Source organism: Ischnura elegans (assembly GCF_921293095.1).
Source record: "Ischnura elegans chromosome 13 unlocalized genomic scaffold, ioIscEleg1.1 SUPER_13_unloc_4, whole genome shotgun sequence".
Classification (NCBI taxonomy): Eukaryota; Metazoa; Arthropoda; class Insecta; order Odonata; family Coenagrionidae; genus Ischnura; species Ischnura elegans.
In genome coordinates this window covers 8,615,571-8,687,659 of record NW_025791660.1, presented here as the reverse complement: position 1 = coordinate 8,687,659, position 72,089 = coordinate 8,615,571, and the positions used below count along the sequence as shown (strand labels likewise).

The 72,089-nt window shown below is 39.2% G+C and overlaps 1 protein-coding gene and 1 long non-coding RNA gene across 3 annotated transcripts; one reads left to right on the top strand and one right to left on the bottom strand.

Moving 5' to 3' along the window:
• Window positions 1–30,055: 30,055 nt before the first annotated feature.
• On the bottom strand, window positions 30,056–56,276 carry LOC124173239. Of its 2 annotated transcripts, none has more exons than XR_006868468.1 (4): window positions 49,120–51,252; window positions 47,009–47,178; window positions 43,994–44,270; window positions 30,056–30,712 (listed from the first exon to the last, which is right to left on the bottom strand). It is a non-coding gene; the product is annotated as an uncharacterized LOC124173239 (long non-coding RNA). The 2 variants fall into 2 exon arrangements; XR_006868469.1 differs by lacking the exon at window positions 30,056–30,712 and adding an exon at window positions 56,236–56,276 and having other exon boundaries at window positions 43,770–44,270; window positions 49,120–49,320.
• Window positions 56,277–61,685: 5,409 nt separating this feature from the next.
• Window positions 61,686–69,045, top strand: LOC124173076. Its single transcript, XM_046552589.1, has 6 exons — window positions 61,686–61,718; window positions 63,164–63,277; window positions 64,369–64,503; window positions 66,004–66,129; window positions 67,909–68,067; window positions 69,001–69,045. The coding sequence occupies exons 2-6, from the start codon at window positions 63,215–63,217 to the stop codon at window positions 69,043–69,045; spliced, it is 528 nt and encodes a 175-aa protein (XP_046408545.1). The 5' UTR covers window positions 61,686–61,718; window positions 63,164–63,214.
• The last annotated feature ends 3,044 nt before the right edge of the window (window positions 69,046–72,089 follow it).

Sequence of the window (72,089 nt, the reverse complement as noted above, 5' to 3'; positions counted from 1 at the left end):
CGAGAGTGCCGCTGATTTTGCTAAGAAACAGAAGACGCACGACGGCACTGGCGACGGGATCTATTCGGCACCAGCCGGAAAGTTCCCCCCCCTCCCCCAACGCGTGAAGGTCCCGGCCAGGGAAGAAAGGCAGCACATTGTGGCTTCCGTGACCGTGGTCCCCCCCCCCGAAGAATCCGCCTCGGACGACGAGGCAGTGGAAATTTCCGCTGCCACGGCCGTAGACGACACCGACTACGCCATCAAGGACAGCCCTTCTCAAATGGCAAGTGAACCAATTGAAATAAGCCTGGTTTCTTCCCCAACCTCGTCCGTGGCTTCCCTTTCCCCCCACCCCTCCCTCTCAGACCTCTCCCACATCAGCGAGAGTGCCCCCATCCCTTCCCCCACCCCCACCACCCAGGATGGGACGACGGTGGCCGACGAGACCGCCCCTTCCACTTCCAAGGCGGCCGACCCTCCCAGCGGGGGGGTAAGTGGCAGCGAGGCGGAGACGACGCCTGAACACAGCGGGAGTGACGAGCCGACAAGCGACGCAGCGGAGACTTCCTCACGCCGCAGCCGCTCGCGATCGGGGTCCGCAAAAAGAAGATCGCGGCGAAAGAAAATGACGATCGCGCTCCGCAGCATGCCTGTTGACAGTTCGTAAGTGTACTTGCCCACTGGCTTCCACAATGATCTTTTTAACTCTAAATATTGCGGGGGTCCTTAACCCCCTTAAGATAAGCGTCATTATAAATTTTTTAAAATTTCATAATCTTGACGTTGCATGTTTACAGGAAACCATGGAGGGGGTGATCTGGCCTGACCCCCTCTACCGGTCCTTCACCAATTGTGATGGGCCGGGCCGTGGCACAACTATTTTAGTTAAGACCGGCATTCCGGTTAGTAGTGTAAGATTCCACCCCTCAGGGAGAATTACTTCCCTGCGTGTTTTAGATGTCCATGTGGTAAACGTCTACGCTCCCGCACATGTTGAGCGGAGGGTGGACAGGGATATATTTTTAAATGAAACACTGTTGCCATATTTGCATGTTTTTACAGGGAAAGCCATCCTCGCGGGGGATTTTAATTGTATTTATCGCGGGGAGAATCGCGAGTCTTCCCGGGGGAGGGTGGAGCCTCCGAGCCGGGCTTTTAAAGTTCTTATTGATTCCGTGTGTTTAACGGATACTTTTTTAGATTTTAATTCCGCCACCGTGCCTTTTACACGCACGGGCCCAACCTCGAGATCGAGAATAGACTTTCTGTTTTTATCTAAAGCCCTGAAATCCCTTCCCAGAACCCCTAATTTATTGCCGGTGTCCATTTCGGACCACTGTGCCCTTTCCCTTGACCTCTCCCTTCCCCTCCCCCCCCCCTAACCCCGTCACCCCCACCTCCCGTTCTTGGTGCTTCGACACTCGTCTCCTGGAGGTGAGCGAGTGTCGCGAGGAAATCCGGGCGAAGGTCGCTCAGCTGGCTGACGCCTTCGACCCGGATAGTGATGTTGTGAAATGGTGGGAGGATGTTTTTAAGCCCAAAGTTATTTTAATGCTGCGCAACATCACGAGGCAGTGGCTAAAGGCCAAACAAAGGACGATTACTTTTTATCGTCAGGCACTCAAGGAGTTGATCCTTACTGACCAGAGGCCCAGTAATTTCTATGCTATGCTGCGTGAACTAAAGAAAATCATTCTAAATCACGAGCTTGAGCGCTACTCCCCTCGCTTGTGGCAGAGGGAGTTGGAGCGAGATGGGTGGGGCCCTCTCACTCTTTCTGAGTTGAAACGAGTCATTAAAATCAAAAACAGAGCCGCCACTGCCTCTATTAAGCGACTTCTGCCTGAGGCAGAGAACCATTTTAAACGCACCTACGACCGCTACCCTGCCTGGAGTGAGGAGCTTTGCCCCCCACTCCCTGTCCTGCCCACCCTCACAGAAAGAGACTCTCTCGAGCTCGAGAGCGCGATCCAAGGGGAGGAGGTGGAGCTGGTTCTTCGCTCCCTCCCCAAGGGTAAGTCACCCGGCTCGGACGGCTTGCCGTATGAGTTTTATTCTGCATGCTGGGACATTTTATCACCCGTGTTGACGCGGATTTTTAATGTTTTTTACCTGTCCGGCGGCGAGTTGGCTCCAAGTCAGCGGACCGCCGTGATTACTTTGTTGCCAAAGACTGATCGGCCTAAGTCGTGTAACGATCTGCGGCCGATCGCCCTCCTTAACTGTGATGTTAAAATTTTTACTCGCATTTTAAAATCTAGAATCTCGGCCGTTGCCGATTTGATTTTACACAAATCCCAGTATGCGGTATCTAGTTTAAGAAGCATCCTGGATGCAACGGCTTTGTTACGAGATCTTTTAATCACGCCAACCCATGACCGTTTTTTTGCAGTTTTAGCTATTGATCTCAGCAATGCCTTTGATTTTATTAGAATCGAGTTTATTTTAACTGTCTTGAAACGGATGGCTTTTCCGGAGGTTTTTATTCAAACTATTAATTTATTGTACACTGACGCCACTGCCTGTCTTCGGGTTGGGGGAGGGTTTTCTGGGCCCTTTCCATTAAGGAATTCAGTCCGTCAGGGGTGCCCCCTGTCCATGGTCCTCTTCGCGGTGGCCATGGACCCTCTAATTAGAGGATTACAGCTGGCGGGGATTGGAGTTGAGCGCTTCGGCTCGACTTATACCGGGATTGTGTACGCCGATGACATTACTCTTTTCATCGACAGACACGAACAGATGGAAACTGCTCGTGAAGTAATTGAGGCGTACACGGTGGGGGGAGTGGTTATTAACCACGCCAAGAGCAAGGCGATAGTCTTGCAGGGGACACCCCCGCCTAATCCCTGCTGGGAGGTGACGCAGGACCCAGTCAAGATCCTAGGTATATGGTGGGAGAAATCAGTTCCCGCCATGCTCGACCGTAATTGGGGAGAGGTCCTTAAGACCATAAGATTTAATGTGGGTAAATATACTTGTGTTTCCCTGCCCCTGACGGCGAGGGTTAGAATCATAAATACTTTGATTTATCCCAAGATTTGGTATGTGGCACACACTTTCCCATTGACACGAATACACCACGCACAACTGATTAAACACACAAACAATATGATATGGCATAAAATGCCGCGTAAAGTTAGACGGCAACAGTTGTATCTTACTCGGAATAAGGGGGGGCTTGACCTAATTAATGCCGACTTAAAATCGCGGGTTATCTTTTGTAAGATAACTTTCAGGGTTCTGGGTGGGGACTCGCCGGAGAGGAGTGCGTTGTTGAAGGCCGCTTGGGCCGCCGGCAGCGCCGCCTCGCACGAGTTTAAAAGATCGCTCGCATCAGCGCGGGCGATCGCCGATCTTGTTCGCCCGGGCGAGGCATTCCAAGTCAAGCGTTTGTACGCGAGGGTTTTAGGGGAAGGGGAGGGAGGCCTTGCGCCCCCCTCCGCCAACTCGTGGAGGAACTGGGCGGCATGTGGGGTGGAAGAGAGGGTGGCAAGCGCGATGTTCGGCGTGATTGCGGGCCTTCTGCCCACAAGGGTTAATCTATTTAATATGAAGGTTGCCACCTCGCCTCTCTGCCCTGCATGTAACCACATGGACGACCTGCCACACCATGTCCTCGGCTGTGGAGATAGTCCGAGGGCATGGAAGGCAATTAAATCGATTTTATTTTTTTTAGATTCCTTTGGAAGTTGTGCCCGGCTGGATGATTTTAATCTAATGACGCTTAATTTTAAACTCTTTCCTTCCTTCAAAAACTATGTTCTTTCGGCCATAATAAGTAAATTCATCTTTCTTCTTCTAAATAAAAAGCCAGTGGGTAAAGGCCTTTTGGGCTTCGTCACTACGGCGTCGTTTGCGGGCGCTCCACCGCACTTCCGGAATTTCCTTAAGGAAATATTTCTGGAAGTTGTTGAGTTCGACCCCGGCTAGGCTGCCAACAAAAAAAAAAAGTGTGTGAGTTTCTACCCCATTCCAGAAAAAAAAAATAATAAACAAGTGAAATGACATTGACTTTTTCATCCTAGAAGATATGGGCCTGATATGTTTTTGACTTTTTGTCCTCACATTAAGCACCCCAGTGCCGTTTGGGGTTCATAGCAAGTTTGCCCATTTATTTTTTATGTCCTTTCAAATAACTTTCTCAATTTCTTTGTATTTTCTTTGGCCAGAGATGCCTTTTTATTTTATTTTTTATTGCTTTTCTTTCATTTTCTAAAGTGTTTTGAAATTTGTTGTACTCTGTGAATTATGACTAATAAAACCTTGTGAATCATACCACGTTGAATACGCGAGGCGAGAGGACGTATAGAGAGAGAGCTCCCGATCGTGTTTTGTTTTTCGTGGATTTCGGCGACCGGTCTAAGCCCCGGCGATCGTACCCGCGATCGCCGGGAGCCGTGAACTCAGGCTCCCGTAAAAACTGGTTTACCCAGGAGTGGGAGGCGACAGCCGAGTGGAGGGAGGGAAGGGGAGGGAGTGAGACGAGAATTGCGACTCGTGCGCGTTCTCAATTTTGTTTGAAATTTCATATTTCTTCGAATTTAGTGACAAATTGGATTTAGTATAATGGAATATCCAAAAGTGAACACCCTCGTGTTGGAATTCAACCGGAATGAAGACGCCCCTGGACCCCTGGAGATCCACGCTTTTATAAAGACGGAGCTCGGGATCCAAAACAACGAAGCAGTAGGGGTAATAATAACGAATCAAAGAAGGACCATTTTTGTGAAAGTAAAAACGGAAGAAAAAATGGAGGAGGTGCTAAGAGGAGGTACTTGGAGGACCTGGAAAAACCATAAAGTGCTGGTCACTTCGGCCAGCAAAAAGACCACAATTGTAAAAGTCCATTTGTTAAACCTGGAGGTGCCCAAAGAAGAGGTCGTAAAGGCTCTAGAGCCTTATGGCAAAATTATAGACTACCAAATGAATAGATGGGTGGGGCCGAACACCCTGGAGGGTACCTTCACAGGGGGTAGAAGTATTGAGATGGAGTTGGAGAAGGACATTCCGTCGTACATCCAAATAGCAAAGTACCGAGCGGCTATATTTTACACCGGTCAAAAACCAACATGCTCGCGATGCGGAGATACGGGACATATGAGGATAGCATGCCCCTTGCTCCTCACCAGGGGCAGACAATCCTATGCCCGGACTCTACGAGGAGAGGAGATGATGGTAGAGGACACGAATGTCGGCAGAGAGCAGACCGAAATAGAAGAGGAGGTTACGAGGGGAGCGGAAAACGACTTAGAAAATCTGGGGGGGAGTGAAATTGCCAGCACCTCGACGGGTGAGACATCGCAGGCCCAGGGGGGAGAAAAAAAAGGGGGAAGCGACGAAACCCAAGAGGTGAGGGACCAGAGCAGCCCGAAAGAAACGCAAGAAGAGAAAACAAAGGAACAACGAGGAGATGAGAATACCTCGGAGAATACGGTTGGCAACAGTGCCGAGAGGATTTCCGTTTCGCTTCAGAAGAAAAGGGGAAGTCGAGGGGGACAAAAACATAGACGTAAATCTACAGGTGAGGGGGGCTCCTCAGAAGACAACACCGGAGGAGAAAAGAAAACGGAGTCTCCTCCCCCGGAGGCGAACCCGACCCAAACAAAGGACCTTAACACTGGTGACAACGAAGAAAAAATATCTCAGTGTCAATCGCCGACCAAAACTGACGACGAAGATGATCTGATGGTAATAGAAAACCCGGACACTGGAAGCATGTGCCTTGAACAGCCCGTGGGGTCACGCTCCCCGGATTGGATGTCCATGATAGAGATCAGACCAAGTTGTACCGGCAGTGGTAGTTTTGTTTTAGCCCCTGATCCCTTTACCCTGAAGACTACCCCTACACAAAGTGAGGAAAGTGATGTAGAAAGACCAGGGAGGTCGAGATCGACAGTAAGGAGCAAAAGTTCAAAGACACGTGAAAGATCCCTGCAGGACGGAAAAGCACAAATTGCAAAACGGAAAAAAGAACAACAATATAATGAGGGGAGGGCGAATTTATTCAAAGACACCTAAGATAAACTTTTCTATTTCAGATTGCAGCAGTATGTTCTGCAGAAACGAGCAACACGACGTTGATTTCGGGAAGCAGCCAACAAGAAATCCAGTCTCAACACCCAAAGGTTGGCAGCCCGTGCTGCTGAGTACGGAGAGGCAGGCAGTAAGGGCTATTTTTAGCCCCAGCGCTCGAGTTTCACCGTTAGCTGACCTACTTACGGGCGACGGAACCTGTTTCCCGGTCGCCAGCCGGCTGGAAGGCTCCCGCAGCATATACGCAGACATCGAGACGAACCAAAGTCAAGGCAAGGGAAAGAATCTGTTTTTTTATAAGCTGCATAGATTCTCATATGTTAGAAATTTTTTTTGTTTTCATTTCACATATGTGCTTGAAAGGGAAACTGCATGGACATTTACAAGGAAAAAATTTGGTTTAAACCAAGCATGATATTTGGATTTCTGCTTAATTTTGATCAGGAGTGTTTATGTCATGATTTTTGCGCCATGATTTTTGCATTGCTGGTTTGGGGCAGCATTGTGTATTTATTAACTGTTTGATACAAATACGCAAAGGGCATGGGTATTACTGGAGGCAAGCCACATAAACCAAAGATGCCATCGGAATGTCAACTGAGAAAGTGGCTTAGTGGTAAAGAGCTTGGTTGCGGTGCGGACGGAGCCAAGCTGAGAGGGTCTTCGAACCCCGCGGCCGGAAACTTGATTGAAACATTATTATTTTATACTGCTCATTTTAATCAAGTGTATCTACATCATGAATTTTGCAATAATGTCTTTAAGAAATATTTGGTAATAGGGTATTGTTTGTTACAAGTACGCAAAAGAAAATACAAAAGACAGGGGTGTCTACTTAAAAGAGACTTTATAATTCTAAAATATACATCCCGATGTAAACTGAGCAAGTGGCTCAATGGAAGAAAGCTCAACTGCGGTCCGGAAGGAGCTAGACTCAGATGGGATTCGAAACCCACGGCCAGAATTTTTAAAGATGCGTTTTTTACGCGTATTTTCCTTCGTAATTTTTGTAATTTTAGTCCTTTTCCTTTGTTTCTCAATGGTTTGCAAATTTTAAAGATATGGTATGCTGGTATAATGATATTCAAGTATTCTGGTATTCTCCTGTGCATTTAATAATGAAAATAGCATCATTTAATACGGCGGGCATTTTAAGCCCTTTAAAAATACAAATTGTATGGGGAGTTCTAAATGAAAAACAAATAGATGTAGTATTACTCCAAGAAGTTCACAAAAATGCAAATTGGGTAAACTCAAACTTCAACCAATATAGCAACTTCACAGAGCAACAGCTAGGTATTATGATTTGCGTAAGAAAAGGTCTCAAAACAAGTAACTGTCGACGACACGAGTCGGCCTGAATACTTGCTCTGCAAGTTGAGGGTATCAATGTAATTAATGTGTATGCCCCCTCGGGAGCGTTGTTAAGAAAGGAAAGGGACAAAATGTTATATGAAGATTTGTTACCTTATGTTAACTGTTTTCACACAAGAGCGGTAATGGGGGGAGATTTTAATTCAATCTATAGACCGCAGGACAGTAGTGCAAATGCACAGAGCATAAGGTACCAAACATCCAAAGCCTTCCGCCAATTAGTTGATAGCATTCACGCGACAGATACTGGTATAATGCACGGCCCAAACACACACCAGTTCACCAGATTCGGAACAATATCTAGAAATAGACTTGATTACCTCTTCGTCTCAACAGTTTTAAAAAACCAAACCACCCAGTTCCAGAACATCCCAATCACGACCTCAGACCATCATGCAATAGCAATCAAAATAGACATAAACGACTACAGACAACGACATGAAAAACAAAAACTCTGGAAACTAGATACAGAAATACTTGAAGACGAAGAAGTAAAAGCAAAAATATAACATAAGATACTAGTACTCACAAACCATCCAGCAGTAGATGCCGACATTGCCAAATGGTGGGAGGAGATTTTCAAACCCGAGATTAAAAAAGAAATAAAAAAGTATCCAAGCAAAGAAATTGGGTACAAACATGCACATTAAACTTCTACAGGGAAGTATTAAATGACACCCTGCAGAAACCACACAAAACACAGTATGAAGAAAAGAAGATAAAAGAATTAAACACAAAAATTAGGGAATAAGAAATAGCAAAATACGCCCCAAAAAATGGCAAACGGCAATATATAACGACAACTGGGGCCCAATAAGCTTGGCGACACTCAAAAAAACAATTGAATTAAAAAACATGACCAAAATAGAAACAAATGACAACGACGAAAGAAAGCACGACATAATGATAAAAGCAGCAGAAGAACACTACAAAAAACTATACAACAACTATGACAGGTGGGAAGAGCACTCCTCTCCACCCGTCAACAATGTACCGAAACTGGACGAAAATATCAAGAAAGGATACAAGCACGAAATAAATGACTCAGACATAGATGCTATAAAAACTAAACTAAAGAAGGGAAAAGCTCCTGGAGCAGACGGTCTTCCATACGAATTTTACTTAGCATTCTGGGAAACACTAAAACCAGCAATAAATAGACTATTTAACCACATAAACACGCACGGAATCACAAAACAAATGAAAATAGCCATCATCAAGCCTATACCAAAACACAGCCATGCAACTACAATAGACCAATTCAGACCCATTTCACTACTAAATACAGATTATAAGCTATATACACACATAATTAAAAACAAGATAGAACAGATAATCACACCCATACTATACAGACACCAATACGCAGGAATACAAAACAGGAATGCAAAAGACGCAATAACACCGATCAGGGACATAATAATATCATCACCAGGACCCCAGGACACACACCCACTTGTAATAGCTATGGACCTAGAAAAAGCCTTTGATGTGATCAGGATTGAATGGATCATAAAAATCCTGAGACAGATGAACATCCCCGAAAAACTAATATACACGATCGAAAACATATACTACGGTACAAAAGAACGAGTGAAAATTAACAACGAATACTCGGATCTGTTTGGCATAAAAAAACTCGGTCAGACAAGGTTGTCCTTTATCAATGCTACTCTTTACCGTAGCCCTGGACCCACTGCTAAGGGTAGTGCAAAGAAGTGGCATTGGCACTTACAGAAGAGGGGAAAGATATTCGTCCATAGCTTATGCTGATGATGTGACCTTCTTCACAAGGGACCAACTACAACTACAGACACTCAAAGAAATATTAGCCAAATACGAACAAGCAGGTATCAAGATAAACCAAGAAAAATCCAAGATCCGAAACTTACTCAAAACGAACGACATAGAAAACAATGCTCCTTGGAAAGCAGCAAAGGCATTGAAAAATCCTTGGGCTGCTGTGGGAGAAAAGTGTTGTAAACATGATTAAAACGAACTGGGAGAAAGTGTTAACATTAATCCGACACAACTGTTATGTTTTCGGGCAAAGGAACATCCCGCTGATGGCAGAGTCGGGTGTTCGTGTCCGCAGGCTTACGAGTTTGTAAATGGCCTTTTTCTTATTAAACCTCCATCCAGAGAAAAATTAATATTCTTGTACGTATAAATATGAAAATGTAAATATGGAAATGTAAATAAATATTTTTGAAAAAAAAATCCCAGAACGGGCGGAAAAAAATTTTGTATTTTTTTAAATGTCAAAACCATTTTACTCTAATGCATTTTTCTTAAGGTTTATAAATTTATGTTCACCAATGTTAACTATGACCGGTATCTCTTTTAACACTATCTTATTTCAAATAGGTTTACTAAGACAATGTGACAAATATATAACTAAATATGAAAATAGCATCATTTAACACTGCTGGTATTCTAAACTCAGCAAAAATACAAATTGTCTGGAGAGTTATAATGGAAAATCAAATTGATGTAGTATTATTACTGAAAGTTCATAAAAATGCAAATTGGTTTAACACTAAATTTAGTAATTATGGTAACTTTACGGAAAACAATTTAGGTATAATGATATGTGCAAGAAAGGGTTTGATCACGAACAACTATCGGCGGCACGAATCAGCCCGAATACTTGCCCTGCCAGTGGAGGGCATAAATGTGTACGCCCCTCCACGAGCGTTAGGAAGAAAAGATAGGGACAAACTCTTTTATGAGGATATAATACCATATGTAAACTGCTTCCACGCAAAAGCAGTAATGGGAGGAGATTTCAACTTGATCTACAGACCACAAGATAGCAGTTCCAACAAAAATAAAATTAAATACCAAACCTCTACAGCTTTCCATCAACTCATAAACTGTATACAGGCAATAGACGCAGGAATAATGCACGAGAAAAACATGCCACAGTGTACTAGATTCGGCGCTCAATCTAACAATAGACTAGACTACCTCTTCGTATCCATACAACTAAAAAACCACATACACCATTTCAACAATATTCCAATAACAATATCCGACCATCATGCAATAGAAATTACAATAAACATACACGTTTTCCATTAAATTGATGCGTAGAAGGGTGTGCAATGCATTTTGTTCCAATTAAAATGGAAGTTCTGCTATTTCCTTCCAGTGAAACGATTGCAAGCGCCGTGGATGCTACGTTTCATTCCTCTATGAAATTTAAATCCAAATTGCTACCGAGTCAAATAATTAACTATCGAATCTTACTGCACCATCAGTAAATGAGTATAAAATCATTCAAAAGCGATACATATCTTCGCCAACGGCCATACTGAACGGGCGTGTTCGTAGAGAGCTCTCGTATACCGACCGAGAAAAGTTTCCCGGCCGGGAAGGCTGCCTCGGCCCGCTCGTTCGTGGCGACGATCGCTCGTCCAGGCGATAATCTTTTGTTTCGTTCTTGACGATCGCGAAATTAAGACGATCTGAAAATGTGACTTTACGTGTGCTCCGTTGGTTAAGCGCTGAATTTAGCTTTTATTAGGCAGTGCTGAAAGTTTGTCTTTGTAGATTTCATCCACAAGTTGTGTTTTCTTTAAATTCTCGGCGATTGGGGAGTAGCAGAGGGTGCTCACCCCTGCCTGCGCACAGTTTTGTGCCCTACAGGCTGTGACTAAGTGTATTTCCCCCTTATTTTTGAGTTTTCCCCCCTTGAGTTATGCTGGTGCTCCTGCCATGGAAGTACAACGCACTAACACGATTGCTATTACAACTGAGGAATATTTCAGATTTGCATCGCCGCTCGAGATCCATCTCCTTGTTAAGAAATCTTTGGGCCTCAGCTTTGACAGGCCTGTTGTCGGCGAATGTGATCCTAACTTAGTATAATACGGTATCCAGCAACCTGGAAAACTAATCATTCTTAAGGAAGGTTTAAGTCCTGAGGAACTCAGGGAATATTTACATTTCTCTGAAAACCCTTGGAAATTGTTTGGCAACCAATTAACTCTGGGTCAGAAAACGCTCTTGTCATCTCGCTTGTCCCAGTGCACCACTATGCTCAACTCATCGAATGTAGTATCGTATGTATCTTCACCATCGCAATTGATGATGTAGTGGAATGTATTAAAGAACCGGTACTGGGATCATTCATTATTTGTGGACAATCTGGCGATATTTTGCCCATAGTCTAAAGCCACCATTGCAGGAAGGCAATTGCAAATGACCATTAACAGGCTGTACTCGTGGTCTCAGCGAAATGGATTCCGGTTCTCGGCCGAGAAAACCAAGTGCCTGCACTTTCACCGTGTCCGAGGTATTCATATACCTTGTGGCGTTACGTCGTTAAATTTTGGAGATTGTGCACGTAAGCCCCAGGCATTGGGAACTTCAATCGTCGGTCACAAGAGCCTGGTTCAGGGAAGGACTCCACAAACAAGAAATCAGCACTACAGAAACAATTGTCCAAAAATTTATGAATTATTTTAAATCAATATCTATTAGAGGTAGAAATATTAAAAATCAGAATTATTACAGAAAACAACGATGATAACTAATGATCCCATAGGAAACATTACCAAACTAAGAACAAGCTGTATAATTTTGCTAAAATCACCCATATCAGTCACACCATCCGTCCACCACAGGCACCCGAGCGAAAGAGAGGGCTTGCGTACTCCGAGACGTGTCAGGGTGGAGGGGAGAGATTTTGCCATGGAGTGGATGGGTAATAGGGCGATGTTCAATCAGCTGCGAATCTGCACTGAAGGCGCCCCTGTTGACTGGCACCACTGCAAAACGTCCGTCATCCCAGCCAGGGGTAGGAGGGGGGAACCGCGTACAGGCCGGAATTTTACCCTCAATCTTCTGGGTTGGGGACATCGCCAAGTCGGGTGATGGCAGATGGAGGCAATTCATTGGAATTTATGGAGGGGAGAGACAGTGGGGTGGGGTGTTGGAGGGCGAGAATATTGTGATAGGACAACGGCAGTACTTCTCACTCCAAACTGCATACTTGTGCTTCAGCACCCATTTCCCCTTGATTGCAAAGGAGTAAGTATTCCTCCGCCGTACTACCTATATAAGTCTTGATCTCCAGGTATGGCTGGTTCGGTTGGCAGATTTCGGAGGGCAGAGTTTCGGAGACAAAAGTTGCGAGACTTTGAGTCTCCGAGACTTTGATTCGAAGGGTCTTTGCGCGAAAAACCTTAGGACCGCTAAGCACTTTTTGCGCGAAGTTCTGCGGATAAGTTCGGAGGAATTTCTGGGGTGGTACCAAAAATTTGGGGGGGTTACACTAAAGAATTCCACACAGGTATGTATCCCATGACCTGGATGGGGAAAACCACCAAGCTTGGATGCAGTCATGTAACCTCTAGGTTGGAAGGTGAAGACTTTTCCCACTTCCGCTGTTGCTAGCAATTGGAGAAGCATTACACACCAAGGTGTGCCGAACAAACTGGTCGTGTCAGCCATTTTATAGTAGTAAGTCGCTAAAATCTTGTGCAAACATGCTTTTGGCTCTCACGTGTCCTGGTCCAAAGGAGGAGGGGGCTGGGTGGTGGCCTCATCTGGGCCAGGTAAAAGAAATAAATGAAATCAAATGTGAAAGAGAAGGTTTTATTGTAATTATTTATATGCATTTGCATTATTATTATGTTTTATTATTTTTTTAATTTTTTTGATTGGCACTCAGCATTACCTTCTCGTTTACTCTGAAAAAGGAGAATGAAGATCTATTCTGAGACGGTAATTATCCTGCTATGCACACATCAGATACAGCTGGAATAACAAGTGATGCCTGAGACCCATTGGCCACTGATGACCTGGTGAGTGTAGGTACTCCTGCTTTCTTTTGCGCAGTTTTTCCACCACACAAATTAAGTCCTCCGTGGATTATTCCAATATCATTAAATCATGAATCACACGATGATTTTTCGTTAATTGCGAGTGATCACTTCATCAATCACTCTGTTTGTCGAATCGACTGACGACTCTGAAGTAAGCATCATGTGCAATTGTTTTTTGTTATCACTCCAGTGAAGAGGATTGCCATCACCTTTTTCATCACTCGTTTGGTGCTTTTTTTCGTTGGTGTAACCGTCATCGAAACCTCATAGCAGCCAATCTGAATGCATGGCCATGTGGAGCCATGGCAGTGCAATGTTTGACAATCATGGGAACGACATAGAGCTGCGACATAGGAGATGATGCGAGAAGTGACAGCAGGAGGGAATTTGTAAAGGATTAATATAACATTAAATATGAGGGTGTGGGGGGTATACAAGCGATACCACTCATGTACCCCCTTCCCCTCTAGGAAGTGGTATAAAGATCTGTCAAAAAAATCTGAACACAAATCAGATTTGTCAAAATATTATTGTAACAGTGTTTGGGGGCTCATGATTTGACTTCGTTGTCCTCCTTACTTTTTAAGTAAGAACTGAGACCTTTCCATCAAATACATTGAGAAAAACACTGTAAAAGTTATTCACTGCATGTTTTGACACGCTTGGACACGTTTTAACGTGTCTTCATGTGTCTTGGCAGTCGCACTTGATAGTGTTCATTTATTAAATAAATCAGTGGTCTATTCAGTATGTCACACTCTTTCCTGCCTGTCGGGCTATAAACTTCCAAGTTCTTTCTTTATTTTTCTAGCATGTGTTCGATTTAGCATGTTATTTTGCGAGCGATTAAGTGTTTTCTTGCTATCATTCAGCGATCCTGCAGTTATCTTGCCAATTCATTTGGTAACACCTGTGGAGATTTAGTGTTTAAAGACCAAAGGAAAGCGTTGATTGTAACTGTGCGAAAGTCTTATGAACTTTATTTAAGATGTAAAATTGGTGACCAAGACAAATCGTGGGTCCCTAAATTCTGTTGCAGTTGTTGTCATAAAAGTCTTTCTGAATGGCTACACTGGGGAAATCGTTCCCTAAATTTCTAAGTGCCAATGGTTTGAGTTGAACCCACTTGCCATTTAACGGATTGCTATTATTGCTGAACCGACACTATGGGTTTAAATAAAAACAATCTTGAAATGACTTATCAGAATTTACCGTCAGCAATGCGCAAATTTGACAAATTTCTGATGTTTAAAATAATCTTATTCTTTGTTTTTAAGGCATTAATGGTGTGCCTTCGTTTATTTTTTGTTTATCTTCACAGGATAATGGCGTAAAAGGGGTTTTTGGTGGGAGAATTTGATGACAACACTTTCGAAGTATTTCCCCGCGAATGGCTAAGGAAGTGTGGGAAGAAGGTGTTTTGGCCCAGAAATATGAGTACGAGGAGGATTGAGAACGCCATAATATCCTCAGCTCCACCTGAAGACCACTGGAAAGCTTGCCCCGTCAAAAGGGTTATTGCCCAATCAGGTAATTATTCTTTACTTCTATTGCTTGCAATTATTCCTCATTTGTCAGCCTGGCCCTGGGATGTAATTAATATTCAATGTATTTTGTCTTTGCTTGAGGAATGTTTCACAAAACCATAGATGTATAACTTGGATTTGAATTGGTGGCATCCAAGTGCAGTAAAAAAATCGATGGGGTCATGTTTGCTGGAATAAATGTTTTGGGGTAAGCACTCTTCAGCAAACAGAAGGAACTAGTAATGATACCAATGTTGGGAGTGGGAAACTATTGAAAGAATTTAGCCGTTTACTTCTTGGTTTACTGTCCTAATATTTATGAATGTTTGTGACTACTTAGACCTTAAAGGTATTTTCCCAAATATTACAAATTGTCATTTTTGTGTGTACATGTATGTATATTATATAACATGTTATTTACCTACTCAAAGATACTTTTAGCAATGCTAAAGGGAAAGCGGCAAGGGCAGAATATACTTCGTCTATATCTGACACAGAGCCAGAGGGGGAGAGGGGGGGTTAAGCGGCCCAACCGCTTTCTCTCCGAAAGTGAAGGAGAAGTTCCGAAGAGGAGTGTTTCAAGTGTAGAAGAAAGCAAAGAGGAGCCACTTAGAGAGGCTCCGACGATGAGCCAGGTCCCTGTGCCCCAATTTCCCCTGGAATTCGGGCAACAGGATCTGGAAACTGATGGTGCCGGTGGAGAGAAAAATGGCGTCGTATTTTATTATTTCTTTACTTGTAGGTATTGTATATGTTTGGATCCATTTACTATTAATTCCTTTTGCTTTCTTAACGTTACATTGAAGGAAGCGATGAAAGTTCTGCACTCTCTTAACTACCGAATAAAGTCAATGAGGGCCACTCTTTTGAAGCAGGGGCAGTGCTAGTGCTCTTGTAGGCATGGGGAGACTGAGCAGCTGACAAAGAGCACTTTCTCAACAATTTTGCCGATTAACGATGAAGAGGCAATGACTACATAGTGCTTAGAGTTAAGGAATGAATCCACTAGGGAGAATCTGCTAAGAGGAGCAAAATTTCCATTTATTGACAAATACTTCCTAAATTATTTTTTGGCTATTGATTGTCAACATTTTCCCAGGTGAATGAGTTATCATATGCGGCAGGCTCTACAGAAGCGCACACAGTGCGCAACATTATGAGGAAGTTATTCACTAATTGCGGTCACTTTACACGTGGCGCCAATTAGTACATTCCGTTGAATTTAAATACTCCTGAAGAATAGTATGCTTGATGGATAGGGATTGGGCTTTCCTACCGACGCGCGATCACAGATATGTAAATTTTATATAAATGTGCGCTTGATCATGTCATTCTGCTATCGTTCTCACCGTTGGAAACTTTCCACGAGATGCCATGTGATGCATTACTTGTTAAGTGGTTCATTTCGTTATTGGTGATGCCTATTGCAGGTCGATATTAATTATTTCCCTTGAGTTTTTTGTTATCGTATTTTCATTATTTCCGGTCGCTTTACAAGTGGCGCCAATTTGTACATTCCGTGGAGTTTAAATATTCCTGATGCATAGAATGCCCGATGGAAAGGGATTGTGCTTTTTTTGCCGTCGCGAAATCATGTAACTCTGCCACCGTTCTCACTGTAAGAAACTTTCCACGAGACTATTTCCCTGCGTGTGCGTAAATACTGTGCAAGTCAGTGTCCCTCTTGTAAAGCCTTTTAAATATTTCAAGTGCCTTGATGAAGCCGTCTTTTTGTCTTTATTAGATGATTGGTAGCGCTGAACGTCAAGGCCCCTCTGAAGTGCCTTTTCTATTTAAGCAAATGCTTATTAAGGTCCACTTCTGAGGTCTTGATAAATGCTTTTATTTGTCTAATATGCCACATTACATTTTCTTGCTGTAGGTAAGGACCAGGACATGAAAGAGGCGCAGGAGGAATTTGAGGATCTGATGGGGAAGGGAAATATGTCGCCATGCGAGGCCATCAGGGTTTTGCATGGTGAGCGTCCTGCTCCAAGCAGGAGGAGGAGATGCCCAAAGATGGGCAGTAATGTTATCAATCTGGCTCCCATTCGTTTTGGGGAAGATTTCCCCCCTCTAGCCGATGCTATTGGGAATGCCCTACGGATTCAAGGGGACGACGAATGGTACAATCCAGAGGCAATTGGGTCAAGAGCGCCAGAGGCAATTGGGTCAAGAGTGCCAGAGGCTGTTTCGTTACAGGGCAATATTAATAATAGCTTGACCAACATGGAAGGTAGACCATCAGTCGATGCACTGTTGGCTAATGCCGGTAAGTTCTTCATGATTTCATTTTGTTTTTAATTAGAATAGTCATGGATAACTGGTTCACAATATAATATCCTGATTGTTTCCATTTGTTTTTAATAGATTCTTATTTCATTTCTAGGTGATGATTGTGAAAAAGGGCGCATTCTGCTGCAGCATGCACGGCATTTCTTGCAGATAGGACCTTCAGAGCTCACAGTAAGTCGTCTTGGTGTAGTACCTTTATATATATGTTCCAGTATCCTGTCACTGCATTCTAGAAGCTAACATGTTATTTTCAGGTGTTATTGCATCCGTGATTTAACATTTATATGCAGAAAGTAGACAAGATATCTGCCATTACCATTGGGACGACACCTAAGAAGCTGCAGGAGTAGCTATTGTTAAAATTGTTTGGGAGGGACTACATTGGAGGTTTATCTGCTAGCGGCCAAAGGAGAGGGAGAGGAGGAAACCCCACAGCAGATGTGGAGACAATGGAGCCCGTCGATGGTAATTACTGATGATGCATGGGAGGAATCTAAATTCTAATTCTTCCCTTGGAATTATAGGGCATGTTAAATATCCATGAAATGTTGAGTAAAGGCAATAGCTCATCTTCCAATTTCGTTCATGCATTCCCGCAAAGCCACGCCATTAAAGAAATTGATGCGGCTCTAACCTGCGCAATTCCGTGCACCATGTAAAACGGCCTTAAGACTTTCAACAGTCCTTGAACTCTTGTGGAACCACAATAGTCAATATTATATGTACACATTTTTGTGTCAAGTTTGATGATGATAATAATAATGTCTGTGTTACGAAAGAGATGTTCACTGTGAAAAACACATTTAACCATACTGCTTGTTTTCCCAGCTTCTAGTGTAGGTTTTTCTTTATTTTGATTATGGTATTTTCCGGCCTGGTAACCCTTGGATACCCGCACATTCTTTGCCAGTTTATTATACGTTGTTGAAAGCCGTGGAACCTCTTGGCCTTCAAACTTCATCTTGATATATGCGGAAATCAAAGTAATGATAATCTTAGAATATGTGTGCTAAATGAAGCCTAATTTTAGTTCTCTATGAGTAGTTACAGAGTAGGCTGACATATTGCTTTCTATGAAAAGAGATGAAAATGTTGTGATGAGACTAATTTGAAATGGATTTTTCTGAGAAATTGGGGATAGTTTCTGTAACAAATTTATATTTTACATTCACAAAAATACTGCGCACAGTACTTGTCATTTTTTGGTAGCTGTAACCTGACATTTTTTTTTAACTTATCAATGTATTGCTGTCCATCATTGACATTCTGTCATTTAAGAAATAAATGTACCTTAACTGATGGCTCATGACTGCAATGCTCTAACCAGTATCGCTATAGGGTTTTAAGGCACACAGCACAGCTAATCCTTAAAAATTCCAGTTTTTCCTTAAGTAGAAGATTAGAGTCGGCCATTCTTATACCTTAATTAACTGTATAATTATGGTAGTAGTAGTAGTATTTGGATTTAGGGTGCGTCGACGGCAAGGTCATTTTGCACCACTACTGTGCTATTTAATTACAAAAGTTATGTATAAAGTAATCTACTGCATCTGATGTCTTCGTTGAAAGTGTACATAATTAGACTTTATTAAAAATGTTTATTTCTCTGAGAAACCGAAATGTACAGATTAAGTTGGTAGGGTGGTCTCCTAAAAGGGTTTTTAGGTCTCCCCCTAGATTATTTCGTCTTCGCGCTTCGCGGTACTTAAAACAATCTAGCATGATGTGTCTAATACTTAATGGACATTTACAATCCCCACATTGGGGAGGTTCCTTCTCTTCAGTAAAGAGATACGCATGGGTCAGGGGGCTGTGCCCTATCCTCAATCGTGTAAGTACTACTTCCTCTCTCCGATTACTACGAGCTGAGGAGGGCCACGCTGCTACCATGTCCCTGATGCCACGGAGCTTGTTATTATTAAGAATCCTCCATGACTCCCTCCATTTTCCAAATACCACATTTCTTAGAGATGCTCGTAAGTCCTCGTGGGGAACCAGCGTTGAGACAAGAACTTCGTTATTCAGAGCTTCCTTGGCCATAGCGTCTGCTATCTCATTCCCGGCTATCCCCTCATGTCCCGGTACCCACAGAAAATGGATATTCAAACCCTTTCTCGAAAGGGTCAGCAGGAGAGAGTGTATTTCTTGCACGATCGGGTGCACGGGTGAGAAGCCAGAGATGGCTTGTAGCGAGCTCCTGGAGTCAGTGCATATCACAAAGGAGCCGCCGTGGTCACCTAGGGCTTCTAGAGCTGTCCTTATGGCATAAAGCTCCGCCGTGTACACACTGCACATCGGGTGAAGCTTTGCTCTGATGTTCCCGTGGATAGGGGAGAACACTGCACATGCACAAGCAGAGTTATCTTTCGAACCGTCAGTGTAAACGGGGGTAAGGTTGGGGTGATTCCATCGGAACATGGCAAACAAACACTGGTACTCCGAGGGAGTTGTGGAAGACTTCGGTCGAGATCGTGAAAGAATATTCACCACCGGAGTGGGAGTGATCCAAGGGGGGTGTTCCGAGAATGAAACAGGATACACTTCAGGTAGCGTGAATTCGCATCCGCGAATAAAATCGTTAAAACGAACGCTTACTGGTCTGGTTGCTTTAGTCCTTCGGTTAAAAACATTAATAAAACGGGGTTTAAAAAGTAAACTATAACATGGGTGACTCGTCATTGCTAAAATTTTGGAAACGTAGCTACAAAGAAGCCAGGTCCTTCGGTAGCATAGAGGAGGCTCGCCTGCGTCGGTATATATACTGGGAATCGGGCTGGTCCTAAACGCCCCAGTGCATAGTCGCAGACCTGCGTTGTGCACTGAATTAAGTGCTTTCAAATACGTCTCGCGAGCGGACGCATACACGAATGAGCCGTAGTCTAATTTCGACCGCACCAGTGTGCGGTAAAGTAAAATTAAGGTGGTGCGGTCTGCTCCCCAAGATTCGTGGCTTAAAACCTTTAAAATGTTCAAAGACTTCAAACAGTTTACCTTGACAGAATTAATGTGCTCCTTCCAGTTGAGTTTGTGGTCGAGGGTCATTCCCAGAAAACGGACTGATTCCACAAATGGGAGGTTTCTACCACCTAGGAGTAACGTGGGATTTACATGGACGCCCCGAGTGCGAGAAAAGTGAACGCACTTTGTTTTCTCCAAAGAGAAAAGGAAGCCGTTATTTTGGGTCCATTTGTGAAGTTTATTGATGGTGAGTTGCGCCATACGCGATACATTCACGACCCTAGATGATCTGCAGAAAATCGCGAGATCATCCACAAACAGTGACCCTAACACTGGCTCCTTGATGCAGTGAGCTATGTCGTTGATCGCAATAGCGAACAACGTCACGCTCAGAACGGAGCCTTGGGGAACTCCGTTGTCAAGAGGGTAAAAATTTGACAACAACTGTCCCGTCCTTACTTTAAAAACACGGTTGGTTAAAAAATTTTGTATAAAAATGGGCAAAAAGCCTCTAAAACCCCACTCGCGCAATACGCGTAGAATCTTACGTCGCCAGACCCGGTCGTAAGCCTTCTCTAAGTCGAAAAATACACCGACTACGTGTTGGCGGAGAAGGAAGGCTTCTTGGATGAAATTTTCAATTCTAAACAAGTGGTCCATTGTGGAACGGTTCCGTCTAAATCCGCATTGTATCCTAGAGAGGAGTTTTCGACGCTCCAGCCACCAAATGAGACGTCGATTTACCATTCGCTCCATTAACTTGCACAGGCAGCTGGTGAGAGAAATCGGCCGGTAAGAATTCGGATCAGCTCGGTCTTTTCCATGTTTTGGGATGGGAACAATGACGGACTCCCGCCAGGACGGAGGAAAATCCCCATTGGCCCAGAGCTGATTAAAAGTTTCAAGGATTTCCAGCAACGCCGATTCCGATAGATTTCGGAGGAAGGCATTGTGGATCTCGTCGGGTCCTGGGGACGTGTCGTGGGAGTCTTGGATGGCAGATTTCAGCTCCCAAATGGTAAATGGCATATTGTAGTCTGCCGTTGTTTTAGGCTCCATAAAGGATATAGGGACGTTCTCGAGCCTTTTCTTGAGGATCGCAAAAGAAGGTTCATAGCATTCGTCGCTGCTCACTTTGGCGAGTAATTGGGCGAATACGTTCCCTATCGCAGCTGGAGAAGTGATAACCTTTCCTTCGACTTCTAGGAAGGATATACCTAGATGCTGGCTGCTACCCGATATGCTCCTCACCTTACGCCATACCTGTGCAAGTGGAGTCCTGTGGTTGATGGAGGATACATAATTTATCCAGGAGGCCTTCTTTGACTCCTTTATAATTAGTCGAGCCTTTGCTCTGAGTCGTCGAAATGAGGCAAGATTAGAGACAGTTGGAAACTTATTAAAAATACGGAGGGCACGTTTCCGTTTCTTAATAGCTTCGGCGCATTCCTCATTCCACCATGGTACCGCTGGTCGACGGATTGCGCCCTTAGATAAGGGGACACTACGTTTCGCTGCGTCCACTATGCTAGCGGTTAGCACCTCAACGTTCTTTGTTCCGCCCCGAAGAGCATCGTACGTGAAATTAAAAGAATTTTTAAAAATAGACCAGTCGGCTTTGTGGACAATCCAGTTGCCCTCACGGATAAAATTCGTATTGTTAATCTCGTCAGATTTGATTAAAATCGGGAAGTGGTCACTACCACAGAGATCCGTATGGACAGACAGTTTCAGTCTTGTAAAAATGCTGCTCGTGCATAAGCACAAATCAATGGAGGAATATTCTCCGTTAAAGGAGTTAAAGCGTGTCCTCTCGCCATTGTTCAATAAAAAGAGGTTAAAATCTCGGAAAAAGCTGCTTAAAATCCGTCCCCTTCTGTTGCGTTGGGCAGAATGGCCGCCCCACAGAGGATCATGAGCGTTAAAGTCGCCCAATAAAATATAGGGTCGCGGCAATTGACGTATGAGGGCTTGAAGGTTATTGTTATTTACCGGAGCATCTTCCGGGAGGTACACGTTGCACAGCGTTACCTCCATGGGTGCATGGACGGTGACGGCCACAGCCTGGAATGGGGTGGTTAGCCGCAAACGGAAGGTGTGTAGGGTATCCCGGACCGCTATTGCTACACCACCTTGGGCTCTTCGCCCACTCAAGTCATCCAACCTAGTCACACTATATCCCTTTAAAATTCCCTTGTCTGTCGATTTAAAATGCGTTTCTTGTAGACATATACATAAAGGGTTAAAATCATTTATTAAAACAGCCAGCTCCTCCTTATGCCGATAAAATCCATTACAATTCCATTGTAATATAAAAGCCATAAAAAGGTTTAAAAAGGGTGAAAGATAAAAACAGAAAAAAAGGATGTAAATAATTAAACTTGGAGCATCATTAGCCCGGATATCTGTGGAATCATCGCTTCAAGCGACTTTTCCTTCCCTTATTCCTGACTTTTTCGATCTCTGTGTCCGAAATACAGAGATCTTCGTCTATGTCCTTCTGCATCGGTTCCATACCTTTGCCGGAGGGACCAGGAGAGGGAGTTTTCTCTCGCTGGTCAGGTTTTCTGGTTGTTTTCTTTGCTGTATTTTTGGGAGACACTACGGAGGTGTTAGGGGTGTTTTTTTTATTGTTGCTACTGTTACTCGCATTCGTTTTTTTTAAAAACATCTATCTGCTTTTCAGGTTCCGTCTGTGTAGAAATGGTGCACTTCTTAACTGGAGCGGAGGCGATTGCGGCAAAGGAACGCGAGAAAGAGGGGGCACTAAGGGCTTTGAACTTTTTCCTTGCCTCTAGGTAAGATATTTTATCCACAGTTTTAATTTCCATAATCTTCCGTTCCTCTTTCATTTTCGGGCAATCGCGAGAATAAGCCGCGTGCGTACCCTGGCAATTCACGCAGCAGGCCGCTTCAGCACATTTGTCCCCATCGTGCTTGTCCTTGCCGCAGCGCGGGCAGATGGCCTTGCCCTCACATCGCGTTGCGATGTGGCCGAATTTTTGACACTGGAAACAGCGCATCGGGGCTGGTATGAATGGTCGCACGGGAACTGATTCATACCCTATGAACACTTTGTCAGGGAGCCGGTCACACGTAAATGTAAGCACTACAGAGGTGGTGTTTACTATTTCTCCATTCCATTTCCTTGTCATCCGACGAGCGTCGCACACTCCCTGGGATGCCATCTCTTGTTTGATTTCGTCAACGTCCACATATAGTAGGTCGAAGTGGCTTATAACTCCCCGACAAGTGTTCAGGGTTCGGTGAACCACCACTGTCACTGGGATGTCGTGCATCAGTTTCATGTTGAGAACCTTCTCACTTTGCGCCTGGTTTGCCGTTTCGATCAAAAGGGATCCATCCCGTAACTTTTTGGGCGATTTTATATCACCTGGGACCGTAGCAGAGAGGACTTTACGAATTAAGAAAGGGGACACTTTTTTTAGTGTTTCCCCTTCTTTCTGACATTTCATTATAAGAAATTTATTGTTTTTCATTTCTCCCCCATTCGTTTCCGGACGGGATCTTTTGGTTGGAGGTAAGAAGTTATTATCCATACGCTCGTACAAAATTCGTCCCCTGGGCTCCCCACCCACCACGGAGCCACACATTCGGGACGCCACACCGAGATCCGGTGTGGTCGCCAGGGCTAACCAAGGGATATAGGAACCTTCGATAGGAGGCCTCTTTCGGGTTAGAACCTCCAGCGCGGGGGCCCTCCGAACCCACACGCCTTCGGCCGCCCTACGGAGACCCCCATATCTCCAGCACTAACCCGTCCTGGCGTACGCTCGGAAGGAGCCGCCAAGCTCCCCAGCCGCCAGGAGCCGATTGACCGAGCTGGGCTCTTCTCGGCCGCCCGTTTTTCGGGGAATCCAGGGCCGAAGTGGGGTATTGAATTCCGGCCCATACCGGGTTTCCGACGCCCAGCTGGGTGCCGGAGAACTCACCCACCAGGATCCCCTTCTCCCCCTTGTACGGGTCTCCACGCACGGCAAACACGTGGGTGATTCTGGACGCCAGATGTTACGGCTACTCAGAACAGCAGAGTCACATGCTGTCTGGACACTATCCGAGCGAACGACGGGGTTTTTTAACGAGCTTGTCTCCTCGGTGGGCTCGGGTCCGTGGGGGCGCGGCTCCCCAAAGGAAGAGATTACTCTCTTCCCCCCGTGCGGGAGTATAATTATGGATAATTGGATCCTTTATATATAAAAAAAAAAAAAAAAAAAAACTTAAGATAGCAGCAGGATCAACTGACAAATGTCGCTACGCATTCTGCGTATGGGTACGCTTTTGGTGTTTGTGGCCAGTTTCAGGTCACGCACCAGTACGCTTGTGGATGCGAATGTGTTAAAGGATTGTATTTGTATTTAATAAATTTCTTTTGTAACCATATCTTACTGTCATTTATTTTGCTCCATAGTTACAATTTAAGCTTCAGCAGCATGAAGTACGAACGGCTCCTTTCAATGAATGCTATTCTACAAGCAATCTACCATTTGTGGGGAAATTCAACATAGCAATTTTGTAAATTTAGGTGCATTTCAGTTAGTGTCTGTTGATGCACAGAAAAAGTTTTTCTCACAGTTATCAATCTTTTGAGTGCCAATTTTGTCTTAATAAAGAATACAGTTTACCTTTCCTTTGACAAGTCTAAATCTGGTCATTTCCGTCTGATATATCTTGATCTGTTCCTTTATCAACATGGATCAGTGAATCAGGATCTTTACAAATTTGCCTATCCAGATTTAATTGTTTTGTCTGCTTCGTTAAAATATATACTGGGAATTCAATAGCCTTTTCTAGGCTTTCAATAATTGTTTCAAGGAAAGAGTTTTATAATGAATTAACTGGCTGAACTGAGACTGCTATGGCAACTGTACTGTGGCAACTGCACTCTGACTGTGCTAGGGCAACTGCACTCTGACCGTGCTAGGGCAACTGCACACTGACCGTGCTATAACTGCACTGTGATGTTTCAATTCAAGTGCAGTTTAAGTAGAGTTACAGTACATCCCTTTTAGCACAGTTACAGTGCAGATTTAGTGCAGTCGCAGCACAGATTTTTTTGCCTGAGTATTCGTCGGCTTCAGGGAGATGGGTGTTTCTTTGGATTGTTGTTACCAACACTATTTTTTACAAAATGAAAGCTATAGGAGATGCAGTCAATGGTCTTCCACTATTGCGACCCACTCATTACAGGTCTGAATATGAGCTTGCAGAATAGGTTCAAAACCTATTTCAGTTTTTCAGCGAAGTCAATGATGCAATTTTGGCGTCTTGTACCCATCCCTTCTTCAGGATGAGGTGGCTTCCAAACGACAATGTAATTACGAGCGCATCTACAGCAAATGCTAATAAATACAGCAAAAAAATTAAATCCTGATGTTCTCTGCTCCATAAATGATGGAAATTCTTCAGATGAGGACTTCTTTGCCTTTTCAGAGGACCCGCGGCATTCCTCATTCCATGTTGTAAATGGGAATGAAATTGAAGTATTACAATTTCTTGGTGACAAATCGAAATGTCTTGCAACGTTAAATGCATATCCGGCTGTAAAAAAAGTTGTTTGTGCGTTATAACACTGGCCTCACATCCAGTGCTCCTGTGGAAAGGTTATTTTCTTTTGCAGGATTTATTCACAATTGCAAAAGAAGTAATTTAGCAGACTGTATGTTTGAAACACTATTGCTTCTAAAGGGTAATGAGCATTTTTTGTAAGTGAGACAAGTGAAATAAACAAATTATTACCATATATTCTCCATATTATTTAAGACATTTTGCCCTGGGTCATGGTCTGATCGCCAATTACCTATAAATACGTTGTATGAATGTTTGAACCTCTCATTCTAAAAATAGTTAATATTTGAATTGATTTTAATGTTTTACTGGGTAAGAACTTCGTTGAAGGTATGTATTTTGTCTTTTAAGAATATATTTTGAAATAACATTTGTATTTAGCATCGACAATATAATTTTTAGAAGTAATTTGTATTTTGTATCTAAAATACATTTGACATGTATTTTGCCCATCTCTGTCTGATATGCATATGAGTCTCTGATATCTTTTTGGATATCTATTTCAGATAGAGATAACTTCCGTTTTGGTTTATCGTCTTACCTACTCTTTATTCTCTTATGCTATTAGTTATTCGAAATAATTTAATTTAATTTAATCTAATTCCATACATATGATAATGCATCCAGTAATTCAGGGTGCTCTAAATTTCTTTCGCATAACTGAATCATTTTAATGATTCAGTATGTTGCTTCCTAGTTTTTTATTATTTCTACAAAAGCACCAAGGTCAATTCAATCCTAAGCTAATGGTGACTTATTTTAAGATGAATATGTCACATACAATAATAGATTCGGGGTATGTCACCTCGATACTGTTTCTAGTGCTGGGCCTGTGTCGTCTTCATGTCGAGTCTATGTCGGACTTAAGTTGACTTCATGTCGGGCCGGTTTAAGGTCAAATGTCAGGCTGACAGCGTTTTGATATCGGACCGAAGTCGGTTTGGTGTCAGGCTGAAGTCTGTTTGATGTCGAGCCAATGTCAGTTTGATGTAGGGCCGACAACAGTTTGATGTCGGGGATAAAGTTGATTTTTTGTCGTGCTGAAGTCGGTTTGACGTCGAACCGAAGTCAGTTCGATGCACGTCCGATTATTCGCTTCGCGAGTTGGCTGTAGCCTGGCTAAACGTTATCATTTCGACGATAGACCGACTTCGGTTCCCGACGTCGGATCGACCCGTAGACGACCTATGTCACCGTCGTATCGACATTGGACCGACATGAAAATGCTACCTGGGTTTGTATATTGATTTTGAGAACAGATAATTATCCTCTCTGAATTGTGTATGTACATACTTATGATTTTGACGTGTCTTATATCTTGTATATTTCAAATGTACTTCTTGGGCATATAAATACATTATAAGTATTTTAAAACCCTATTGTGAGCCAGACAGAATGGTAGAAATGGCAGCCCCAGTCGCTGTACGGGAAAATGAAACTCTCTCAATTGAAAGAACCGTGACTGATGTAAACATTGATAAGAACATTTAGGTGGACAATAAGGAGACGTCTGTGCCCCCTAGTGACAAAGATGTTTGTATACAACCCAGAAGAAGTAATCGGGTAAGGAAGCCAAAGCAAGTTTTTTACTGGTAAACAGGAGGTTATTTATGTTTTCTATTTCTGCGTACTAATATCTTAGAGGGAGGATGTTGTCATATCGCAGAGGTTGGCATTGCTCGTTTTCTGCCGGGTTTATTTTTTATTGTTTTCTCCCCCTCTCGGAGATGGAGTGATGGAAGTGTAACATGTGAATTGCACCGTGTTTGAAATAAATGTGGCTGTAAACATTAAGTTTTATCAAATTACTCTTTACCATGCAGTTTATTTATTTTACAGGTAACTTATTTGGGTCATGTTGGGGGAAACCATCTTGCAGATGTAACAAAAATGATGTTAACATGGTTTATTATATCGTCTGATTTGCAGTGTGTGTGTGTGTATCAGTGAAACTCTTCCTTAGTGGTGGTAAGGTAACATTTTTTACCTTTTTTATACAACCCTCGTGTTGGTATGTAACGAGTGTAAATCTCACTCTAGAGCAGGCCAGAAAGCGTCTTTAATGTTATTTTTTATTTTCGGGACTTATTTTCCACATTTCATGTTTATAAATCATTAGGCATTCTCATCTTGAGGCCTCAGTCAAGAATTTTGACTGTAAAACGTGTTCAAAATTTCAATATTGTAACTATGGAGGCACCAATGCACTATATGAAAAACAATGCATTCCATGTAGTCTGTCAGTAATACTGCCTACCTCCCTGCATTGTTTATTTTGTCGCTGAGTAAGTATATGTATCGACATTCTTGTTTTCATGTGTATATATATAATTTTAAACAGCCTCTTGCCTGTCTTTATGAAACATTTTATAGTATATTTAGCATAGCCACCAGTTCTAAGTGTAAGATACACACAAAAAAACAAGGGCGATTGCTAACATTACAGTACAATCATTGAGGAGGCTGTACATGGGAACTAACTGTTAAAGGATGCCTCAGAGGACATTGAGCAGGCCATCTTTGTTGCACCGTCACCCTTTTAGTCGCCCTCTGCGAAAAGCAGGGATACTTGTTGGACTCTCTAGTCGCCCATTCCCAGGGAATGCTTTCCTAATGAGAATGGCCAAGAACTTGCAACAATCAGAACTAAGTCTATTGTGCTCTCATCATGTTTGCTTATTCGCAATCCCTGCATTCCAATATCTAAGTGCTTTCACAAAGTGGCATACTGAATACCAAATTGCTTTGTCACAGGTCAGAGCAGTGTAAAAAACTGATGTTCCTATAGGAGAGCATGAGAGCAGTGTAAACCCAGTAGCTATTTAATTAAAAAATTCAACCATTGCTACAGCATCCACCACACAGCATAGGAGACCCATCTTCAAAGCACTGGATCCAATTATTTAACTCATTTGTGTCACGCAATGCTACGCCTTAGTAATACATATTCCCTTCACAAAGTTCAACCACCATCAGCACTCCACTTGAACCATGAATATTCACCTTCATCACTGCAATATCTTACTACTGCACACCTTGAATTCCGAATCAGCGATGGCATTGATAAAGCTTAAAAAATGTTGCATTGCTAATGAACTGCACTGCAACAAAGACAATGAGGTGTGGGACAGAGAAAGTGAGGAAATGATTGTTCTCCGATCTAGGCGAAAGCAACAAAAATTAAAAATAACTCTTATGGTATAGATATTCATCAGATTCTTGGTTTTATTTCATCGAGAGTAATGATATTTAATTTCATAACATATAAAATGCTATCACCTTAAGCTTTCCCATTTGATACCAAGATGTTCAGGTTTTGCAATAGCCCACACCTTCAGCTCATAAAGCAGACCAAACTACTGCTATTAGGCATCTAGAAGGTACTAAGAGCAATCTGTTTTCATTTAACCTGCTGAAAGACTTCTGTAATTGAATAACAATGGAATGAAATTGCAGACACTTCTGAACTTTTGTGGTTGGATATCAGGATGGCGATATTGATGTGTAAGGCAATAAATTCATTCAAAATACATACAGTAAAACTTAACTTTAGCAAATAATTGTGACTAATAGATTGTAAATTCATGCCATGACGAAGTAATGCAACATTAAGAGGTAAAAATCGAATTTTTGTTTTCATTATTTACTTCCTCATGAGCCAGCACAAAAAATATGGGTTGCTTGAGATACACGAGGGCCCGGCTTACTTAAGTATATACTATCTCTTCATATTGTAATTCAGTTCCACACTGCATGTTAGCAGTGAGTAATATATTTAACTGTTTTCTTGCGTTTCCTGTTTCCATGACTATGGTCCATTTAAATTTTTTTTACTTTTAAAATTCAAAAGAAGATAGTAAGATCTATACATTATGATAAGTTCAGGAGCCATGGCCGCCTTCTTTTTAAAAAGTTAGAATTGCTTATTGTACCATATATTTATATTTCACGTGTATGGGTTTTTACAAGGGAAAATTTGTCTTTGTTTCTGAGTCTCTTCTAGGAGGGACCCTGAGTTGTGTATTTAATTGCGCACTGCCCTTCCAGTGCATCTAAAAACACTCCAACAATGTCTGTATTTAAATGCCAGCTATTGTCATTCCTATAGTCAAAGTTTTTTTTAGAGTGTATAGGATAACTTCTTTTAGTTTTAATCTGACCTATAAATTGCATTCTTGTAATGCCTCCAGGATGGAATAAATTATTATTTCCAATTTTTATAACTAAGGAACCAAAACTTTCACAGTTATTGTGATTCCAACCCTTTTAGTCGCCTCTTACGACAAGCAGGGATACTGCGGAGGTATTCTCGAATCCCCTCTCCGCAGGGAATGCTTTCCTAAACAGCTACTATTTAATGCTTGTTACTCTGAAGAGTAATTCTGATGTTTCTTTTTAAGAATAATGTACAAGCAGCCTACGTCTTTGATTGTGAAACTTCGAAAAATAAAAATAATATGAAGTTGCTAATTCACAATCAACATTTTTATTACAACTGAAAGTAACGTTGCACATGAATTGCATATATTCTCTTCCAGAGTTAGGAGAATAAGTGTGACTGATGTGTAGAAGTAAAGGTACTCCAGTATATGCAGATTGTACAAAATTAACGTTTTAAGGAAACTCACTTGATGGCCCACTGTGGTGCAAGTATAGAGAATATACACTTTCACAATCGAAGACCATGACATGATCACATCAACAACCTTATTTAAATGACATTCTACAAATTAATAAAATTCTTAACTGTATACCTTGAAATGTCTGTAGTAATACTTACTGAGAGGTACTTTGGCAGAAGTCATCCAGTTTAATGAAGTAGTTGACATACATGTAAGTATTGCAACACAGTTACAAGCAATTTAAGATTGATAAGATGGTTTTACATGAACAGAAAAAAGGAGAGATTAATCTTTATTTATCAAAATCAATCGAAATTTTGTCAGCAACATTTACCAATGGTTGTTTCACATTTTTTAGTGATTTGGATTAAATAGTTCAAATTCAGGCCACTTTATTTCTTTCAACAGCTATTTCATTCGTTGATTTTCTATTCCTGAGGTTAGATTTGTTAGGTAAGATACTTAAACAGTGAAATGCACAGGTGGACACCATGGGTTTCACCTCTGTGGGGAATTTAAGCAAACGAGAACATACTACATATGACCAAAGCCCTTGCACACCAATGCAGCGGCCAAAAATCTATAAACTAAAGTAAATCTCTAAAGCACCATGTTGTGCTGAAGGTTATGCATCAAATTTACAGATAATAGTGATGACTTGCAAAAAAATGACCATCTTAGGATATGAAATCATTGCTGAGTGAATCATTGCATCTACAAGATGGTTAAGGCAGCTGCAGGATGTAGAATTAGGTGTGCTGACAAAGAGATTCAATTTTTATGTAGCACCTTACTACCATGCATATATTAATTACGATTTAAAACAGAGAAATATTAAAAGAGTCTATCCCCACTTAAGTGAGAAACCATACTATAAATTATCAACCAGTCATGAACAAACAAATGCATCTAATTCAACACGCAAACATATTAGAGTTGAAAATATGGAGATGAATTTAACACTTGAGACTTTTCACCATAAGTGCATTGTATTTAAAAATCTGATTTAAAAAGGCCCCATCCCCCTAAAAAAATACTTTTCATGTAAAAATTCATGATAACATAGAAAACGAAAATCAAAGATTGAAGGAGAATCCACCACGTGACAACACAACTCCACATTCCTGTGTAAGAATTTGCTGAAATGGGTAGATAGGCTACACTAGAGTACCCCAACGAACCTCCTTTAGGAGCCCATGATGCAAGATGTTTCTTATTATAGCACTCACTGGCTGCATGTCATGTAGTGATATATTTGCTATGCTAAAATTAAAAAATAATATTTCTCGCTTTTATATTTTTTAATTTTTTTATTACATGCATAAACTACTAATCATTCATAGTTCTGATCAAAACATTCCTCACCAGCCATACAGAACTGCCACGCATTTCAATTAATGCCAAAATCATATTAGCACATTAAAAAAGATTAAACACATTAGCAGTAGTATTATATACAACTTTCATATTCAAACCTTGCTTAAAAAAAGTTATCAGTGAATAAAGCATATACAAGAAGATTGGTATCAACATTACTCGCACATGATTCCATATAGCTGAATGACCATCATTGCAAAATTTGCTATATTTGGTGATAGAAATACCCTAAAATTTCATGCATTTAGCTCAAACGGTTACTAAGATAATCCAATTTGTATTCTCTATATGAAAATGGCAACAATGATTTTTCACCTCTAGCATATATCTTTTGGAATATTATTATGAATTAACTAAGAGAGTCACTGAAAAATCAGTTGAAACAATAGGGAACAAAGTAGCCTCCACGATTTTTCATGAAGATTCCAAATTTTCATATTCCGAAGTATCAAGGCCAATATCCGTGATTGATTGAAAATTTGCTCTCTCAACAGTGAAAAATCGAAAATTATTTATTCCTTGGAAAATTTTCGAGGTATGAAAGTCCAACATAGCCATAAAATCAAGCAAAAAATATAGTATCTTTTCTTTCAAGGACTTTGTCCCACCATTATTGCATGTTGGCCAAAAAAAATTCCAAAGCTAGGCTCATAAGAAAAGCATTGCAAATTTTCAAAAAATAATTTTAAAAAATCTAAATACCAATACCACATCAAAAATTCTAGTTTCCATCAAGGGAAATTCATGCTCCTAAGACATTCAGAAATACCAAATACAAGTTGTAGTCCCTAAAGACTTCCATGTTACCATAGAAGTGTATCTCAGAGCCGCACATATGCAAGAGACCAGACATATGCCTGGACTTTCGACAGTTATCAAAATTTCCTCTGTCAAAACTAACAGATTATGTGGCATTTTTAAGCTAAATTTACATAGTATGTACGGCGCTCGGAGATAAGTAGGTATTCATTTGTTGTCTTGACCTTATGATGATTACTAGTAATGGTCAGATCTGATACCTCTGATCGAAATTCATCGTAAAAATGGAATCTGAAATGTTAAATCAATGCTTTTGTGAATACAACGTCCCATTAGTGTGTTGGAATGAATTTCAATCCCCTATTCACATATGCTGTCGGACTATGATGTTTGTCCTACTCAAGAACAATATTGATTAAAAGCTCTCATAGGAATATTGCAATAGAATTGCAGCCGTGGAAATTTTTAAAGCAAAACACGACAGGCACATAGCATGAACCTTTCCAAGAGATAGAACGACAATCTAGGGAATCTAAGCACCATGGGATAATAACCACATAGTAGATTTCACAAATTCACTCTCACCCCTCCATCAGCCAATGCCCCTGCAGTTTTTTTTTCCTTTCCGAGACCCCACAGACCATAAATCACTTGCCTCAAAGGAAAAGATCAAGTTACATGGGTACAATGGAAACGTGTTTCATCCCCACCCCAACTCACCAACTGACCTTATTTGGTCTACCAGGTTCAATTTTCCCAGTTTCTGGAGGCCAAATGTGAGTCACTTACTATGCTCGAAGATATCTCGTTAGCTTTCAGCAATTTAATGATTGCATGTCATGCATGTGGATCAAAAAAGAATGAGATCTAACATGACACATATTTGATATCATTTAAGTTTTCTCAAATCTATTGACCCAAAGATTTATAGTTCCAACAAGGCTACTAATATTCAACTTAGTCTAAACAGTACCATTTCAGAAGAAAGAAGCGTAGCATGAGTGCATTCAAACAAGACCATACCTACTGGAAACTTCAGCTAACACAAACTGCATATATCAAATCCTTCGCCCCTTGACTTTGAACTTGACGTAACATGCAAGATCGGACATGTTGCTACTTTGCTCGTAGCCTCATTGCTTGAAAGACGGAGCTTGCTCCTTCCCCTCAACCTATCCTTCAGTGCTCTTCACTCATAAGCATTTCCAATTTCTGCTATCTGCCATTTAGTCCAACAATGTACACACTAGCTCGAATTTTTTTAAACTGCAGCTGTTTACACCAATATAATTTTTAGTTGTAATTATCCTCATGATAGCACCTGGAGATGATTTTTGAAAAATCAGGGCCTTAGCGTAATGGTTATTACTTGGCAAGGCAGATGTTGACTCTTAACCAGGTATTGTCCTTCAAAACTATGAGTTTCCCCCTGTTTCTCTTTGCGTTTGATATGTGATTACCATTTGCAGTAAAAATGCCACAGGATGCCCACTGGTGGCAGTAAATTAAGTGTGCCCACCAGAGAAAAAAACCCAGTGCAATCTTTTCCATGCATACCTCTGAGGTACGGACGTGATGGCGCTATGCTAAGGAGTAAGAAAAGCAAACAGGAGCATTTTAAAAATACGTCACTAAGGGAGAAACTCCCCTGCCTGTCGCTTGTTTTTGAACTAGGGTTTCAGGTGACCGATACACGTTGAAAACCAAGGCCACTCTGTTCCCTTTGGGCTTGCGACCGGTGAAGGGGAGGGGGGAAGATAAGAAGTTTGTGCAAGAGACGCACCCCCATTTTTGGATGAAATTTCTGGGAAAAAAGTTGTGCCTCTTACACGCGCTAACACGTTATATTTTGCCCAAAGCGGTGAAAATAATTCTTGTGATGACTGCCTAATTCTGGGTTCACCAGCGTGTTTCTCGTTTTTAATTGACCACAATTTCAATGCCCATCCTGCATTTGTCTTCAGGTTAAAGGTGACAAGTCTTCCCATCTCATTGAATGATCACGCTGCAGGCAGGCAGGACATAAAAACTGTAGTGGCGAGTCCATTCTCACCTAAACCAGTAAGACTAAAAGTTAACATAAAAGTGACTCTGCGCATACATGCTGTTGATGTCTGTAGTGTAGTTTGCATGGGAATGAAACTTATAAAATGAATTGAATAACAACTTTTGTCAAAATGCAGAATCATACATTACAAAAATATACAGTAATTATCTTTCTTTTGCTAATTCAATAATCCCTTTCCTTTATTTCATTTTGAATACTGTTTTTTTTCTTTCTTTAATATTATTTTATTTTCTGGATTGATTCGCATCAATGAATGCATTCTTTAGACAAATTAAATGCAAAACTATGACTTTCGACCCGTGATTTAAAGGAGATTATAGGGTTGCCACTCTAGCTACACAATGAAATTCAATTTCTTCCAGGTTTTCATGTTTTTTTGCAGGTTTTGGCACTGTCTGTCACATGAGGATTCATGCAGAGGAGAAGCTTTATTCATGCAGTGAATGTAAAAAGTGTCATACTGCCAAATGAACCCTTTTCTTACACATGCGTGTACATTGGAAAAACCCTATTCTTGCATTCATTGCAAAAAGACTTTCAATAGATTCGCATTTTCTCTAATTTAAAAACACAGTGTTAGGTCATAGTTGTGTAATTAATTAGTGTTCATAAGTCATCTAGGTAAATAATTTTTATTACAATGATAACTGCATGTTTGAAATGAAGTAATTGCCTCATAATGTAAAAATAATATAGTAATATTCAATTAAGTCTGTGACCTAAATTCTAAATGTTCTAGTAATTTACTCGACTTTATTTTCAAGGATCAATAAATTATTCATTTATGTTTGACTAAAATTTTTTTATGGTAGAAAGATATTTAAATTTATATAAAAGCCATGCATTTCAACACCTTTGATAAAAGTTTGAGGCACTAAGTCTCAAGAATAATTTTCTATGTTGTATCAATTCTAATTGTAAGATTAATTAATGTTACTTTGTCGGATCGATGTTAGTACATGTGCTATGTTATTTTTATGAAAATGTCAAGTTAATGATAAAGTACGACATATGAAGAGAGCTCTAAACGATAGAGTAAGTGTATTCTAGAAGGCTTAAATTTTCGCCTCGAACCGAAAGAATAGTCCAAAAGTCTTTCTCATACCACCATGCGGAATCGGGACCTTGAGGCAGGGTCGTATTAGAGGGGTTCTTTCACGCTTGGCGAGCTGCGTCTTCCACGAATCCTTCGATCTTCTCTTCTGCCTTGCTTTCCCCATTGTCACTTAAAATGTTTTACAACATGCAGCTGTGAACAAGTGTTGAAACGGTCTCGATTCCTTCAAAGATCGAAGTCTGAAAGCCTGGCAGCAGGGAAAGGGAATTTTCAGGGCGCCTTGGGCAATATAAATACATTCACAAAGTTAGAACTTATGTTTCCTCGGCGATGGTTTGATCTCTGCATTTCTTCAGGGTTTTCTTCCGCGTTAGCTTGTTTGTGGACAACAGTATAGCCAGCGAAGCTGTTGTCCACAAACAAGCTGACGTGGAAGAAAACCCAGAAAAATTACAGAGATCATATATTCATAAACTAAAGGAATAGGTTTTCAAGTTAATAGCGTCACGAAAATATTCACTCGAACGCCACGGATTATGACGAAATTGTGAGAAGAAATATGCTCGAATATCTACTGCAGGTTGGAGGGGTTTTTAAATTAAGCATGCTAATAATATGCGAGACAGAATGATTCGTTTGACAAAGTACTGCAGCCTTTCTCAATGCGGTACTGGAACATAGCCAGATTTAATTGTTTTGTCTGCTAGTAGTAGTAGTATTTGGATTTAGGGTGCGTCGACGGCAAGGTCGTTTGCACCACTACTGTGCGATTTAATTACAAAAGTTATGTATAAAGTAATCTACTGCATCTGATGTCTTCGTTGAAAGTGTGCATAATTAGACTTTATTAAAAATGTTTATTTCTCTGAGACACCGAAATGTACAGATTAAGTTAGTAGGGTGGTCTCCTAAAAGGGTTTTTAGGTCTCCCCCTAGATTATTTCGTCTTCGCGCTTCGCGGTACTTAACACAATCTAGCATGATGTGTCTAATACTTAATGGACATTTACAATCCCCACATTGGGGAGGTTCCTTCTCTTCAGTAAAGAGATACGCATGGGTCAGGGGGCTGTGCCCTATCCTCAATCGTGTAAGTACTACTTCCTCTCTCCGATTACTACGAGCTGAGGAGGGCCACGCTGCTACCATGTCCTTGATGCCGCGGAGCTTGTTATTATTAAGAATCCTCCATGACTCCCTCCATTTTCCAAATACCACATTTCTTAGAGATGCTCGTAAGTCCTCGTGGGGAACCAGCGTTGAGACAAGAACTTCGTTATTCAGAGCTTCCTTGGCCATAGCGTCTGCTATCTCATTCCCGGCTATCCCCTCATGTCCCGGTACCCACAGAAAATGGATATTCAAACCCTTTCTCGAAAGGGTCAGCAGGAGAGAGTGTATTTCTTGCACGATCGGGTGCACGGGTGAGAAGCCAGAGATGGCTTGTAGCGAGCTCCTGGAGTCAGTGCATATCACAAAGGAGCCGTCGTGGTCATCTAGGGCTTCTAGAGATGTCCTTATGGCATAAAGCTCCGCCGTGTACACACTGCACATCGGGTGAAGCTTTGCTCTGATGTTCCCGTGGATAGGGGAGAACACTGCACATGCACAAGCAGAGTTATCTTTCGAACCGTCAGTGTAAACGGGGGTAAGGTTGGGGTGATTCCATCGGAACATGGCAAACAAACGCTGGTACTCCGCCGCCCGTTTTCGGGGAATCCAGGGCCAAAGTGGGGTATTGAACTCCGGCCCATACCGGGTTTCCGACGCCCAGCTGGGTGCCGGAGAACTCACCCACCAGGATCCCCTTCTCCCCCTTGTACGGGTCTCCACGCACGGCAAACACGTGGGTGATTCTGGACGCCAGATGTTACGGCTACTCAGAACAGCAGAGTCACATGCTGTCTGGACACTATCCGAGCGAACGACGGGGTTTTTTAACGAGCTTGTCTCCTCGGTGGGCTCGGGTCCGTGGGGGCGCGGCTCCCCAAAGGAAGAGATTACTCTCTTCCCCCCGTGCGGGAGTATAATTATGGATAATTGGATCCTTTATATATAAAAAAAAAAACTTAAGATAGCAGCAGGATCAACTGACAAATGTCGCTACGCATTCTGCGTATGGGTACGCTTTTGGTGTTTGTGGCCAGTTTCAGGTCACGCACCAGTACGCTTGTGGATGCGAATGTGTTAAAGGAATGTATTTGTATTTAATAAATTTCTTTTGTAACCATATCTTACTGTCATTTATTTTGCTCCATAGTTACAATTTAAGCTTCAACAGCATGAAGTACGAACGGCTCCTTTCAATGAATGCTATTCTACAAGCAATCTACCATTTGTGGGGAAATTCAACATAGCAATTTTGTAAATTTAGGTTCATTTCAGTTAGTGTCTGTTGATGCACAGAAAAAGTTTTTCTCACAGTTATCAATCTTTTGAGTGCCAATTTTGTCATAATAAAGAATACAGTTTACCCTTTCTTTGACAAGTCTAAATCTGGTCATTTCCGTCTGATATATCTTGATCTGTTCCTTTATCAACATGAATCAATGATTCAGGATCTTTGCAAATTTGCCTATACAGATTTAATTGTTTTGTCTGCTGCGTTAAAATATATACTGGGAATTCAATAGCCTTTTCTAGGCTTTCAATTATTGTTTCAAGGAAAGAGTATTATAATGAATCAACTTGCTGCACTGAGACTGTGCTATGGCAACTGTGCTGTGGCAACTGCACTCTGACTGAGCTAGGGCAACTGCACTATGACTGTGCTAGGGCAACTGCACTCTGACCGTGCTATAATTGTACTGTGATGTTTCAACTCAGGTGCAGTTTAAGTAGAGTTACAGTACAGCCCTTTTAGCACAGTTACAGTGCAGATGTAGTGCAGTCACAGCACAGATTTTTTTGCCTGAGTATTCATCGGCTTCAGGGAGATGGGTGTTTCTTTGGATTGTTGTTACCAACACTATTTTCTATAAAAGGAAAGCTATAGGAGACGCAGCCAATGGTCTTCCACTATTGTGCCCCACTCATTACAGGTCTGAACATGAGCTTGCAGAATAGGTTCAAAACCTATTTCAGTCTTTCAGCGGAAGTCAATGATGCAATTTTGGCGTCTTGTACCCATCCCTTCTTCAGGATGAGGTGGCTTCCAAACGACAGAGTGGAATTACGAGCGCATCTACAGCAAATGCTAATAAATGCAGCAAAAAAATTAAATCCTGATGTCCTCTGCTCCAGAAATGATTGAAATTCTTCAGATGAGGACTTATTTGCCTTTTCAGATGACCCGCGACATTCCTCATTCCATGTTGTAAATAGGAATGAAATTGAAGTATTACAATTTCTTGGTGACAAATCGAAATGTCTGTCAACGTAAAATGCATACCTGGCTGTAAAAAAATTGTTTGTGCGTTATAACACTGTCCTCACATCCAGTGCTCCTGTGGAAAGTTTATTTTATTTTGCAGGATTTATTCACAATCGCAGAAGAAGTAATTTAGCAGACTCTATGTTTGAAACACTATTGCTTCTGAAGGGTAATGAGCATTTTTTGTAAGTGAGACTAGTGAAATAGACAAATTATTACCATATATTCTCCATATTATTTAAGACATTTTGCCCTGGGTCATGGTCTGATCGCCAATTACCTATAAATACGTTGTAAGAATGTTTGAACCTCTCATTCTAAAAATAGTTAATATTTGAATTGATTTTAATGTTTTACTGGATAAGAACTTCGTTGAAGGTATGTATTTTGTCTTTTAAGAATATATTTTGAAATAACATTTGTATTTAGTATCGACAATATAATTTTTAGAAGTAATTTGTATTTTGTATCTAAAATACATTTGACATGTATTTTGCCAATCTGTCTGATATGCATATGACTCTCTGATATCTTTTTGGATATCTATTTCAGATAGAGATAACTCCCGTCTTGGTTTATCGTCTTACCTACTCTTTATTCTCTTATGCTATTAGTTAGTCGAAATAATTTAATTTAATCTAATTCCATACACATGATAATGCATCCAGTAATTCAAGGTTCTCCAAATTTCTTTCGCATAACTGAATCATTTTAATGATTCAGTATGTTGCTTTCTAGTTTTTTATTATTGCTACAAAACCACCAAGGTTAATTCAATCCTAAGCTAATGGTGACTTATTTTAAGATGAATATGTCACATACAATTATAGATTCGGGGTATGTCACCTCTATACTGTTTCTAGTGCTGGGCCTGTGTCGCCTTCATGTCGAGTCTATGTCGGACTTAAGTTGACTTCATGTCGGGCCGGTTTAATGTCAGGCTGACAGCGTTTTGATATCGGACCGAAGTCGGTTTGGTGTCAGACTGAAGTCTGTTTGATGTCGAGCCAATGTCAGTTTGATGTAGGGCCGACAACAGTTTGATGTCGGGGACAAAGTTGATTTTTTGTCTTGCTGAAGTCGGTTTGGCGTCGAACCGAAGTAAGTTCGATGTACGTCCGACATCGCTTTGCGTGTCGGCTGTAGCCTGGCTAAACATTATCATTTCGACGATAGACCGACTTCGGTTCCCGACGACGGATCGACCTGTAGACGACCTATGTCGCCGTCGTATTGACATTGGGCCGACATCAAAATGCTACCTGGGTTTGTATATAGATTTTAAGGGCAAATAATTATCCTCTTTGAATTGCTTATGTACAAACTAATGATTTTGCCGAGTCTAATATCTTGTATATTACAAATGTTTTGGCAAATAAATACATTATCATCATCTTAAAACCCTATTGTGAGCCAGACAGAATGGTAGAAATGGCAGCCCCTGTCGCTGTAAGGGAAAATGAAACTCTCCCAATTGAAAGACCCGTGACTGATGAAAATATTGATAAGAACATTGAGGTGGACAATAAGGAGACGTCTGTGCCCCCTAGTGATAGAGATGTTTGCATACAACCCAGAAGAAGTAATCGGGTAAGGAAGCCAAAACAAGTTTTTGACTGGTAAACAGGAAGTTATTCATGTTTTATTTTTCTGTGTATTAACATCTTAGAGGGAGGATGTTGTCATATCTCAAAGGTTGGAATTGCTTGTTTTTTCCCCCTCTCGGAGATGGAGTGATGGAAGTGTAACATGTGAATTGCATCGTGTTTGAAATAAATGTGGCTGTGAACATTAAGTTGTAACAAATTACTCTTTACCATGCAGTTTATTTATTTTACAGGTAACTTATTTGAGTCGTGTTGGGGGAAACCATCTTGCAGATGTAACAAAAAGAATGTTAACATGGTTCATTATATCGCCTGATGTGTGCAGTTTGCGTGTATCAGTGAAACTCTTCCTTGGTGGTGATAAGGTAACATTTTTTATTTTTTTTATAAAACCCTCCTGTTGGTACGTTATGAGCGTAAATCTCACCCTTGAGCAGGCCAAAAAGCGTCTTAAATGTTATTTTTCATTTTCGGGAATTATTTTTCCACATTTGGCACTTATAAATTACTATAGACATTCCTATCTTAAGGCCTCAGGCAATAATTTTGCCAGTAAACCGTGTTCCAAATCTCAATATTGTAACCATGGAAGCACCAAAATATATGAAAAACAATGCATTACATGCAGTATGTCTGTTCCACTGCATTTTTCATTTTGTTGCTGAGTAAGCCTAAGTATCAATATTCTTGTTTTTATGTATTTATATAATTTTAAACAGCCTCTTGTCTGTCTTAATGGACTATTTTAAAGTATATTTAGCATAACCACCAGCGCTAAGTGTAAGATATACACAAAAAAAGGGTGATTGCTAACATTACATTCATTGCGGAGGCTGTACATAGGAACCAAGTGTGAAAGGATGCCTCAGAGAAGGACATCGAGCTGGCCATCTCTTTGTTGCACCGTCACCCTTTTAGTCGCCTTCTGCGACAAGCAGGGATACTTGTTGGACTCTCTAGTCCCCCATTCCAAGGGAATGCTCTCCTAATGAGAACGAACAAGAACTTGCAACAATCAGAACCAAGTCTATTTTGCTCTCATCATGTTTGCTTATTCGCAATCCATGCATTCCAATATCCATGTGCTTTCACAAAGTGGCATACTGAATACCGAATTGCTTTGTCACAGGTCAGAGCAGTGTAAAAAACTGATGTTCCTATAGGAGAGCATGAGAGCAGTGTAAACCTAATAGCTATTTAATTAAAAAATTCAACCATTGCTATAGCATCCACCACACAGCATAGAAGACCCATCTTCAAAGTACTGGATCCAATTATTTAACTCATTTGTGTCACGCAATGCTACCCCTTAGTAATGCATATTTCCTCCATAAAGTTCAACCACCATCCGCACCCCACTTGAACCAAAAATACCTTCATCACTACAATATCTTACTACTGCACACCTTGAATTCCGAATCAGTGATGGCATTGAAAAGGCTTAAAAAATGTTGCATTGCGAATGAACTGCACTGCAACAAAGACAGTGAGGTGTGGGACAGAGAAAGTGAGGAAGTGATTTTTCTCCGATCTAGGCGAAAGCAACAAAAATTAAAAATAACTGTTATGATATATATATATTCATCATATTCTTGGTTTTATTTCATCAAGAGTAATGATATTTAATTTCATAATGCAAAAAATGCTATCACCTTAAGCTTTCCCATGTGATACCAAGATGTTCAGGTTTTGCAATTGCAAACACCTTCAGCTCATAAAGCAGACCAAACTACTGCCATCAGGCATCTAGAAGGTACTAAGAATAATCTGTTTTCACTTAACTTGCCGAAAGACTTCTGTAATTGAATAATAATGGATTGAAATTGCAGACACTTCTTAACTTTTGTGGTTGGATATCAGGATGGCGATATTGATGTGTAAGCCAATAAATTCGTGCAAAAGACATACAGGAACACTGAACTTAAGCAAATAATTTTGACTAATAGATTTTACATTGATGCCATGATAGAGTAATGCAACAGTAAGAGGTAAAATTGAGTTTTAGTTTGCATTATTTACTTCATGAGCCAGCACAAAAAATATGGGTTGCTTGAGATACATGAGGGCCCGGCTTACTTAAGTATATACTATCTCTTCATACTGTAATTCATTTCCACACTGCATGTTAGCAGTGAGTTATTTAGTTAACCGTTTTCTTGTATTTCCTGTTTCTATGACTATGATCCAGTTAATTTTTTTTTACTTTTAAAATTCAAAAGAAGGTAGTAAGATCTATGCATTATGATAAGTTCAGGAGCCATGGCCACCCTCTTTTTAAAAGTTAGAATTGCTTGTTGTACCATGTAGTTATATTTTATGTGCATGGGTTTTTACAAGGAAAAATTTTTCTTTGTTTCTGAAAAACATTTGCAACCAAGAACATAATACTAGACAGGTAACTGATCTACATGTTCAACAAAATAGTGAAGTCTTTTCTAGGAGGGTCCCAGAGTTGTGTATTAAACTGCGCAATGCCCTTCCAGTGAATCTAAAAACACTCCAACAATGTCTGTATTTAAATGCCAGCTATTGTCATTCCTCTAGTCAATGTTATTTTAGAGTTTGAAGGATAAATTCTTTTAGTTTTAATCTGACCTGTAAATTGCATTTTTGTAATGCCTCCAGGATATCATAAATTATTATTTCCCATTTTTATTACATAGGAACCATAACTTTCATAGTTATTGCGATTCCAACCCTTTTAGTCGCCTCTTACGACAAGCAGGGATACTGCGGAGGTATTCTCAAATCCCCTCTCCGCAGGGAATGCTTTCCTAAACAGCTACTATTAAATGCTTGTTACACTAAAGAGTAATTCTGATGTTTTTTCACCAATAATGTACAAGCAGCCTACATCTGATTGTGAAACTCCAAAAAAAAAAGAATAAAATCAAGTTGCTTATTCACCACCAAAATTTATATTACAACTGAAAGCAATGTTGCACATGAATTGCATATATTCTCTTCCAGAGTTAGGAGAAGAAGTGTGACTGCAATGTAGAAGTAAAGGTATTCCAGTACATGCAGATTGTACAAAATTAACGTTTTAAGGAAACTGATTTGATGGCAGTATAGGGAATATACACTTTTACAATCGAAGACCATGACATGATGAAATCAACAACCTAATTTAAATGTGATTCTACAAATTAATAAAATTCTTAACTGTATACCTTGAAATGTCTGGGATAGTACTTACTGAAAGTGACTGGTAGAAGTCATCAAGTAAAATGAAATAGTTGACATACATGTAAGTATTGCAACACAGTTATGAGCAATTAAAGGATAAAAAGATTATTTTGCAAGAGCAGAAACAAAGGAGAGATTAATCTTTATTCATCACAATTAATCGAAATTTTGTCAGAAAAATTTACCAAAGGTCGTTTCACATTTTGTAGTGTTTCGGGTAAAATAGTTCAAATTCAGGCCACTTTATTTCTTTCAACAGCTATTTCATTTGTTGCTTGCCTATTCCGGAGGTGAGATTTGTGAGGTAAGATACTTTAACAGTGAAATGCACAGGTGGACACCACGGGTTTCACCTCTTGATGCTTAGTTGTGTGCAGGGCAGATCCGGACTGCTTTCTTGCCATTAAATCCAGTCTCTTCTGTGCCTGGATTAAGATGAATGTCTCATACTTAAGTACTTCTGGGTTAACATCCATACATCACTTCACAGCCTTGAGCTGAGCCTCTGGGACTCTTGAGGCATGGCTCTCTTCAGAGTATCCAAATGTTGTTTGGATAGACAGAGGGAAGAGATTTCCTGTTGTCCTAGTTCACCTCTGCTCTACCTTTAACATATCTTAAGAAATTCATCTGGAACAGTCAAGTAAAGAATACCTACATGAGAATAATTGGAAAAACAAACTGGATAAACTTAAAAACTGCTGCATAAAATTATATGTATTGGAAATGATGATTAAGATAATAATACCGATTTAGCATATTAGGAAATTTAATATTTTTATAATGTGGGTATACAACAGTTCTAAATAGTTAAGACCCTAGAGGCAATTCCACAGCTGGCACTGATGAGACTACATAACCACTAACCACTTCTAGCCATTGCTTAGAGATGTTACAGCATTTTACAGCCTCTTATTAATGGGAGCAGTGGGAAGGGAAGTGGATGAACAAGAGACTGTTCAGGCTTACTGAGGGTAGAGATTATACCAGAGGTTACATTGGTCAAATTCCAATGCAGCAACACCACTTCAGAGTATACCATATATGCATTCTCCAGTACATCTGTGGAGCATTGCAGAAAACAAGAACATACTACTTATGACCAAAGCCCTGGTACACCAATGCAGCTGCCAAAAAACAATTAACGAAAGTAAATCTCTAAAGCACCATGTTGTGCTGAAGGATATGCAACAAATTTGCAGATAAAAATGGTGACTTGCAAAAAAATACCACCTTAGAATATGAAGCCATCGCTGAGAGAATCATTTCATCTACAAGATGGTTGGTAGAATTATGGCAGCTGCAGGATAGAGAATGAAATGTGCTGACAAAGAGATTCAATTTTTATGTACATAGTACCTTACTACCATGCATACATTATTGATGAATTAAAACAGAAACATTAAAAGAGACTATCCCCACTTAAGTGGGAGTCAATACTATGAATTATCAACTAGTCATGAACTAAAAAATGCATAAAATATAACAAAAATTTAATTCATTTGATAAAAAATTTGGTGGGTTATGCATACAACACGTAAACATATTAGAGTTAAAAATAAGGAGATGAATTTACCACTTGAGGCTTTTGAACATGAGTGCATTACATTTAAAGATCCAATTGAACTGGGTACATGCCAGCAGATCCCTTCAGTTTCACCAACTGGCAGGATACCCAATCATGGATGCCCTAATGTCACCATAACTCAAGACCCCTTCTAAAAAGGCCCCATTCCCCTAAAAAATACTTTTCCCGTTAACATTCACGATAACACAGAAACCTGAAATCAAAGATTGAAGGAGAATCTTCCACCCCTCCATGGGACAACAGAGTTCCACATTCCTGTGTAAAAAAATTGCTGGAATGGTTAGATAGGCTATACTAGTCTACTCCAACAAACCTCCTTCAAGAGCCCATGCATTGATACATGATGCAATATGCTTCTTATTACAGCACACACTGGCAGCATGTCATGTAATGATATATTTGCTAAGGTTAAATTAAAAAAATATGTTTCTTGCTGTTATGGTTTTTAATTTTTTCATTACATGCATTAAGTACTAGTGATTCATAGTCCTGAACAAAACATTCCCCAACAGCCATGCAGTACTGCCACGAATTTCAACTAATGCCAAAATGATATCAAATAACTAATACAAGGGATACGGGTAAGTTGATATGACGTGAATAAATTGTAAAATAGCATACTCCAAAGAACCTTCTTTTTGGAGCTCATGCATTAATACATCATGCAAGGTGCCTCTCATGAAGGCAAATGAATTGCCACTATTAAACTAAAATAAATCTATGTTGTAAAGTTAGTTAAATATCTGTTCCCACTATAGCACTTATACCAATAAACACATGATCAGGTAACACTCGCGTTTTGTGCACACACATGACTTTAAATGCAAAAACAACCAAGCTTTTCAGTTAACAGAAGAATTAACTCGTAACGGATGGGCCCGGCTGTGGAAATGACATGGTGAGTTGTCAATATGGACGTTAAACTTGGCAGTGGACAATTGATTATCAGTAAAAAATAAAATACAGTGAAATCTCTGGCAAGGAATGAAAATAGCATCTCAAGAAGATTGCAGGACAAACAGTTAGAGGTATGTAAGGCTTTGACAGGGAAAATGAAAGTGCAACAACAATACCCGGAAGGAAGCTCAGCTAATCAACATCCCCCCTCCACGAACCACGAAGGAACAGTATTACAATGCATTTATTCAAGAATTAAATACTTCTTCCTCTCATGCACCAGCTATTGAAATTGAGAGCGGCTTCATATGATACAATGGGTTTAATTGAACTGCTGCTGCGTGCAAATTAAATTATAATTTAGAGACTTCTACAATGCTTTCAATGCCATTTACTCATGAAAGCCTATATGTTTTCACTGTCTTTGATAAAGAAACAGCTATGGTGACATTGACCAAAAACGAAACACCGTGGAGATGGAAAATGTTTTTAAGAATTGTAATGTACAGTAATATCCATCACATCCTGAGTTAAAATAACCACATAAGGAAATGTAAATGCTTCATTGGTATAACAATGTGTTATGGAAGGACAATAAAATCATTAAAATGTAACCTTTTACAATTGGTATGAAAATAATAGTTATGGTGTACAGGTCACTTAGTGACGCAATTTTTTGAATCACCCTTACATGGCTGAATAAAGGAATATATTGTATTCCTGAATCAATGTATCAAAATGAAATTAGTCTAAATGATTTTGATTCCAAATACAACGAACACATTGATGCCAATATATTTCCTCTAGATTCGAAGGAAATCAGCAGTTCATTTAATGCTAAAAAAGTTTCAAAAATATTGTGAACACTGCCTTTGTTGTGTACCTGAGAACTGGAAATTACTCATCAGCTGATGAAATCTAACGTTCCTCCCCAAGTCATTGGATCCTATTGATAATATCATTGGAGAATAAAAGCATCCAACATCCAGCAAAACTCTCTGCAATTCCATCATGCTCTGGCCGGATACACAAATCCAATGGCAGCTGGATAACCTATGAGCAAAGGAAGCATTTAGTACAGAAAATAAAATGCATTAATGATTCGTTGAAAAGAGAAAAAATTCTCCAGCCTCTCTCAAGGTGGTACCACAGAAGAGAGACCAACCACACAAAATGGCTGTCTCCCACCACTATGTGCCCGTAAATCTCAGTTCTATCCATGGAGAATCCAAATCAATCCCATGTGGAACACTAGCGATTGACTATGAAAAGGCAAGTGTGGCCACAATAGGCAGGGTGAAGATCAGCCAAACGACTCCCCCTTCCACGCCTCATAAAAAAACTCACCAACAATGTACTCGGTTGAAAATCAGGAGGACCTCTGTCTCTCATCTCCCGATTGGCATAATTAGCTACTCTCAAGATCAAACAGGCAACCGGGAAAAAAATGTTGGTGACCTCTGCATTATTTCCAATGCCACAAACATATTGATGACAAAATGTTCAATTTGAATACACCTATGGTGACAATGTAAAATGAACACAGTGAACATGCGTAAAATGTTTTTAAAAATCAAGGAATCCAATAATATGCCCATACTTCATATTGAGTGACAAATTGAGGAAATATTTAAATCGCAGGAAGGAAACATGGAATAGCAAAATGGTAATTCATTGAACACATTTCTAATTTGTAAAATAACAATAAAATCCATGCAAAACAGAACTTTTATAGTAAGTACATAAATAAGGTTAAGTAACATTGTTTGCCGCAAAGCACCTTTACATAGTTGATAGTAAAGAAATAAATCATGTGACTAATTCAATATAATTAAAAAGATATCGCTTTCAGTGTATTTAACCTTTTCTCAACTAAAGACGACAAAATATGTGTGGACATTTCTTGACCCAGGAGACGAAAGCCGCATATTTTCTTCAGAGGATTTCTTATGCAAATAAATGAATGCCAAATAGATACGTTTCCCAGCTCTCCCCCTTTTACATAGGGGTTTTTGGGGGGGGGGCATAAGCCCTCAGATGTGAAGCCATGCCTAGCGGTACTCTTTGAGCATTTCGCCATCATGTCCTGCCCAGCTTCGTCAATTTGCCATAAGGCTGCATGTTAAGAAAATATTGAGTTTTTCTGAAACCAGTGGCTTCACCTTGCATTCTTTAGACAAATGAATCCTTTACACGTATTAAATGCAAAAAAAATGACTTTCAACCTGTGATTTAAAGGAGATTTTAGGGTTGCCACTCTGCCTACATACTGAAGTTCACCGTTCTTTCCAGGTTTTCACAGTTTAAATGTCACCAAATTGACAGTCTGTTAATAAGCCAACAATAAAACAATCACCAGCCGTACATCAACTAAAAATCAACATACGCGACAGATGCCGTGAATGTATATGTAGCGGATGAAAGTGATATCTGTTATGAAATCGCCTATTGTTTGCAAAATTCAGGAAGGCCCAACCCAACTGCGCTCTTGCCCGGACACTGAATACCATAGCCTTTTTTAATATAGTTATGCCTTTAGGACCTTCTTCCGTCTGGACACTGGAAGTCCTATTTTAATTCCTGGCCAAGAGATTGTTTTTTGCACACGTTGTTATTACCACACAGTAACCAAATTTCCCTTACCCATTTCAAATTCAAAAGGGAATTGAACATGTAACTTATTTTAACATAAGTATAAATTATTGTGAGTCGTAAATAATATTTCTATTAAAAAAAGTACCTAGTAATACAATAATTTGATGGTAGACTCATGGGCTAGAGGGTCTAGTACAGTGCCTGGGGTAATAGCCCGGCACCCAATTCAGAGGGAAGCAAACACAAGAGAAGTGTACTCCTCTCAAAATTACACCTCAATAGAGAGAGATTAAAAATATTCTAATGCTATGTGTAGAATGGAAAACATTTTTCTTTGGCAGAAAGAGTTAAGTATGCCATCTTCAACATGGAGTTTGCCTTAATCAATAACACACTGACCAGAGGATCTTGCTCACTCCAGCATCAAGCAGCTGTTTTTCCGTGGCCATTACCCTCCAATCATAAATATAGCTGGAAGGTGGAGTGTTACTCAAGACACTGGATTCTGAAAACACAGTAGTCCTCATAGATACTTTTTTACCTCAGCTTGTACAGATAGACAGAACAGATGCATCTCGGGAAGCCATCTGACTGCACAACCTACAAATCAATAGAGAAATTTTTCATACTAATAATAGGTCCAATGAAATCATTTCTTCAAATTCTCCTCAGTCGAAATTGTGATCGTTGAACAACGATGCCAAGTCATGAAAGTCAATCGATAGTCAAAGTATGGCTTGATTAGGGCTGAAATACGAGAAAAAATTCCTTTAAGTTTAGGCCCCCACAGCGACAATATCTCTAGTTCTGTCTAACAATTACACCCCAACAATTACCATAATTCTAAATGCATTATAGAAATAAACAAAAAAACTACTTACTTCAATTTGAAATAAGTCACATATCACTCAAGAAGTTTTTCAAGGATACCCAAGAAGGTGGAGCAATAAACATGTCCCTATTGTTAGTTTTTGACCTCCAATGAATACGTAGGGGTCAAATGTCACGGAATTTTTCACGGGAATATCAGCACTACTTCCATGACCGACAAAAGATTTTAAAAGTTGTTCTAAAGTTGGTGCTGTCCACATATCAAGAGGTTACCCAACATAAGTTACAAAGTTACACATTGACCTTATTGTGTGTCTCAAAAACTGTTTGATGCATTTTTCAAGTATTTTCATGCAGGTACCCATACCTCAGCAACAATGTTACCCATTTGGGAAACTCTTCAGCTGCATGTCTCTTTGGCATTAGTTTGTCGTTAGTCGTAGTGGAAAGAATCACCATGAAGAGCCGAACTCCCGCAATCGGGGCGGATATAATCGAGATATTAAATGGAAAGTCAGCTATGAAAACGAATCGTAAAATTTTCTTTGAGCATTGGCGTTTGCCTTAGAAGAACAGAGGACCACAGGTTATATGACGAATTCAGGAAGGGAAATTGTTTCATCACGGAACATCTTAAGATGAGGAATTGAAAACGACACCCAACAATCTTATCAAAGCACAGAAACACAGTTGTGGCTTCAGTCTTTAGCCATCAAGATCCATCCACCATCGTGCACTTTCATTGCACATTTCCAGACATTTCCATTTATGTTACAACACCCTTTAAAAATTCTAATCTTGAGGCCTTATAAAATGAGAATCCTGCAGGAGCTTCGTGAAGGAGATCATGTCTATCGAAACCATTTCAGCAACTGGATGATTGATAAGCTTAATGAAAACACTTTGATCACATTTCAGGTTAGTATCTTTTTCATTCTGTTGTTTTATGTTATTTTTCTTTGCTCTTAATGTCTTTTGAATATATTATATCAACTTGTATGATGTATCCAAATTAAAAATGAGATTCATCCACTGCCTTTATGTTTCAGCTCATGCTTTCGGATGAAGCAATATCTTTTTAAAATGGTGCTGTGTCTTCAACCCACACACGATATTGGGCAACAAGTAATCCCAAGGCACAGCGTGAGAGGTTGTTAAACTGAAATGGTGTAATGGTGTTCATGGCCATTACAGCTGGCCATGTTTTTGGGACATACTTTTTCGAAAAGAACGTGAGGACAGACACCTATCAGGCTATGCTGGAGGAAAGCCTTTCCCGGGATATGGAGCGTGAAAACTTTGGAAATGCTGAGGAAGTGTGGTTGCTGCAGGATGGAGCTCCTGCACACAGGTCTAAGGCAGTCCTCAATGTGCTGAAAGAGAAGTTTGGAAATCGGCTTAATCGAGTTTTATACATATGACTTTGACTTTATCATTAATAAAAACCAAAATTTTACTTTCATTTTAATGCACAGTTAAGTTTGAAATTAGCTCAACTCAACCCAACATCCCTTTCTTAATCACTAATTTAGTAACATTGAAATGGGAACGGCACCACCCTTTAGAACACATTTTAAACCTTTAATTTAGCATGATGTTCACTGCTCCATTGTCTTGGGGCATCCTTGAAAACTTTCCGGCTAGCGATTTAATTCCCTGGATATTTTTGTGCAAACCTCAGTGAATGTTGGCCACCTTATGACCTCAGGAGGGTAATGACTTAACAAAATGAACACTATTCACTCACTAGGTCACCCTTTGGCTGGGGACATTAGTTTCCTTGAAATATCAAAGCATGCCTTCATGATCTTTGACTCCCATTATGACCTATGGAGGTCAAAAAATCAACAATACTGATAAATAAACTGCAAAACTGTCGTAAGAACCCTTAAAAACCCATGGGTCGACACGCTGGTTGTCACGATGGCCCGACGTTTACCTCAAAGACCCTTAACCCCCATTGTGACCTCCTAAGGTCAAACTATCAACAATACTGATAAATGAACTGCAAAAATGACTAACACACCCTTATGTCCTTGACTGTGACCTTACTGGGTCAACAGTTGAATTTTCGTGAACGAAAGTGTTATTTTCGGTTTCCTCATGTCCGAAAACTTAAGACATTCTGATCAATGAAATTCAGACTTTTTTCTATCTCAATTTTTTTAACATTGAAACCCCATAAGGTTAATTCAAAATTTTGGTTTGGGCCCACATTGTGAGGTCAAATGATCAAAATTCTAAAAATTTGCTTGCATTCAACAACACATAGAACTTTTCCCCATGAGTATGCCAATTTTCACGAATATTTGCTGGAGTGGGAGTTACTAAAATTAGAGGTCAAAAATGATGCACCACCGTTGGGACAGTCTGTACAATAACGTAAATCCAGGAAGCAAGATGGATACATCAAAATTCCTGCCAAAAAATTTGAGGGAGTTGGTAGTCATTTATAAAGAGAAGATCAGAAATAAAATGATCTCAATTGACCTGAAAAGAAAGACAGCTTATTTGCTGATTTATCAACACGTGAAAGTGCTACGAAGGAAAGAAAAGAAATAAGTGGTAGATGTATCATTTGTCCACAGAATAAAGACATTAAAATAAAATTGTTCTGTTGCTTGTGCAATAATTGGATGTGGGTGAGCAACATGATTTATGCTTCCAAAAACTGTAAGAAAAATTCTTAGGATCAGTGACGAGGAAAATAGTGTAAAAATATCAATATGTGTTTATCTTCATTAGGAACCTAGACTACGAAACTTTGATAAGTTACGGAAATATGAGTCAGCACGCAGTAGAAAAGGACTACCGTGCTAATGCCACGATAACATTATTCACTGTGCATATTTAAGATTCCGAGGAAGTAATTTTTGTAGGAGACAGATGAGGATTAGGCTATAAATTTTGGTGGGAACACCATCCCCAAGTATAGTCTCAGGATAATCCAAGTATTATCAGGTACGTATTAGAAGTGTGAACAAAATTTCTCAGATGGAACACCGAGTCACAGTGGTCATTGTTTCAGACATGTCAACACTACAACCGAGCATCGCTTTTCTGGGCAATTGTGAGTCACCTCTGCCGTGAGGATGACATTCTCCCTTCACATTAAAACAGCAAGTAAAAATTGATTCAAATCATAATTTTTACTTTCAGATTATTAAATGCTAAACTCAAACTTAAATTTTTCCCTTCTTTTAGATTCCTTCCCTTCTATTAGATTCACTATAAAATCTAATTCCATTTGTACATCTTTATTGCATTGCATTTGGGCACTGCTAATAACCATAATTAAATTGTTTACTCTTTTATGCCATGACATATTGTAGATTCAATAATGCTATACTTAAAAATACATTAAATTTAGCAATTTTTTCAAATAAAATGTTGTCTAACACATTTTTTTTAATGTTCTACGTGGTGTCAGGAGCACCCCACTTGAGTAATCTCGATCGGGAATCTTGCGTGAGTAACGCCAGGTTATTAACGTTATAATGAGCTAGAACTAAAACCAGACGGAACTGCCTGTGATAACTCAAAGAATATAGAATTCAAGATATTTGTTTCATTCAATTCAAACATTAAATTTGCGGGTTATATTTGCAAATATTAATCAATTCATGTATTTTGTTGAATGCTGAACATTTTTCACTGCTCTATCGAGAATTGTAAAGGTCCTTTCATGACATTTAATATTATTCATTAAAAACTTTAATGTTCCATTAAGTTTTGATCTCTAATTGAATTGCTTTTTCGTAAATTTTGAACGTAATACTTTGATGCTGTCACTAAGCATTATACTTTGCCCTTTGTGGCAAGTGATTCATCAAATACAAGATTAAGTACCTTTTTCTATTGCTAGAATCTGTTGAGCCCACAGATACAAGCATTTTGCTAAATTTTTCATTCTCGATGATATGCACTTGAAACTATTAAGGCCGGGCTACAGAGTACATCAACACGAACAAGTTAATATCTGCTTGCTTGAATGATTTCACAGGGCTTACAATGAAAAAAGAATCAATCAAACTGAAGAAATTTCCACACAAAATTTTTCAGACAACATTCTGCGTCCAAAATATGACAAATATATCTGAAATCATTGATTTTGATGAGCTTTTTCAAGCACAGTGGGCATAAAGTGGCTGGTTGGCCACTTCCAAAGGCAACCTACGAAAGGAATGAAAACATATGGAAGACATTTCAGACATGTCGTGGAAAGCATGCCCATAGAATGGAATAAAACAATAACTAAGGAAATCAATAAAATGTAACCCCTCACTTCTAAGTCGACAAAATCATACAAGGCATCCTCTACAGTTATCTGGCTTGCTGCAATTGAAAAGAAAATGTTGTAACAATAATCATTTTTCTTCACACAAAGTCGGCACAGGGGTACCCTCGGAATGGGGAATTCTACTGAAACTGAATGATTATGCGATAAAAAAATATCCTTCGTGCAGCAAATTAAAGTTACAGCAGTTCTTCTCTAAGCTGAAAATTATTCGTAAAATTTCACTTTGAAAATTTTACATTAATCTTGCGCTCAAAATGACCCATTGCCATGTTGGCTGAGCGTGTCATCAGAGGCCAGTAAACAATAGGTTTAAGTGGTGCCAGTAGACTATTTATCCATGTTTTAGAAAAACCTATGTATCTCTCTTTACAATTAATTTTTTATATGTCAATTCCATCATCAGTAAAGTGAAATATTTATCCTGAATAATTGATAGGTTTAAATAATGTAAGCAAACTGGAAGATGCAGCACCATCTTGACAAATAGCGCTTATTACTTTCTCATCCTCCTCATCCACAGCAATTTCCACAGTATAGGCTTATTGTTGTCACTTAATGTTCTGGTGTCACCTTAGTCTCAACAGTGCAAACGTTCAAATTTATTAACACTTGAACCTAACAACCTGCTGAAACACGGTATGTCTCTCTTCCAGACCTTAGGAATGCTCAGTAAATCAGCATAAAATATTATCCGTTGTATTTCTCCGAAACGTTAACAACACATATTCCAATATTGCACCAAGTACACATTAAAAGCAATGAGTAAATGACAGTAGTTAAATGAGACACAAACCAATCTTTAGATTATTAGCAAATGAGATTATTGATTTAATTTATGTTACATTTCAATTTTGCGGCTTCACAACTCTGCACAAAGAAATCTTCATAACTGGAGAAGAAATAAGTTGCCATGAATTAATCTACCTTCAGAATGCTCCCAGGATGCGTCTTTACGAAGTCGGAGTCAACCATTGCACAATACAACAACCGTAAAATCTTTTGAACTATTCACATGTTTTCACACACCCTTCACGTTCTGAATCAGTATCGTCGTGGATGTTTGTTATCGTCATTACTGTTTTGTTATTGCCACAGAGCGAGTCTGCTTACTCGCATTCTGATATCAAAGGGCATTTCTGTAATAATAGATAATTGTTTAGTTTAGATACCAGACTTCATTTGCGCATTGCACCACTAGAGGTTTACGTATGCAACAGGCTCACAATCGAAAAATGAGGTATTTCCAACGATGAGTGATACATTATTGAGGTGCATTGCATTACATTAAACATGGATATTTAACATGAACTTTTTTCATTCCACATAAATGAAATTTTTGACTCTTTTTCACATTTAAAGACCATTGATGAAATGTGACCAAGTGGAAGCCATGAAGTATCTCTGGGACTCAGTGATTGCTACATGAACTATCACAAATTGCTTCTTCAACAATGTCATTCACCACCAATACTCAGAACTGCCCACGAAGACAGTCATTAAAATAAAACTGCAAAATATCGCAAAATATATTAGAAAAGAAGACTTTCCCGTTCAAGTAGTTCATTGCCATCTGTACACCAGCAATTATTTTTTTCATGTACTCCAAATTAAATAAACAAAATTGATATGTAAAAAAACCACATCTCATCAGTAAATAAACTTAAAAAATGGGCGCAAATATGATTCTAGAAATAACCTAAACTTTGAGTGTAACCAATTTAAAAACAAACAATTTTCCATGTACTCAAAATTAATTAAACAAAACTGATCAATAAAATAAAGTACAGCCCATTCTTTAATCCATGAGTCTGATCACAAAAAAACTTATATGTACAAATAATAAGCGTTTCCATAAAGAAGACAAAAAATATATCATGAGAATCAAAATCATCACCTCATATTTTTAACACCTGTTTACACCACACACAAACATATACAAGTTATTGATTGAATGCATGAACGACCTTAGCAGACCAGAATGGAATGTGTACATATGCGTTGACCATAATCAGAACAGGTTCTATTTTCTATTCATGCATTAATCACACAAGTTATGTGGTTACACGGTTATTTTGGCGTTCGTACATTTAGACATTAACCCGCACGTGTTAATGTACCGTATAAACAAATACTATGCCCGTCATGGCAAGTAAGTCATCAAATACACGATTAATTACATTTTCAAGTTATTGCTATAATCTGTTGAAACCACAAATACAAACATTTGGCAAACCTTTTATCCTAGCCCACATGAACTTGGAACTATTAAGGCCGGGCTACACGGTAAGGTAACACGAACAAGTTAATATCTGGTTACGTGGATGATTTCACATTATTTGAAAGTTATACGAGGCTTCCCATGAAATAAAATAAGATGCACTCACCCTGAGGTAATTTCTACACGAAAATTTTCAAAGTTCTCCGTCCGATTTATGACAAATATTTATGATATCATTGAATTCGATGAGCTTTTTCAAGCACAGATGACCTGCATCTCCAACAGCAACCTACGAAATAAATGAAAACATATGCGCAAGAGATTTCAGACTTGCTGTGGAAAACATGCTGATACAACGGAATAAAACAATAACTGAGGAGATCAATAAAATGTAAACCCTCACTTACTTGTAAGTCAACAAAATCGCCTAAGGCATCCTTTACAATTATCTGGCTTCCTGCAATTGAAAAGAATATGTTGTAACAATAATAATTTTTCTTCATGCAACGTCTGCACGGAGTACCCTCAGAATTCCTTTCTGAAGACTCAGATAAATTCCCAGTGGTAATACTCATGTTTTCACAGCAATTACTCATTTTATCTGTAAAACCAGTTCACTCCTCAAACAAACCATCCACACAGCACTCAGTGATTTACAAATTTCTAATACATTACGTTCATTTATATGACTTACGATAACGCAAAAACTTGAGAATAATCCAGGAGAAGGGCTTATAAAGCTCACATTGACAAGGACCTCAAAAATAAATCGCATTTCAACAGAAAAGACATCAAATATTTTCCACGAGCTCCATGCTCATTGACGCCTTGCAATTAACTGACCGTGATAGCAAGGATTAGCTTACATACCGGACTTCATTTGCATATTGCACCGCTAGAGGACTGCGTATGCAGAAGGCCTAAAATCGAAAAATGAAATATTTCCAACAATAAGTGATATATATGCTAGTTTATTACATTATTTGAAAAGTAAAAATATATTTAACCTTTTTTAATTCTACATTTCAGAATTTTTAACTCTTTCTCATATTTAACGACTGTAGATGTAATCTGACCTAGCGGACGCCGAAGTTGGGCTTATATTTTGTTTCCGGTCAGGTGGTTGAATAACCTTTAACCAAACATTTTTACACTACAATTAATCGATAATATGATGAATTTTAAATGAAATGGTCCTTTATTTTTTGAAATGGAAAAAAAATACTCTTCAAACACGGATGTTTGGCCTGCTCTATAGGTGTGCTACTGGCGGATAAAATGGCAACTAGAAAACATCGGTTCTATACAGAGGTTGATTGTATAGTCATATAATAACAAGTGAACGTTGTGGATTAATGTTGACGTGGATGCTTGTCCAAAGAATTTACAATTGTGTCATAAATTGTTGAAAAATTTCTCAATCCAAGCTATTGAGTCATGATATATCTTTCCGTCGATTCATCAATTGTTGGATTTTGTGTTCCTTTCGTTTAGCATTCTAAAGTATTATATTTTCACTCATCATCTTAGTCAATGTAGTTTCCTTGTTGGAATTTGTGATCTATGTCAATGCTGAGTAGATGATTTCTTTGACGATAAACCTGATTTAAAAAGTAAATAAGATTTTGAATCGAAAACATGAGTCGCACCATCGGGATTTTCACGGAATCTTCAGATAGGAATCCAGAAATAGACCTTTGCAGACTTTGTAGGGAGAAGCATGATTGTTTTTACAGCATATTCACTTCAAATGTAGCGTACAATATAACTGTGAAGGATGCCCTACATGATTTAGTTGGCTTACAAGTAAGTGGCACATTAAATGTTATCGATTTTATTTAAAATGGTGCTTACTTCATTTCATGTTTTGATTCCCAACTCTATTGATGTGTAACGTGTTTATTAAAATCTCAGATTACTGTGGGAGATGGCCTGCCCACTACCATGTGTCCACTGTGTTTGAAGAAACTTACGGAATTCAGTGTTTTCAAAAAGATTTGTATAGAATCAGACGCAGTTCTTAGAAAAAGTTGCTTCAGGGTGAGTACTTATCGTAATTTCTTATTTGAAGACTGGTGTAGTATAAGTATTGCAGAGTTAATGGTGAAACTCTTTGGTTTATGTAGACAAAAGTAGGAATCAAGAATGATATATTTTGCGAAACGTTTTACGGAAAAGTGTAACAAGTCCAATTTCCCGTTAATTTGGTTTTTCCCTATCTGTCAATCCTTGGACGGGTCCTATTACTGTTGCTGTTGGTGTTACAATGGCGACGATGGAAGACATTTTGTCATCTAGTGAAATTAAGTGTGTGCTAAACTACGATATCCAGGAAAGAATGGCATTCAAACTCACTATTTATCAACCCAAAAAGGCAATCTACCCACTGCGCTATACCACGCTACATTTTTAAGTATTTGATGAGGTAAAAGGAGCATGTTAAAGTGAACAAAAAAATCCCTGACGATTTGCTGCTAAAGATTGAAGTGTCAGAGACCCAGAAATTGGTTTGTCTATGCGTTGTCAAATACAGTCTCATGTGCACGCGAACGTATTAATCGGCTTCTTTGTTTAGCTCGGAGCCTCTTCCTTACCTTTAATTATGATCTCATTAGGCTATGGTTATGTGTAACTAAAATATCTTTGCGAAGTTTCTGAAATGGATTGTTTATTTTCAAGTCATCTTGTTTGAATAGATGGTGGTTACAATGAAGGCAAAATTGGCAAAGTATTAGAAATTAATTTAAGTGCAGAGAAATTAACCCAGGAAACATTTTCATCAAAAATGTAAAATTAGAAAGCAAATTGGGAATTTTGATGTGGTATATCTTTTCTGTATTTGTTAAGTTTATTTTTATTTAGTTTACTATTTTCCAATATTGGAATATAATTTTTATATTTGCATCAACTTTGATTATTTAAATCACAGCATATTTGGCTAGAACCATTTCTGTTAGTGCCCTTTAAAAATTATTTACATTTTTACATATAAAAAGAGTATTTTATGTAATCTTTTAGATAAACTATTTTATTTCTATAGTACATTATAAAATTTGAAAGTTTTCTACAAATTTTGTGGTTAGCAAGTTTAAATATGACCTTTGCATAAGTTCAAAGATTACCTGTGTTAGGGGATACATTTTTTTAGGTACTGAGATATTTATCCTTCATAACAGTCTTCAAAATCTTTGCAAAGGATATGGCATGCAAAAGCTTAGTCAGGAGTTACACCAGGCCAAATTCTCCTACTCCATCATGGCCGACATTTCTATTTTGACGAGTTGTCCAGGTGCCCTGTTGACGATGGACAACTCGTACATCGAAACTTCAGCTGATTGTGAAATAGAGTTGGAGAACCTAACCCAGTGGAATTCCCATGTAAATTCTAACGATTTTATACGCAGGGAAAACCTGTGACAATTCTTTTTATGGTATGCATGCCTGGCAAGGTTATTGCGTTCTTAATTTTTTGGGGGGCTATTGGCATAAATAAGGGCTCCAAATTAATGCTCAGAGTAGCTTAATTCTAACTATCTATTTTGAGGTCTACTCTTTTGAAACTTTTTTTATTTGTTTTGATAACATTTTGTATACTAATTTCGTGATATTTGGAATGCGATTCTGTTTTAATTTGTGAATTAATTTTGTACAATGAGTTTGGAGTGTGTTCACAGAAATATTGTCTTATTGTTAGTGCATAAGGAATAATAAATGTTTTTTGCTGATTTTTTTAAGAATACATTTGAGTTCATGCAGGTGTGCATTCATTAACTGTGGTGATAAACTGTTTCACCTAACTATGGAAGTAAAGCTTTAGTATGTGATGTGTTTTTATTTTGTATTTTAATGGTTGATATGATTAATAATTTAAAATTGTGGTTAATTAATAAGGCTCTGCCCACCCTATTATGGAAATGTAGCTATTAGAATATCTTATGGGAGTGGTGTAAAAGGAAGGATGTTGTCCATTTCTAGCTGCAGTTTTTCCCCATCATTGTGGCAGAGCTTGAATACTGGTATGTGGTGAGGTTTTGCATGAATGAAGCCATTTTTCAATGCATTCTTATGAGTGCAACTGATGATCTGTCAGACTATGTAATATTGAATGCAACAAATAATAATCAGATGATTCAATGTCTGAGGAATTAGTTGGGTGCGTTCAGCCTTTGCATTTGAGTTTTTTCAGTTAGGTTTTAATGTTTAATGCTCTAGGCTTTGTAATGTGAGGTTGAGCATTTCATGCTGTGGAATTACTGTTGAATCATTGGGAACAATATTTCCTTTCTTGGCACTAAATTCCCAATGCATGCAATTCCTTGGAAATGGCTTGGTGGGTAACTTAAATACAAAGCAGTCTCTTCTCGAGTATGGCATTGATCTTCATTGAGCAATGCCTCCAATGGATTTTCTCTGGAGGTTTTTGGCCTTTCTTCACATAGACCATTGTCATCATTGAAATGATTGTCTTTGAAGCAATGATACCAATCCTGTAACAGTGTTTCTGTTATAGCAGTCTCTCAGTTAATTTTTTAAAATATTATGGTGCTCTTCTCTCAACACTAAGTATCTAATGCCGTGACGTATTCATCATGGTTGTTGAGCAGTTTGTTTAACTAATGTCTGAGCTTGAGTCATGATGATTCTGGTAGTTCAAAGTTGAGCAGCAATCAGTGCTATCTATTGACAGGCAGTAAGAACTTTTTTTTCGAGCATAATACATAATTTCTGTGTGATTGGTTTAGCATGTTCTAAGGATAATAATAACAGGGTAATTTAAAAAACCGTTTCTTGAAAAAGTTTTGGAAGAGAAGATGATTTTGAGGTCTGTTTTCTTTCTGCATAGATATTGTACCCTGTATTCTCTTCCAGAGTTTATATTTGAGTATTAACAAGAGGTAAGAGAACATATACATTGAAAAGAGAACATATGCAATGAAAAGAGAACACATAACAAATACATTGAAAACATGCTCCACTTGTTTTTTCCATGATTGTACTGTTGAGAAAAGAATAAGTTGTGATTTTGGCCTTTTAACAGATACTATTAAAAAAATTATAATTGCAGAAGCAAATTGAGTGAAAGAATAAGAAACTTGACTTATTTATTTTCTTAACTGCAAAAAATTGAATCTTCAGTCTCTTTTGATTTCTCATGATTTGAAAAAAAACGGAAAAAAGATGCATCTGAATAATCTCCATTCTCTGTCGTCTATTTTGCTGTGAAGGGGCAGCTTCTATGGTCCCCAAGATACTTAGAAAAGACACTTTGTTTACTTGGAATATCAGGGATCTTCCGGTAATTTTTTTTTTCAGTTTGCACTGTACCTTTTCAGTATTTGATTAACAGGCATGCAGAGACCAGGCTATTTTTACATAATAGCAGAGGCAATATGTGAATCATTCTTCTTCGTAATGCCTATAGTATTCCAAATATGTATGTTTTAAAGAGATAAAGGTTTATCCCTGTTACTTTTTCTGCAGAGTTTTGAAGGAGGAGGGGCAGATGATGAGGAGTCGGAGCCTTGTGTGGAGACTAAGGACTGCATTCAAGATGTCATTGAAAAGACTTCAGAGTTCGCATGCTCAGCCCAAATGACTGAAGTATACATTCCTGTGCCAGACTGCTTATTGCCCAGGGACAATGATTTGGTAAGTTTTAATCTCATTCACTGTGAAAACTGTGTCTAATCACCTTCAGTTTTACAAATTTCTCGGTTGTATGAGGAATGGGGGTGTGTCTGTTATAAATTTAAGTATTTTGTGGGAAGTCACTGGCATAATGCAACCTTCAGATGTTGTTCTTTCTAGTAGTGACACATGAGGCAGGAAGTGGAACCTCACAAATGTTTTTCATGCAGGTCAATAGCAGTTGTACAGTATTGATAATCTGTTGACAGAAATGTCTCCTATCCCGTAGAGTATAGTTTTGGATACCCTTGTCAAATCTCTGTTCAAGCCATTAGTGGTGGCTATAACAAGGCTGCCACATGATTGCCTCTATTTGCTCAAGCCATCATCCTCCATTGTTTTAACAGAGGAACCAGCATAAACTATTGTGAATCCTTTTTATAAGCCTAGGTGAAGAAATGATGCAGACAATTCAATGTACAGTGGAACCTCGATGAATCGTTCCCACTGTTGTGCCCTTGCTGTAAATGGCCAATACTCTCATTCTAAGTATGTGATGTTGGTGGCGTAGCTCTCCCCTCCCTAGTTGAGCGTTTATATGCCGGAGTTTGATATGTGAGTCGCATGAATCTCATGAGTATTTTGGCCAGCTGCAATGGTCTCACATAAAACAGGAGTTTTCATTATCGATTGAGGGAATTATTGTTTTGCCTTTATTGAGTGATGCCCATTATTCTCTTTTAGTGTTTTTGAGGAGAAAAGGGATGACAAGTTGGTAAGTTTTATTCTTATACTCAGTGAAACCTAAAGTGAACCACCTTCACTTGTAGAAATTTCTTGGTTGCTTGAAGAAATAGGGTGTGTCTGTCGTGAATATAAGTATTTTTATGGGAAGTCACTCACCATTATGCAACCTTCAGTTGTTGATCTGGTCTAGTAGTAATCTTTGAGGCAAAAAGCCGTACCACACAAATCTTTATTCATGCAAGTCAATATCAGTTGTACATCACTTGTAATCTGTCGAAAAAATGTCTCTTATCCCGTGGGTTAGCCATTGGTAGTGGCTAAAACTAGGCTATGTCTCATGATTGCCCTCGTATTTTTTCAGGCTATCTTCGTGCTTAAATTCTACTGAGGAATTAGCATAGATTGTTGTAGCACCTCTTTATAAGCCAAGGTGAAGAAAAGATGAACACAATTCAATGTACACTGGAACCTCGACTAATCGTTCCCACTGCAATGCCCCTACTCTAAGTGACCATAACTCTCATTCAATGTGCTCCTGGTCATCTAGCTCCCTCTCCCTATTTGGACATTTATATTCTAGACTTTGATCTCTGATCTGCAAGAATCTCACGAGTATATTGCCCATCTGGAGTGGTACCAATGAAAAGAGGAGTTTATATTATCGAATGAGGTTATTAATATTTTGCTTTTATTGAGTGATGCCCATTATCCTTTTCTAGTTTCATATAAAAGATGAGAATGAAGATCACCTCAGTGAGGAGAATAATCCTATGCAGTACACGTCAGATCCAGCTGGAAGTGATGCCTCTGACCCATTGGCCACTGATGACCTGGTGAGTGTACTTTTGCCATGTGTAATTTAAATTTCCTATGGCACGTTGTCATTCCTTTATGGATTATTCCCAACACCCCTCAGCAGGAACGTACACCATTTTGCCTCGCCTTTGCCAACAAAAGTCATGAACAACTACAGAAGAGCTTTCATCTTTGAATCATTAAAATAAAATGTAATGAACTGATTTGGTGTATTTTGCCAAACTGACCACTCAACTTTGCTCTCTGCGCAAGTAAGCTCTCTGTCATCTCGGCACTGAGCAGTCATTTGTTATGTGATCACACAAACACAGTTTTACTTCCATTTACCATTGAGTGGAAGGGGGGATGTTAGTAATTGAGAGTTAAGCTGAGTACTTTTGACTGAGGTACAGTGAAACAGATTGATCGTGACATCATGATGTAGCTGCTAGCCAAATTCAACTACATAACTTGCATTCCTTATGAGGGATTGATGTTCATAGGAATCAAAATGTGCAGAAAAAAGCAGATGTGGATTTTGTGATGAAAGTGAAGAGGAATTTATAGTGTAGGCTAGGGATTCAACCTTCTTAGCCATTTTTGAATGGGGTGTTTGACGTTTGCAATGCAAGTTGATTGCCAAAAGATATAAATTTTTAGTGATCTGAACTGATTTTTCTTTACTCTGACTGAATTTTCTGCTGCTGTTGTTCATAGTCTTGAAACACTTCCACTTTTAATGAAATATCAAGATTTTTCTTAGTCTTAGATTTTTATCATTTTTTTAGAAGTCAGTGCTCTTGGCCTTGTTCCCTTTTGGAAATTAATTTTAATGATCCGGGAGGTTCACAACTTAAAAAGCTATTTATTCCCAAGATTTTCCCAATAAAGTTGTTTCTTCTCATACTACGGCTATTATTAGATTATTTGAGAATGAATAAGAATTTTACTGGCTGAATCATTTTGGTTTATCAAGTTAATCTCTTTTCTACAAAGAAACCAGAATCGTTCATCAGGAATAATTTATTTTCTACGTACACTTTGTAATTCAAGCTTTGTTCATGAAAACTATATCTTCTTGTACCAATTGATTAAAATGGGTATCCATCGTTGTCCCTCTTTCCAACAGAGTGATCGGGTAACCTACAAGTGCTCTTCTGTTAAAGAAGATCAGATTAGCGATGATGAAGAAGGACTTCATGTACACAATGATTGCTCTGTTGGTGTCTCAAATAAACTGATGCATCAAGACTCTTCTGGTCAGGTAATAATATTAATGTACTTTATTTTTTTCTGTATCACCATCATAATTTAACAGAACTAAAATTGGTTTCATGCAACCCCCGATTAATATCTAACGTCTGCTTATCTTTTCATGTATATGGCCTTTTTTATATCCTTAATAACCTGGCCAATGAGAAACATACAGAACTATTCTTTTCCCTACTCTCTGTCCACCTCTCCTTTTTGTCCGACTATTGTATTTATAAGGCCATCACATCTAATGAGGTGGCCAATTAAGATAAGGGTTTTAGAAGACTTCCCTTTCCTCCCACTCTTCTTTTCACTTCCTTCTTTTGTTTTCATTTTTTTATCCTCGGTAATCTTTTAGAGCGACACATTTTGAAAGCTTCCAATCTTGACTTTTCTGCAGCTGTCCATTTTGAAACCTGGCTACCATTTTTTACTATGCTTGAAATGTAGTATCAGATATACTGTTTCCCTATTTTGGTGTTAATACTCTCAATTGTAGGAGTCTTCTTTTTTCTAGTGTTCTCGGTGCCTGTGCTATTATACTGACTATTTATTTCTTGCTTCATCATCACTGGTAACTAAGCTTCCTAAAGCATAATATATCAGTCTGTTTGTAAGAATAGAGATGTCCTTAAAAAAGACAAAGGGTATTGTAACCTTCATCAGTGGTGGAGTTTTATATTAAATTGTAGAAATTATCATTTGTAGTCTATAATTTTTCATTAATTAAGTGCATTTACTCCTGAAACAATTTGATATGCTTGAAAGCGCAGTCTAAATCTTTTGTGCAAATTAGTTGCGAAGGATTCAGGTTTTTCCAGGCAAACTAATGTTGTTGTGTGGAAATATACATCATAAAAACTTAATTAAGTCACTGGATGTAAAAATACCTCAAGAAAACACCAGTTATCAATTTTACATGTAGAGAAAAAAATCTTCATATTTACCCATTGAAGTTTTGCAACTTTTGTCCTATTAGAAATTAATCTAAAGATTTCTCTTTTTCGTTAACTCAGAATGGCCGTCAGTTGTATCTCGTCTGAGTAAGTTTTTTTGTCAAAATCTTTGATGTCTCTAAACCAAATTATAAACCAAAATAAACTAAAATTATTTTCTGTAGTTGCCCCTTTTTATTTTCCATGAATGAATGCTATTTCCTAAGGCGTCTGGATTCTCATGCAAAGTGTTCCCATAATATAAGTTTCTGTTATAATTTAAGATGATATCTGGAGAATTACATCTCCAGGAACTGTTGCCCAGAGAATAATGACGTGGATTTTTCAGGAATTTTGCAATGAAAATAAGAAGCATTGGGAGTATAGTTAAGTGGTAAATTTAATGACAAGTATAAACATAATCAATTCCTGACATTAATTACCTCCCCGGATAGTATGAAGAATATATCCATTTGAAACTAACTTTTATTTTATTCGTGTGACTAATTCTGAAAAGCACATCTATGTCTCTGTACCTCATTCGCTAATGATGATGATTGGGGATTATATTGCAGCCCAATACCTTAACTGCTTTCCAAGGTGAAAAGGTGGAAGCTCAGAGTAGGGGAGATATTGTGGCAGACCTGGACGCGATGCCAATTGGGGCAAAGAAGGAACTATCTCCGGAGGAGAATGCCCAGGTATGTACAGAATCCTTGTAAGGGAATGTAATTATTAGTTGAAGGAGGTAAAAATCTAAACGTTTGTCATTGTAAATCATAGGGCATTCTGCTTTTTACACAGATTCAAAGGTAACCCATTTGATTCAAAGTAATTAATAATTCAAACAAGTTATCTTATTTAAATGTTAGCAGTTTTTTTCCTTCTTATGTTGTTCATTTGGTAGTAGTTTTCTTGCCTTATACATAACTATATAAAATCCTGGGATAGATAAACTTAGCCTTATTAGCCCTCCAGTAGGGAGGTGGTGCACCATGGTCGTCCAAAGTATTTCATGTGTGTGCTGTTATTCATGTGATGGCACATTATACCTGTGATTTTCAGAAGCTACCCATTATTTAGGTGTAAAAAGTCTCACATAGTTGCTTGTTAGTTACTGGCTCATGCTTAGCGTTAAAGCTCTAGCTTTACAAGTGACCAACCTTAACTTTTTTTCCTCCGGTGAATAAGAAAGAGCTGTATTCCTCCAATGTAGGAATGTGGGTTCCCAGCGGTGCTGTTTATTGAAGGTACACTAACCCTTCTTCAGTATTCCTGTTCTCTTTGCTACTCTGATGCACGAGTATTTACAGGCAGTGTAACCCATTCAATTGAAAGTTACAAAGAACTGAAACAAGTATTCTTATCTTAAAAGCAGCTGTTTATTCATTTCTATGTTGTACGTAAGTGTTGTAGTTTACTTGCCTTATATGTTAGTATGTTAAATCCTGGTATCATATCTTATGAGGATGTATATTTTACAATATGACATCCTAGTACTGATAAATGATAGCTCATTAAGAAAACCACGTCTCAGACTTCAATCAAACTTTTTAGTGTTGTAGTCCATCTGGAGCTGTCCACAAATCACCCCCATACGGAATTACATAACCAATGGTTTTAAAAAGAAGTGCAGTTAAACATTCATAGGTCTATTTTATTCCCATAGAGGAAGGAGTGGTATCCGAGTGTTAATGGTGTTTGGCTACTACCTGGAGGTCCCAGGTTTGACATTTGCATATAGTGCTCTTTTTTCATAATTTTTTTCTACTTATCATTGTGCAAAATTTTACTTAAAAATTGGTTTGTATTGGTAATGTAAAAATTTCAATGCAAGTTTTAAAATAGTTTAGCATTTAAAGTACAATCAAACACAGCAATAAAAATGGTGTTGCAACATTTTATGAATTTTTGATTTATTGTGGTTCTGCCTGCCTGCTGTTCATCTTTGTTTCCATTAATTTCACTGAAAAAATTAGTTTCCTGTGTGGAAATATTTTTCTGAAATGCAGCAGCATCAGATTTTGACCCATTTTTTCACATGGATACCTAGTTTCAATTACATTTTTTTTTCTCGCTAAAGAAACCTTAATTTTTTTATGGTATCGCTTGAATAAAATGACATCAATTGCATACTTAACAAATGAAGATTATATTACATGAAAGGCATAACATGTATCAAAAAATGCTCCCATGGTAAAGGAAGGACATTTATTTTTTAACCCTTAACCAGTGAGGAACAATTCTTGTTACACTAGCAGTGACGTACAGTCTGGGAGACTGCAATAAATCAAAAATTCATAAAATGTTGCAACGCCATTCTTATTGTTTTGTTTGATTTTTCTTTAAATGCTAATCCACCAATGGGCCAATAAGGGGTTCCAACTCTGGCTCACCCATGAGGCGATCCCAAAAACCTTTGGTGTGGTTTTTGAACTGGTTGAACTTTAATGAATACTGAATACCTTGTGCATTGACAGGCCCTCAAAGGTGGTGCGGAGGCGGATGTATCGGAAGGCGATCTTCCCGGGGATCAGCAGTCTAAGGAATACGATGAGGAGGAGAGCTTCTGTCTGAGGCTGGAGAGTGATTCGGATGAAGGGGATGAATACAGAAACAGTGATGCTGGAACCAAGGTGGTGAGTATGGGATACTTGCTGATTGACACAGTTTTTATAGTAGACTAAGTACAGCAGACTCCGACAATTATCTGGCCATCGATTATCCATGCATGAATATAACTCTCGCTCAATATTTAATAAAATAAAATGCATTTGGATCTGAAAATATCCAATCCAAAAGATCTGGCTCTGAAAATCAATGATCCGGTCTGAATCCAGGTCCGAAAAAAAATCTGGATCCATCCCCAATTAAAAGCATCCTTAATCAAGGTTCCCACTGAACCGTGAAAACCTTATAACCGTGAGTAAGCTATGATTTTATTCTACCATGAAAAAACCTGGAAATAGCCATGAATATCATCATAAAACGTTAAAAATCTCTCCAAATTTGTTGCAGAACTATGAATGACTGATGATGAGAAAAATCGATACTTCGATCATGTTCAATGCGGAGTCACCTGGAGACACTGCCCATGCATTTATATACACAAGTGTATTTGCAGAGAAGTTATTGGTTCATGTGCCATGACAACACATTGACCTGTGATTGGAAGACTGGTAACTGGTACAGTGATCATTAACCCTGGGAAAAAATCAGACACTTCTTCACTTCTTTACTACCCTACTACTTCCATTTTTCCGCTCACAACCAGGCTCTGCATTTTACTAACGATAGGTGACGTAAGAAGAGATAGCACATTCATTGCTGTGTTTTCACTCACGGCGTCTGTCATGTTTATTAAATTTGTTGTCAATGTGCGGCCGATGATTGTTATGTGAGCAAAACTTCTACCCAAAATGGCACATCAACAGGCCGTGAATTTGATGATGTTAAGACCGTGAAAACTGGGAAAAAACCGTGAATTTTATTAGTTAGTTAGACCAGGAACCCTGCTAATTAAAAGTATGGCATAGCAATTGCTACTAGCATCCATGCTTTTTGTTTGGCAGACAGACAGTACAGTTGATGATTACAGCGGCGGAAATACGGAGTGACAGAAAAATGAATGCTTAAAAGGAGGTTGTAAATATAGCAGACTCCCGATTATCCAGCTGCGGTTAATCCGTGTTGCGGATTATCCGTGCATGGTTTTCACTCTTGCTCTATATTTTCCGTGACCTTTAACCTCTTTCCTATGCAGGGTGTGATTTCACGGCCTGAATTTTCTCACGAAGCAAAAGGGCAAAGGCCGTGTTTTCACAGTTTCGCGGTCAAGAATGCAGAGTGGGTCCCAACCGCCATTAGGGTCCCTCGGCGCGAGAGGTCCGACCCTTTCCTATTATCCATGTGGGGATTACCTCGGCCCACTCCGGCACTTAGTGACCCACTCAAGGAAGGTGCTGGTCACTTATTTGTTTATAAGGTGGAATAACTAAACACATAAATGTTGCATTTATTGAAAATCAAAGCGAGGAATTACATTCTGTATGTTCTGCTGATTGGTTCAAAATTTTAAACGGAATTCTAGGCTTCATATTGACGGAGTTGATCATCACCTAGAAAAATTTTTGGAGACACTAAGGTTAGATGTTTAATTGTTATTTTTATGACTTACTAGCAAGTTTATAGGAGCGATATTGTAATGATGTGCATCTAAAATATACGTTACTCTGTTAGCTACATTCAAAGTTTACATTTGCGGTGAAATTCGATAGAATATCCGATTTAACTTCTATGAAAAAAAGCCCTCTTAATGTAATAAAATATGATTCTCTTAGTTCTTTGTCGTGAGCCTAAATTACAGTGGCTTTTTTTAATAGCCTCTTGCCAACCTTTGAATACATAGGTATTATAAACGAATTTCGCTATAAATACTGATTAATGCATATCCTAAAAATTCGTAAATTTAATGTACCAAAAGGGAATGTTTTACGTAAACACATGTTGTGAGAAGCATTCCACCCCATTGCAAGAATAAGAACTGCTCTACCCAGGTAATTACTCTCATATCTTGGTTCTCTGGTCAGAATCCAGGTGGTCTGCCCTGTGCCCCTCACAGACTTATTTCGGGACACATTAGAGCGTTAATGTTTTCTTGGAAAAACCTATTATCCTCCAACTGTATATACCCAAGAGTATATTGGTGTAAGTATTTTCCTACTGAAATATGTACGTGGAAGATGATAACCTCACTCTTCTCGGAAAAGCTCATTTTGCTACGATATAGTGCCGTTTTGCTGAAACCCTAAAAATAACCGTAGAACTTCGTTTAAAAGTTCTACAGGAATTGCAAAATGAGAGGAATACATGTATGAACTGACATTTAATGCAACAGTAACAATGAAAAAAATTAAAATTTCACTGGCAACAATAAACTGACCACAAAAGTACGTTGGGATGGGCTGCCTTCGGGAAAAGGGTCGAGGATTATATTTGCCCAGTTGCCAAGGAAAGGGTCCGGGACCCCGCTAGGGAAGGTCATTAAGGGGAGGAAGCGACTAATTGGACAGTCCCAAGCCGAGAAAAAACTCCGTACGGGGTGAAAAAGAAATTCTCAAACCTTTCGTATAGCCAAAAGCAACTTTCCGTGAAGGAGCTTGGCGCGAAAAGGTTAAAAAATATAGCGGATATAATCTGAGGAATGCAAAAACTTTTTACCTGCGTTGAAGATATAAACACTGCTCCAACTTTCTTTCAGCCTGATAATAGGTTGCTTTCCAGTTTCTTCCAAAACAGCTCGCAACAGCATTGAGGACTGACTCTTTGGAAAACAGATCATTTTACCAGAATTAAATATTTCCAACGGTGAATAATGCCCTTCCACTTCATTTGAGTGCCAAAAGTACACCACATCCAGTGCTTGAGTGAAGTGGGATGAATTAGGGGGAAGAAAAACGAAAGGTTTATCACAGAAATGAAATACATTGATTATGAGGTGTGAAGTAAATGGTCTCCAAATACCACCTTCCTCCCAACTTCTTTCTTAAGAATTAGAAGTCGGTAGTTGGTGGCGCAGTCCATAAACATTTAAATTGTGACAACATTTCTTTGGGGAACGTGAGTGGAAACTCCTCATAGACTGAAGAACTTGCTTGACCCCACGGCTCAGAGTAGGTACATATATCCCTACTCTGTGTCCACAGGTTCAAGTGACCTAAGTTTTTGGATACTGTGTACAAGTTGTACTTGACAACATACTCTACAGTTAATGAGTTAGTTAGAGCACAAAAAGGCCTCAATTTCCTTTGGCAACAGGCCTCAAATTAAATATATATATGAAATCATATCCAGTTTTAGGCTATTCCTGATGTCATTATGGATGAAAGTTTGCTGAGTGGTATAAAATTCAAACTCGTGTGTGAGTTAATTTACCAGTACTGCTATTGTTGGTGTCTTTCCAAACCTCCTAGACACGATCTATTGTCTACGTACTGCCTATGACTACCAGCAAAGCACTGAACTACATCGCTTTGCTGATGTTGAGAGCACACAGAACCAAACTTCATTTTTCAGTGTTTTGCTCATGTTAGCCCATTGGACTCAAGTAGCCCACGTTTATGATATCATAAATGACTGAATTTGTTATATACTTTCTACACAGGGTTTTAAGTAGCTCATTCAATTCAAACTTGCCAACATTGTCCTATACTATTGAATTTCTCATGCTCTGTACCTATTTTTGTATACCTTCTTATTCTGCATATACTCAAAGAATACTCCTTGAAACAGCTCATCACCATTGCCCAAGTTCATGGGAAACTAACTCGACATGGTGAGGATGTACTCATGTTCTCCAATTACTGAGTATTGTACAACAAGGTACCCTTTTGTATGGCCAAAAAAGTAAAGAACCTTTTGCCTCTGAACATCATATATATTCCTTGGAGACATGAGTTCAAGTATCAAAAAAAAACTTCTTCGTGTGATTTAAGTTACTTCAGCCTAAATGTGTTCTTGGAGGTGCATTCATATCACAAGACAAGTTGATTGTTACTTTATGTTTTTGCATGCATGCATGCATTTTATTTGACTTATATTTTACTAAGTAAAATAATAGGACCTATTAATCATATCTGATAATGGTATTGATTTAAATCAA

What these genes read in the sequence shown, in the direction of transcription:
- LOC124173076 (XM_046552589.1), top strand. Translation starts at nt 63,215, where the DNA reads ATGCAGTACACGTCAGATCCAGCTGGAAGTGATGCCTCTGACCCATTG. An exon ending in CTCCGGAGGAGAATGCCCAG is followed by an intron (nt 66,130 to 67,908) that starts GTATGTACAGAA and finishes GTGCATTGACAG; the next exon opens with GCCCTCAAAGGTGGTGCGGA. An exon ending in GTGATGCTGGAACCAAGGTG is followed by an intron (nt 68,068 to 69,000) that starts GTGAGTATGGGA and finishes TTTGTTTGGCAG; the next exon opens with ACAGACAGTACAGTTGATGA.